The 60,948-nt window shown below is 38.7% G+C and overlaps 5 protein-coding genes across 5 annotated transcripts; 3 read left to right on the top strand and 2 right to left on the bottom strand.

The window, feature by feature from the left end:
- Positions 1-242: 242 nt before the first annotated feature.
- On the bottom strand, positions 243-6,349 carry rgra (retinal G protein coupled receptor a). The gene is made up of 7 exons (XM_042502510.1): positions 5,801-6,349; positions 5,346-5,502; positions 4,557-4,678; positions 3,822-3,975; positions 3,590-3,707; positions 1,539-1,652; positions 243-405 (listed from the first exon to the last, which is right to left on the bottom strand). Exons 1-7 carry the CDS (start codon positions 5,877-5,879, stop codon positions 262-264), a joined length of 888 nt encoding a protein of 295 aa, XP_042358444.1. The 5' UTR covers positions 5,880-6,349; the 3' UTR covers positions 243-261.
- A 3,635-nt stretch (positions 6,350-9,984) lies between these two features.
- Positions 9,985-15,191, top strand: lrit1a (leucine-rich repeat, immunoglobulin-like and transmembrane domains 1a). Its single transcript, XM_042502458.1, has 4 exons — positions 9,985-10,106; positions 10,595-11,055; positions 12,303-12,608; positions 13,184-15,191. Exons 1-4 carry the CDS (start codon positions 9,985-9,987, stop codon positions 14,248-14,250), a joined length of 1,956 nt encoding a protein of 651 aa, XP_042358392.1. The 3' UTR covers positions 14,251-15,191.
- An 891-nt stretch (positions 15,192-16,082) lies between these two features.
- lrit2 (leucine-rich repeat, immunoglobulin-like and transmembrane domains 2) lies at positions 16,083-20,381 on the top strand. Its single transcript, XM_042501619.1, has 3 exons — positions 16,083-16,192; positions 16,956-17,740; positions 19,561-20,381. Exons 1-3 carry the CDS (start codon positions 16,083-16,085, stop codon positions 20,379-20,381), a joined length of 1,716 nt encoding a protein of 571 aa, XP_042357553.1.
- A 5,816-nt stretch (positions 20,382-26,197) lies between these two features.
- cdhr1a (cadherin-related family member 1a) lies at positions 26,198-44,305 on the bottom strand. The gene is given in 17 exon segments (XM_042502585.1): positions 26,198-26,752; positions 28,995-29,252; positions 29,342-29,570; positions 34,751-34,818; positions 35,781-35,945; positions 36,071-36,223; positions 37,799-38,002; positions 38,120-38,220; positions 38,302-38,380; positions 39,040-39,183; positions 40,256-40,372; positions 41,084-41,170; positions 41,848-41,937; positions 42,046-42,096; positions 42,843-42,988; positions 43,370-43,465; positions 44,227-44,305. Coding segments are annotated over 17 exon segments (2,622 nt in total).
- Positions 44,306-50,491: 6,186 nt separating this feature from the next.
- Positions 50,492-57,608, top strand: chst3a (carbohydrate (chondroitin 6) sulfotransferase 3a). The gene is made up of 4 exons (XM_042502727.1): positions 50,492-50,682; positions 52,644-52,809; positions 53,837-54,388; positions 56,284-57,608. Exons 2-4 carry the CDS (start codon positions 52,730-52,732, stop codon positions 56,978-56,980), a joined length of 1,329 nt encoding a protein of 442 aa, XP_042358661.1. The 5' UTR covers positions 50,492-50,682; positions 52,644-52,729; the 3' UTR covers positions 56,981-57,608.
- Positions 57,609-60,948: the final 3,340 nt, after the last annotated feature.

The raw sequence follows: 60,948 nt of genomic DNA, 5'->3' as shown, positions 1-60,948 counted from the left end.
CCAATAAGAAATTGTTTGGACATTTTCAATTTTGTTCATCTTTTATAATACGCCAGTTCATTTTTGTTTTGGTTGATAAAATCCTTTGTGAACACAACTACAGAAATAAAGGAAAACAAATCCAACACAGATGTTTACAAGAGACAAGTGCTACCACTGTTAAAGACACGACACATGCACATACACCCACAGACAGAAACATCTAAGTACCTGTGAGAAACCACCAGGACAGTGAGTGTGTGTAATTATTGCATGCTTAGTTTATTTGGACTTGTTCTCAATTTGAGGCACTTCAATCTTTTCCCCGGTGAGGAACTGCCAGATGCCTCCTCTGTAGTTCTCATTTCCCAAAGAGTACAGGAAAACATTGAAGGTGGGAGAGGTCTTAGCCAGGATAGGTGCCATCTGCAGAGACAGGTGTGAGCATGAAAAGGTTATTAGTGCTGAACTTGAGGAGCATTACTGATTATTATGAAAATGCGATGAAATACAATTATCAGCCATAACTGTGTGTTTAGCTAATATATTCCCATTAACTATTTCCATTTTCAAAATTCGCACATGCTTTTCCTAATGCTGTGTGCACACAGTGAGCAAAAAGATCACAGTGTGGCCAGCTACATTACTGTGGTGTCAACGTTGAGTGCTGCTTAAGTGCTCAGTAGCTTAGCGACATTGTTACAGGGATGTGTGCGTCTGTTATTTGCAACAAAGCACCTAAGCTGAACGCCATCTAAAGGTTGTATTTGGTCAAAAATATATTTATGCTTTTCCTCAGCCAGAAACAAAACAAACTATACAATTGCTTGATGCTCCACTGCATCATTGGAGCGCTGAATAAACTCGAGGCCAGCTCAATTTTGATTTCTCGCGTTCACGCTCGGCTTCAGGAGCAAGTGTAAGGCATCAGCTTGTAACATAATGTCACTGGCCTCTTTAGAAAATGACTTATACCTTGTTGCTGTGTTGCTCATATTGTGGACACAGCATAAGACAGTCCAAAAATATTGTTTAACATGAACAATTATCTCCCAAATTGAAAAACCAGAGTGCTAAAAATCAAATTGTCATGTCATTGGATAAAGTCTGGAGCTGCTCCACAGACAATGAATTGGGAAAGATGCTCTAGCTGAGCAAGTTTCTGTTGAAGCTAAGACCACTACAATGGAATAAAGCTCATTTGAGTATAACTGAGAAAACAAATATTATGTTCGTCCACAAAATCAGGCTCCCATTCATTGTCTATGGAGCAGCTTTGTTTATAGAAAAATGACAAAATCCCAGTAACAGCTGGTGCATTATATGTGTTGATTGTCAAGGTGTTGTGGCATTCATGCTTTTTTGATGCTACCACAGGAGGCGCCAAAGTCAGAAATACTTACATCCAACACATGAAGATTTTTAAGATATTTTACTATCTATGTACAGTATGTGTGTCCAAAATGCAAGTGTCCAGATTATACGATCTGCATTTCAAAATATATACATTACTATGTTTGATTTCTAGTGGAAAGTTTTGTATGCTTATTTGTCCTTACCATCCTGAGCTTGGGGGAGACCAGGTTGGCGTTCTCCACAGCGGCGTAGAAAGCCAGGATGCCATAGGGGCCCCAGCAGAACAGCATGGTCTTAAGAGGAGTGTTGGGGTTGAACTACAGAGAGCAAAGCACAAAGAGAGGCAGAGCAGGAGGGATAAACATGAATGATTAGTTATGATCAACCATTAGGAGTGAAGCAGACAAAAACGCCTTGTGTCATGAGGTCGAGTCACACGGCTGGGATAATGTCTGGGAGTGTCTTTGCTAAGATCATTCATGCTCCGCTAAAAAACAGAAACAGCTAGAGAGTAAAGAGGCAGTTTGTTATAATCCAGGGGTCAAAATAGGCATTTGACTACTTAGGTTCGCCTCTTAAGTAGTTAAAGTTGGAAAAATCTTTTTATCCCACACTGTCTTAACTTGTTTTAAGTCTGCATTGAAGCTATATAATGTTTAAGATAAGTGAAATATTCAAAATCCACAATAAAGTTTGGCTGTACAGCATCAATTTTTAGTGAAAATCCAGTTATAAAAGCATTTCAGGATATTAATAAAAGCATCCCACCACTTGGCATGAGACAAGTTTGGACAAGTATATCCATCCAGGATTTTTTTATGCCATACTTGTCCCACAGTTGACATATTGCCCAGTGTGTAACTATACATTTCATTACATAATTGCTTTGCCCCGGTGGAGAGCTTTGGTGTCTCTACTCTGCAGCCTTTGTGTGTAATGAAAGTGTCTCTGCCCAACTCAGATGACTGTGAGTAATGGGCTTACGCAACATAAAGTGTGACAACCTGATTCAGCCCCTGAGGAACTCCACTATTGAACTCACCATTCACAGATACACTGTTCTGTTCAGCGCACACCAGCTACTGTCCGCATTCCCAGCTGAAGCACTCAGTCTTCCCCTGTGGCAATGACCTATATATGTCCGAGCTCACGTGCTCCACTTTTACTGTCTGTTTGTCACTGAGTAAGTACCACGTGAGGAAGTCGGGCTAACACTAGAAAGAGATTCATTCACAGTCCTGCATTTAAAATCTCACTTGAGTAAAAGTATATTATTACAATCAGGAAATAGTACATAAAGTATTAAAAGTAAAAGTACTCAATGAAGAAAAATGTAATGCAACTGTTACTCTATTACATTACTGTTGTTGAAATTTGTAGCTTATTTTCTTGGATTCTCATGAATTTCAGCTAACGTTCTCCATTAATTGAGTGATTGTTTGGTTTGTAAAAATTCTGAAAATAGCGAGAAAAGACAATCATAGGTTGTCAGAGACAAAAGTGACACCTTCACAATGCTTGTTTTGTCCAGTAAATGGCACAAAATTACAAATTATTTAGAACACATTAAACATAATTAAGGAAAAGCAGCAAATCGTCACATTTGTGAAGCTAGAACCATTAGATATGTTTGCATGAAAAATGACTTAAATGATCATAATTTATCACCACTTAATTTTCTGTCCAAGCTTTACTTTTATATAATGTTTGATAGTGTATTTTTTTTTGAAAATGTCATATTGTATAAGCGTTATATATGTTTTGTGCAAAAATCTTACTTTGTAAACTAATCAGTGCTGTTGGATTAATGTTGTGAAGTAAAAGTACAATATTTCCTTCTGACTTATTAAGTATAAATAGAAAATGGTACAAAAAGAAAAGAAAGAAAAAGTCCAAGTACCTCAAATTTGTACTTAAGTCCAGCACTTTAGTTAATGTACTTAGTTACATTCCACTACTGCGATTGGGTGACTTCAAAGGATGAATCTTTATGTGGACTGCATATTTGTAAGGATTTGTGTGTTCGTTAACTGCTCTGTTACTTAACTGCCTGTTTCTTGGATTTCAGTCATTTCTGAATTCCTTCGCATCAAGCATGTGATTAAATTTGGGTTTTGAGCAACTAGAGCAAAACAGAGTCAGTCTGTCTCTGGCTGGCATGAAAACATGAACTGCTTTGCTAACTTGTATTTAAAATCTGTATGTATTACTTCATTCTTCTGATCCTTTGTTGATGGATTTTCTTTAAACTTACCCTGGGGTTTCCAGTCTTCTTGAATTTCTGTGCAATGGACTGGTAAGAGGACATGACAACAAACACCTGGATGGCCATGTTGAAGATAGCCATGGGGATTAAGAAAGACACGTAGTTTCTGTGGGGAGAAAAATGCACACAGGGCTGTGAAATCAATACTCACAGTGAGGGATAAAGAATGCAATCTATATTTATCTTGACTGCATTGTGAAGTCTCTGTGTGCATCAGTACCTGTCTCCCTTGCTGTAGTCCAGAGTGCAGCAGGTCCTGAGGGGCTCGTAGTCGTACTCTCCCCAGCCGATGAGCGGCATGGCAGACCAGAAGGCAGTGAAGAGCCAGATAAATACAGAAAGAGTGATAGCGCTGCTCCACTGCAGCTTTGTCCCTGATAAAAACAGGTTCAAAACATCATTTCAAACACCTCTTAAAAAAAGGTCATGCAGAAACACTTTGTTTTAACATGTTAATAGCAGAGTGCCTAGCTGTCTACTCTGTACAGAAAATGGTGTGAACTGCAGACCAGGTGTTAGTCACTTCCTCCTCCCCTGTATCCTTTTATTAATGATAGCTAATAATAGCAGTGGGGGTGATTTTTTCCTCACTATTAAAAGAAAACACTTTCTACTTAACACTCAAACCTCGCAGGTTGCAATTTTTGCACCATCTGCTTAGAACAACTTCTCTGTTTGTCATCATCACATGATATTTGGGTGATTATTTCACCGTGCTACTAGAACAATCTGTGGTAAATTAAAAAACAGCAGGCCATTTATTGACCAGCTGGCCTTTTTCAGAATTACAGGAGGTCTTGAGATCAGCTAAAAACTGAGAACAAAAACCTGCTCAGTGTTTGCTTGGATGTTGGGTGTGTGTGTTTGAGCCTGTGCTCCTTGGAGGAGGGAAAACAAAATGAATTTGCTTGTCCATGTGCTTTGCCTACAGGGACAGGAGAAGGTGTAAACTTACTAGTGCAGTACTGGTGGTATCTGTCCCAGGCGATGGCGGCCATGAAGTGGATGCTGGCGAGAGCTGTCACGAAACCCTGGAAACCGTGAGTCTGGCATCCATCAGAGCCATAGGGCCAGTACCTGGAGACAGAGGGTGCAGAAAAAGCAGGATGTGCTAAATCAGCTTCATGACCAAATATAAGAAAGCTGGTTGATTTTTATGTATTTTAACCAAACCTTTATTTAACCAGAAAAACCTTTTGAGATTTAAAAAAATGTCTTTTTCAAGAGCCTGACCAAAACAGGCAGCCTCATAAATTACAGACAGACAAGATAGAACAAAAATCAAAATATGCAACTCCAAAACAAGCAATACAAAACACAAAAAGGAGTTACTAAAGGTGAAGTATGTTAATATATGCTATAAGTGAAACATAAAAACTAGAAAAATTAAGACCAAGCAATCGGGTAATTTTTAGAGCATGGGTCTATATTTAAAAATACATAAATAATAATAATAATAGAGTATAATCTCCCAGACTCAGTGAGAGCAGCATCTCTCATCTCGTGATTACTGCTTGAAAATCCCCTGCACATTATGACATAGGCTTTAGCAGTGTATTGACCCCCCACACCCCGTCTCCACAGCCCTGATTGTCTCCATGTATTGATTATACGTCGCCATGTATTTATGAATCATGTCAAAGACAGGTAGCCAGGTCTAATTTGCTCATTACATATAATTTTGGCCACATTTGGCCATATGAAATAGCCATTATGAAAGGAGGGGGGCGGTTACATCACTCACCTCAGGAAGCTGGAGAAAGCAGCGACGGTGGCGTTCATAGAGATGCCCATATCAGCCAGGGCTAAGCTGAACACGAGGAAATTGCTGGGGGTCCTCAGCTCCCTCACTTTGAGGAAAGCGACGACTGTCACCGCGTTTAAAAAGAAACCCAGCAGACCTTTGGGTGGAGGAGAGATAAACAATCATTAATGAACTGGCCGTGCGCGGCGGTGAATGGAAATCAGTGCGCACGGCGATGCTTATTGCGCCACATGCAGCACCATGATATTTCACAAGCAAACATCATGCCTTTGTTTACATACAGTGCGTAAATTTGTCAGTTTAAAGTGAAAGCTGAACACAAGAGGCAGCCTCCTGCATCATGAGCAGCGACCGGGGGGCGTCAGGTCCTGCCATGCCCTCGCAGCCTCGCAGTGTTTTTGGCTGAATTCCAACACAAAACAAAATACACTCACCCTCCACCAGCAGACACGATCCCAGCGAGAACACATCGAAGTCGGAGAAGCCCTCCGGTAAAGGATAAGACGAAACCATACTGAAGCTGTATTGACACAACAAAGTGCAGCTGTCACAGACTTTTCACTCCTCCCCAGTCCGTTCGTTTACGATGTGCCTCAATGTAGCCGAAGGAAGCCCGCTTTTAAAGGGGCATTTCACGTGAAAAGCATGCACTTTATTATGTAAAGCCCTCCACTCTCTGTCGCCCCAATCCGTGCAGGAATGTCTTAATGAACATAACCACACAAACCGCAACCCTTAATGCGTATTTGCCCACCGCGACCAGTAAAGCCCTCAATTAGTTACACAACAAGCCTTTGTCTCTGCGTCCCGGTGAGGATGCAGCCGCTGCTGATGTCAACAGGACGAGGCGACGCGTCTGATGCAGCCTACAGCTCTGCCGTCGCTTTAAGGAGACACAACAGGTGTCTGCAGAGCTCCAGCCCCCTTCCAATCACAACTGCACACAACCGCAACAAAAGATATCCACTGACAACAACAACAAAAATCACCCCTATTATTCTCCTGCGATACATGAGGCTATGTGAGTGTTTACAGCATCACAAATACAGACTGAATACAGACAGGTGGTTTCTTATCAGCTTGCGGGAGAATAGAGATTTTTTCATTTCTTTCTAGTATGCCAATGCCTTGCATCTTATGCACAGTATATATTTAAATGAAATGCACGTGATGTGTTTTAATCCATCAGTGCCCATTCACAGATTGATATAAAGTGTTAATTGCGACACTACAGAGGATCCATGTTGATCTGATCCTTTATTAATCCTTTGTCCCATATGGCAGGACTCTGTTTTCACTAGTGGCTGTTGAACTGGACATGTCAGCATTGGTTTTGTGCACATTTATTTAGTTTATAGGAAATAAAACACAAATGGCCCAAAAATGGCATCTGCTCTCAAGGACTAAACAACATTGCACTTTTGGAACTGCAGACACAACATGTGTCATCAGAGGCTGGAGTCTGGAGTTTCCTTTCTGATAAGGGCTAAATGGAGCGCACAACAATAAAAGCCAGTATTCATATTCAGCTTTAGCTGATCAACAAAGCATGTAAATGAAATCCAGCCATCATCCCCAGGCCTCAGTGGATCTGTCATGTTTCAGTTGCGACATCATTTGCAGCTTTTCATGCCACGGGAATAGAGGGGACACAAGCCCTGACATTGTATTGCTCAGGTTTTTCCTTAGGATTATAGGATCAGAAGATATTGGGAAATAGGTTAAAATGTGTGAGTTCTACATGTTCAATCAATCTATATATATATATATATATATATATATATATATATATATATATATATATATATATGGTTTGTGGTTTTAAGTGTTTAGCTGTCACATTTTGCACACTTATTACTTTTTTTCCAGTCCAGATTTGCCTTTGTGAAATTGGTCATACTAAAAACAGAGTCTTTGACAAAGGCACAGGAGACAAACAGATTAAATGAGAGAAAAACTATCTAGAACATGTACAGAAATACTGACACAAATGAGTATATGAGTAATACATTAGTATTTGGATGTTTTTTGATAACTTTTTCTGCTGAACATGGAAGTCTAATTTGATAACTCTTGCTTCATTTTAACCTAGTACTGATATTGTTTAATCTGGCAAACATTTCAAAACACCACTTGTTGTAATGTTACTGAAGTATTTATGTTTTTTAAGACTTTTGCACACTAAGAATGACATTGCAGCTCAAAATGGGTCCAGTCTTCTAGTTCATATGTAAAAGGGGGTCTTTATTTGCTTCAGTAAATGAGATTAACTGCTTGCAGTGTGATATGGAATGTTTAAGTTTTTGAACATGATTGCTCAACACGTTTAGAGCCTCAGTACAGACCTACACGGCTGTAAAACCAAACATACCAAATGACCTTTGACGCAAATGGATGTTAATGCAAAAGGTTCAGTAGTGTAATAAATCTAAACTAAAGGGCAAATACTTCTGGAAAAGGGAAGACTTTAAAATATCAGTATGCGGCAAACAAGTCAGGAACTATTGTTGTCTCTGTTTAATCTGTCATTATCAATCTATAAAATTTATTAATCTCTATTAAACATTTTATTTTGTACCAAAACCCCTGGCCTGACTGTGGGTAAATGTAGGTCAGATGGTAAGTGGCGTCTTGCTGCCAAGTTGTTCACACACATTGAAAGCATGTGTTTCGCCATCTCTTTAAGGGCCACAGTAGGTACGCTTTGTAGTGCCAGCCAAGTGTAACACTGAACTTACAGTCTGATGAAATACCAGGAATGGGTGCCAAATTAGTCATGTAGTATTTACTTACATTGCAAAACAAAAGCTTTACAATTGGAGGTGTTTTCCCGTAGTAGTGTGGGACTCAAAATGGGTTACTGAGGTGGAATAAAAGCCATTGTGAGTCACGTTCATTCATACTGATTCAACATGCATTCCTTACTGTTGCAGGCTTTTTTGTTATTCTAACAAATTGTGTTTGTTTAGAAAATACCACTGTGTTTCATATTGAGAAATGGTCTGCATAAAACTCATGTGCAGATATAAAATGGATGTAGGGGGGATGGAATGCCAAAAGGAGGAAAAACTTAAAGAATATGTATTTTCTGTCATCGTGGATGGGTTACTGAATGGGTCTACCGGCACAGGCCCAGGGGCCCAAAGTGTTATGGGGTCCCCCTGGCCATCACCTGCAAAATACTACTTAAATAAACATGTACCAACAGCTAAGAAACTCAAAATGACTACAAGGAGGCACGAAAAGAACATAAAAATGCTCCAGGAGTCCAGTTGAAAGAATTGTGTTGAATCTGGAAGAAACATGGTCCAGAAAACAAAAGGAATTATTGGTCAATCTGACCATATTCAGTCCAATGAATTTGCTTTATTGCTATCAGACGGATGCTATTATGCACCTCTGCAGAAAACAAACCGATATTCAAATTACTTTATTCCTTCTGCTATCAGGCTGCTTAACAACCATGACAGTGATTTGGTTTGTTTCTTTTGTAGTTGTTGTCGTTTTCTTTTATCACCTGGCTCCTTGTGTAAGCCCATATGCGGCATCTTGTAGGTGTTTAAGTGTGTTCGCTGCCCTTGTCCTGACACCCATACGCCGATCTCTTGTCACTGACATGTTGTTGTTGAAGTTCCAGTGCTGCTGTTATTCTAAGCATGTTTGTTATCTATCTATTTGTGTTTACTTATTTTGATCTATGATGCAAATAGGGAAAGCTGTCAAAATGAATTGTCCTTTAGGGATGAATTAAGTTTTCTGAATCTAAATCTAAGATGCAAAGATGCAAAAATACTGCAACGAGTCACAAACTGACTACAAAAATGGGCAAAACAACCACAAAGAGACCCAAAAAGACCAAAAAAAATAATAATAATCACCTCAAAAAGACACAAAAGTACCACAAACAACAGAGACATAAAGCAAAACCAAACAAAAAAAAAAACAGACACAAAACAAAACATAAAGGTGGGGAAAAAAATGGAAAAAAGGCCCCAACAGCTGGGTAATTTTATTTTCTCTTACTTTGCATGAGTCCGAGTATCTATCTGATTTCTAACTGTGGAAATATTAGTTGTTTTGTGATGGAAAACATTAAAAGTTAAATACATTTAAAAGAAAAAGATGCCAGATTAAGAAAATATTGGGTGAACATCTGCTGAGTGCAGAGGCCCTAAGGTGGGAGCCACATGCTATGGTATAGGGGCCACCTTGTGGTAAAACGTAGTGCTGTCCACTTACAGATTAACAGTCACGGCAGGGCTCAAATGAACAAGCTACATTTGAGGGAAAGAAAAAATCCAAACATCACTGTGGATTATGACCATTTCGGAAGTGTTTTTCTGTGATAATAAATAGGGACGTCTCTGCGCAGCCTATCGGATTCCGGGATGCAATACGCATCCAAATGAAAAGAACGCCAGTCCTTTCACTAATCCTTGTCTATCCTTTTTATCTCGGGACTCATAGCAGTCGGATCACTATGGGACAGCGAAGCGGTGGGACAAAGCCATGCGGATGATATTCCTGTAAATGAGAGAAAAAAGCAAGTCTGTTTGACTTCAGTGGGCGCAAACTGGGCGCATGTAGACAAGCTGCGTATGCGTAAACGTGGGCCAAAATGTTCCTCGTCCTGCTCCTGGGGCTCTACGTGGCCACAGGTGAACTTCTCTCCCCAGTGAGCTCCTGCCCGTCGCAGTGCAGCTGTTTTTACCACAACCTGAGTGATGGATCAAAGGCCAGGTAAGGAGCTTGTCCATATGAAAATCAATTTATATATTTAAAAAAAGCACATTAGAATGTGCTCTGGTTTGTGCGCACAGACGCATCTTTTAGACAGACATGTCAAATTCTTATATTAGGACAGCTGTTTGCATAGAGGTGAGCACGTGTACAAAAGATAATTCAGGGAGTGCATGTCGGTCCAATTTTATTTAATGCAGGATTATCTCTCAAAGGCACTTTCAACATCACCATGCGTTGTATGCGAGTTTAGATGGATTGGGGAAAAAATATTTTTCCAGAATTATTAACCAGCATTTTTGCTTCTTGTAAACTTACTACATGTTTTATATCCTTTAGACTAAAAAAAACGCCATTTAATCAATAATCAATCAGATTTTAATGCGTATTTATCATAAATTATGTTTATTTTTTTGTTTACTGTTACATTGCAAAACTGCGTAATTTGTGACTCGAATGTGAACACAAATATGATGTCTCCATTTCAGGAGCGTGATTTGCAACGACCCCGAGATCTCTCTCGTGCCTGTCGGGTTTCCTGTTGACACGTCCAAACTGCGGATTGAGAAGACGGCCATCCAACAGATACCAAGCGAAGCCTTCAACTACCTCTCCAGTCTGGAATTCCTGTGGATGTCTTTCAACACGCTGTCCGCCTTGAGCCCGGACAGTTTCCGGGGACTGCTCAACCTGGAGGAGCTTCGTTTGGACGGGAATGCCCTCACCGCCTTTCCCTGGGAATCTCTCATGGATATGCCCAGTCTCAGACTTCTCGATTTGCACAACAACCAGCTCACTTCGCTGCCAGCGGAGGCCACCTCTTACATCAAGAACCTCACCTACCTGGATCTGTCCAGCAACAGCCTGCTGACGCTGCCGGAGGAGGTGCTGTCCACCTGGCTGGCGGCAAAACCTGTGCAAGGGCCAGAGAGCTCCAAAATGATACTTGGTAAGAAGTCCCTGCTTGATTTAAAATACAAAAAGCACATAACACTGTGTGTAAAGTGTGTTAATTTTAAAGTCAAAGGTCATATTTTATTTCAATACATCCTACACTGCAAAATCTGTCAAGTCTATCTAACATAAAATAATCAACCAATTGTCTTGGAAAAGTGAAGTAAATATAACTATAAATCCTAATTTGTGTTTACTTTATATCTAAGTCTTAAGTTTACTTGAGATTACTTCATATGTAAGTTTTAAATTGACTTAATAGTCTGTATTTACTTAATTTTGTGTTGCAACTTAAAAATGACAAGTTTGATTAAATCAGTCTAAGTTTGTGATTACTTTTCGTTCTTTCTAAGTACTAGCAAGTTCAGTTAACCAAGTTAGTTTGACTTAACTTGATCATGACAGAGAGGATTTTGCCAATAATGAAGTTAGGAGATCTGCAAGTTTTGTTTAATTTATAAAAATGTACAAATATAATGAACTAGTTTGCCACCAGCAGAATACAGATATACAGTAAACTTGGTTTACTGAAGTTACTAAAACTTAGACAGATTGAATCACTTAAACTTGTCATTTTTAATTTGCAACAACTTCACAGATTTAAGTAAATACAACTATATTTTAAGTAAACTTAACAATTAGACATAAAATAAACAAACTGAAATTAACAGTTATATTAGTTACTTTTTCAATTTTTTTCCTTTCAAGTAAAATCAACTTGTCAGATTTAACAGTGTATTCAGCATATACATGCATTCATTAAATAGTTTAAAATATACTATGATGTATGGACAATTTGTCAACAACTTTAACTCTTTCTGTGGACAAACATAAGTTGAATCTGATCTATATGCAAAACGCCAAGTTTATTTCACACTTGCTCATCTTCTGTGTTTAACCCATTCATTCTCATATTCATCTGTACAGCTGGATCAGCTCTTAAGGCTGGTGCTTTGGTCAAGGACAGGGAGGCGGGAACGACAACACAACCTGACCTTGATCACTAGACCCCCATCATCATCATCATCATCATCATCATCACCACCACCACCACCACCACCACCACCATCATTGCCGTAGTCATGGTCATGATGTAGTTTATGAATTAAATGTTAATCCTCTTACAGGATTAACATCCAAACATCCACACCGGCCATCTGCAGGCTGGTCTATCACTTTGCACTCAGCTTGACGATCGTCTTCCCTTTGTAACCTCTCTTATGGCCTCGCCCTCACCCTCAGGTCTCCATGACAACCCCTGGGTGTGTGACTGTCGGCTCTATGATCTGGTCCAGTTCCAGAAGTCTCCGACTCTTTCGGTGGCATTCATTGACACGAGGCTCCGGTGTTCAGCTCCTGAGAGTGTATCAGGGGTCTTATTTAGTGACGCAGAGCTGCGGCGCTGTCAGCTCCCACGCATCCACACGGCTGTGGCGCGAGTCCGGAGCGCAGTTGGGAACAATGTGCTGCTCCGTTGTGGGACAATTGGAGTCCCCATCCCAGACCTGTCGTGGCGTAAGGCAGATGGGCGACTCCTTAATGGAACAGGTGAGTCAGCAGATCTTTGCAGTGTTGGAAGAAGTATTTAGATCCTTTACTTAAGTAAAAGTATTACTACCACAATGTTAAAAAAATACTATGTTGCAAGTACAAATCCTGCATTAAAATGGTTCTTAAGTAAGAGGTAAGTATAATCAAGAAAATGTATTTAAAAGTATTAAAAATAGAAGTATTCAATGCAGAAAAATCCACAAAAAAAGAGCCCATGTACAAAAACTCCAAATTATGAAACAGAAAAAAAATTCCACCACTGGATCATTGCATGTTTGTCCGTGTTGTGTCTGAGACTAGATGCTTTTGTCTGCACTGTGCTGTTAATTAAACAGACAGCTTCCAGTGGAAATATTAAGGTTATAAGTCTGCCAAACAGCTGTGGCTACAACACTGAGTTATGCAACACTGCTGATTATCATTGCAACATTGTATAATCAACTGCTTTGTGTCTCTTTGCACATCAGTGAAAGGGGATATTTGGCAGAGGCCACATAATATTGTTATTTTAAATTTAATACCTTTTGTCACCATTGTAAAACGACCATACTCTCCCCTCTCTGCCACCACAGTCCAGCAGGAAACCTCAAAGGAGGGAATCACCTGGTCCATCCTCAGTGTCCCAGCTGTGTCCTATCGGGATTCAGGGAAATACATCTGCAAGGCCTCTAACTATGCGGGGAACGCTGAAGCTGTTATTTCTCTCATTGTCTCTAACTCACCAAAACCTGAGGGGAACCAAACCAGCAACGACAAGAAATCCAAAGCCAAAAAACCCAACCAAATGGGCAAAGCTGCCTACCAGGAGAAACTGGTGGCCAGATATGTGGTCCCAACATCCGCCCCTTCGTCCCTGCCTGCTCTAGATCCAGGCCTTCCACCTGGTCTTGGTCCCGATCCAGGACTAGCCAGTTACAGCCTGACTGACAGAGCCACCCCGGGGCCTGCCACTTCCTCCAACCCAGATGCACTGCTGGATCTGGAGAAAACTAATCTAAGCAACTTGGCAGCCAACACCTCATCGCTGCAGCAGGACCCGGATAGGGTGGTGCGCTCTGTAAAAGTAGTGGGGGACACAGACAATACAATTTATTTAAACTGGAGAGCCCCTAAAGCCAAGAACACAACAGCGTTTAGTGTGCTGTACGCTGTGTTTGGAGAGAGGGACATGAGGAAGATCAACGTTGGGGCAGGGCAGAACCGTGTCACCATCGATGGGCTGGTGCCCAGGACCAAGTACATTGCCTGTGTGTGTGTGAGGGGGCTGATCCCCAAGAAGGAGCAGTGTGTCATATTTTCCACTGATGAAGCAGCCAGCGCCACCGGGACCCAGCGGCTGATTAATGTGATTGTGATCACAGTGGCGTGTGTCATCGCGGTCCCGCTCACTGTCATCGTGTGCTGCGGGGCTCTGAAGAGACGCATTCAGAAGTATTGGGGGAAGAAATCCAAGGACATTCAAGATTCATATGTGACCTTTGAAACACTGTCGCCTGGCACAAAGGCCAAAGGGCTCGAGGGCGAGTATTTGAACAGACTGAATCCAGAGGAGTCCAACAGGCTGCTGTCGGCCCGCTCCAGCCTGGACTCCGAGGCCACAGCCAAGATAGAGGGACAGCCTAATGAGTACTTCTGCTGACGTCATGCTCCAGCTCCGGCTCCTGCTCCACGCCATCTTCCTCGCACTCACCCACATCCACGCCCCAGTCCGACCCCTAATACCCATTCACAACCCCATCACCACCCCCATCCCCACGTCCACCCGCATCCATATCCCCATCACTACCAGTACGGTCACCCTCAGCAACATCCTGACGTCAGTCCCCCTCCCACACGCTCCCGTACGCCCACGCCATGGGATTCCCCCCCACCTGTCCCTCCTCGCTGGATCATGCCTCCGACTCCACCACCACAGAGATCCAACTTCTATCAAAGGACTTTTGCACGCTGCACTATAATGGAAATATCAGTTTAGAGGAATATTTGACATTCATTTTTTTTGTCCAGATATTTGTGGGATATTTCCTGCAGATAGAGTTAAACTCACTGGACTGTCATACATGCATTCACGCATTGATTATATGACAACATTCAAACACACTCAGAATGTTTTTATCACTAAGCCTGTCAGAGAAACACGTCAAAAGCTGAAAGAGCACAACAATAATCACTGTAATTTATATTTCATCTCATTTGCATGGCCCAGCAAAGAAACCTCTGCAACGTGATCTGACTTTAAGGGAACTCGACGGTCGACACTCCATTGTTTATATCATATATGTATGTGTATGATTTGTATATACTTTACTGGATGATGTACACTTACATATACAAATAAGTCTGTGCCTCTGTATATATCTGTCATATGTTCTCAGAGAAGATATACACATAGGCATGGTTCAACACTCTGGTGTATGGAGAAAAGCTGGAGCTGGAGAGAAGTACAGAAAGGACTGAACTATGACACAATGTAAATAGAGTGGAAATGATGCAAAATATTAAACAATTTCTATTCCCAGCAATGAGACACATACTGAAATATCTTTATGTACCTGTTTCGTGCCACCTAGAGGCATCATTACCCCAATAAATGTAGATCTATTCATTCCAATGATATTATTTGAATATAGTGGAATAAAACTTTTATACATATCCAGTTATCAGTACTGTGTGTTCTTATATGTTTACTTTCACCTCACCATGTTGATCAATTTTCAAAGTGGGTTTCCATCAGCAGTGATTTAAAATGGGTGATTTTTCATTTCATGTTTCATATTTTGATGTTTGATCAAAGTAATTTCAAGGAATTAGGTCAAGATTAAACAACTCTTTACTATCAGTTCGTCTGACACTTTGCAATAAGTTCCTTGAAAATTTGCAAGTTATTTTTACTTTAAAAATGGTATTTATTATAATAAGAACAAACTTCTTTCAAGAGCCTTGAATGGTGACTTATTTCCTTGGAAAAAATGCAGATAATCTACACCAAAATGAATGTATTAACTTCTATAGCTACACACTAAATGGCTGATAAAGTGAAACTCCCAAATATGTGTTGATGGGTTGCCAACTTTTATTATTTTATTATTTCAACTGTTTTATTACCAAATAGGAGGGGTAAATACCAGTTGGAGAGACCTTCTGTAAAACAAAACAAAAAAAACAACAAAACACTGGCAACCTTAAACTTGTTATTAATGGCGTATAAGTGATCGAGAAAGCATTAGTTAGTTAATTACAAGCCTCCATAAAAGTTGACCTAACAAAAAGTGGTACCGTCTTAAACACATAGTGGGTCAGACCTGCTGGCTGTGTCCGGTGTTAATCATGCGTGTCTCTCCCAAGAATTAGATGCCACTTGCTCAGTGCGCGGTACGTCAGGGATTAAGCCTAATAGGCTTCACTCGTCTGCCACACTCGACATGTCTTGAGAACGAATGTAGTCCTCAACTTTAGGGATTTCCGCGGACTATGGACATAATTTGTTACCTGCTGGTTATAGCTTTGTTTAACATCCAGGCGTATATCACTTATTCTCAATGTTTGCGGGGGTGCAGCTGTGTGGAAGACCGTCATGGCAGGTAAGACCTTAATTCATGTTGTCTAAGCTTCACCGAGGTGGAGGTATTTATAACTTATGTAACTGTGTCAGTGGGTGACGGTAGATACATTAAAGACATATAGTAATGTAAAACGTGCATGTTGTCTCAAAAGGGGTTGGCTTTAGGGGGTATGACTGTAAAAAGTAATTCAGGGAACCTGCCACCACAGCCTTGTGGGATAAAAATTCTCATTTAGTGAGCTATATAAACCTTGTAAGTTGCAAACATTATTTTTGAAAAGTTGTGCTGGCATAATGATGTTGACAATTCCATCAACTTAATATTGTGTGCAGTTTATACTCAAATGTATGTGTTAATTGATTTCAAACAAAATTTAAGTTGTAATGAATTTGGTTTTAAATCCCATCCCTTGACCACTTAAAATGCCTGGACAAATTCAGACAGACTGTGTTAGAGACCAGCAGGCCAAACAGCTATGACACAAAGGACATTTTCTTACTTAAAAAGGTGTTTTTTTGCTATCAGTTATTAAGTAAGCAATACTTAAAAATGCCTTTGATTGTAGAAAAAAAGCTGATTACCCCTAACTCATTGTACGTGATTTCATTAGAAGTTGTCATAACTCAACAGGACTGATGCAAACTGTTGTGCAATTTATTTATTTATTTTTAGAGTATAGATTGAGGTTTGCAGCTCTAATTTGGGATCCTATATTCTGTTTATTAAGTGTCAGGTTACACAGTAACTAAATGTCCATTTAAACTCTTTCCTTTAATCATAGGTCGCTCATTTGTATGGAGGAGAGCGCGTTTGGGGCCATACCAGACAACCTTCCAGATGATATGACCAAAATACGAATAGAAAAATCTCACTTCACTGAAATACCCAGAGGCGCATTCTCAAAAACACCCTCCTTGGAGAACCTGTGGCTGAACTTCAATGATATCACAGTGATAAACTCAAAGGGTCTGGAGGGTTTGGGAAACTTAACTGAGCTCCGTCTGCAAGGGAACAAACTCCGTTCAGTACCATGGACAGCGTTCGAGGACACGCCGGCCCTCAAGATCCTGGACCTGAAGCACAACCAGCTGGACGTCCTGCCAGAGCATGCGTTAAAATTTTTGCCAGGTCTGACTTACTTAGACTTATCCTTCAATCAGCTTACGGTGATATCAAAGGAGGTCTTCCAAAACTGGCCTCTGTACCAAAAACTACAGAGCACGGAGGAGCGGGAGGCTTCAGGGCCGAACGTCGTGCTGGCGCTCCACGACAACGCGTGGCTCTGCGACTGCCGCCTGAAGGGCTTCGTGGAATTCATCAGGTCACTGAGTCCACCGATTATACTGATGAACTCCTACTTGACCTGCTCAGGGCCGGATTTTAGGGCGGGCAAGTTCTTCCACGAGATAGAGCTGCAGGCGTGCGTGAAGCCTATCGTCACCACCCCGTCCTCCAACATCAGCCTGCCTCAGGGTGCAAATGTCACCCTGCGCTGCCTCGCTAAGGCCAGGCCAGACCCCGCGGTGTGGTGGACATATGGCCTGAAGATAATCAGAGGATTTCATGGTAAGAGTGTGATGTCAACGATGTGTCATCCACACACCCAGAGTGATATCTGGTGGTAAATTAGATACTTTAACACATTTTAATCGTGGACTTTCTGGCCCGTCCTTAAGATGAGGAGGGCTAAATCTGGATATTGGCCCACTGATAATCACCACTGATTCTCTCGATCTGCACAACACCATCAGTGTTGATTAAGTGTGTTGGAGATTATAGTGTACTTCAGCCTACCTAATGTCAGCCATGTTGGGCTACTGTGTAATTAAGTAAACATCTGCGTCATTAGACTTAACCTTTAGAGTGGAGTGCTTACTGCAGATCATGACTGCAAGTAACCAGTTCAGTATAAACAAACAGAAACCAGGCTGCTGCTGCCATCAGTGTCTCTGGTACTACCTCTGTTATCACTCCTTGTAAAAACAGTCATCTGTCACAATATTATGGACAGAAACCAGAGCTGGGTAGAGTAGCTGTTACTCAAGTAAAAGTACTTCTGTACGTATTTATATGTCATAATGACAATTATCCATGTAGACGTTAATAGTATTTTGTTTTATTTTTTTTAAATTAAAGACTACAATCCACACTACAGTAATGACAGTAATGACAGTAATGAAGCACTTGGATAGTTCACCTACACATAGTTTAAAGAGTATTTGTAACATTTCAACAGGTTATTAGTTGAGATTCAACAATTCAAGTTTCAATTTGTCTGTAGATATTTATTTATGGAAGATATATGAAAACATATTCACAGAATAATTTAGCTGAACTTAAACTATAAACTCATAGTTAGTCACCACAGGTCAATTGCTGAAGTTCAACTAAATTATTCTGTGAATATTTAGGTTTGTTAATGAACTGTCACATTAACTGCAACTAATAAGCTAATGAACTGTTTCAAATACTCTATAAACTATCTTTGGGTGGACTATCCTAATTAAAGTGTTAGCTAAGACATTAATTAGAACAACATTTAGGTTGCCAAGTAAGTAAAAAAAAATCCCATGCAAGCAAGTCATCAGTAGTCTTGTCAATAATTAGTAAAGAAGTTAATGGGTAAATAATAAGAGATCTTGTAAGTATTATTAGTATTAGTATTATTACAGTCCTAGAGACTGTTGCAATGTCTTTATACTGTACTTTAAGATAAATCCTGCAAACAAGTTTGTTAGAGTTTAATCATTTGTTGATTAATTGATCAGTGGATAAAAAATAACTGTCCACTATTCTGACAATCCATTAATCATTCAAATCATTTTTCAAGTATAAAAACAATTGGTTCAAATGTCGTGATTGTAGATATATGCTTTTATGTAATTTTTTTTGTATGTAATTTTATTATTATGTTAAATTGAATATTGTTAGGTTCTGTACTGATGCTCAGACAAAAAAAGCTATTTGTTTACCACAGTTTGTGACTGCCATTATTTAGTGTTTTCAAATGATTGCGGAAATTATTGGCAGATTAATTGATAAGTAGAATTTTATTTGCAGTCTCACAATTTTTGTCTATTATAAAGCTGTTTATGTTTTGCCTTCATCTTTTTGTATGTCCCTGTTTGCATGTAGGAGTCATATTATTATTCAGACTGTTCCTTTAATGGGCACAAGTGGTTTAATTCACTGACTTTTTTTCTACCTTTGGTTGTATTCTGAGGTGCAAAAAGTTGACTGAATATGATAAAATAATGTGTTTTCAACTTGATATGTGGAAACCATTGTTAAGATAATGAACAAAATGAGTTGTCTATACTGAGTTTTATCGTTAAAGCTTGCATGTCTCTTGAAATAACATTGGATGTCCCTGTTTTTCCTCCCAGAGTCTCAGGAAAGAGTGGATGAGGACACCATCAGATCTCTCCTAGTGATCCCATCCCTCCATGCAGCTGACCGTGGTACCTACACCTGCACTGCTGTCAACTTCATAGGAAACTCCTCTGCCAGTGTCCTCCTGGAGGTTGCCTCTCCTGATGACTCCCCGTCTTCACTCTTCCCCAGCAACCTGGCTCCACCTGCTCCTGGTGATGAAAACGTCTACATTGACATCCGCATCGTCAAACAGACAGTGCGTGGTATTACCATTGAGTGGCACGCTGCCTTGGACCGCCCGGCCGAAACCTGGTTCACCATCCACTTTGGCCTCGCTGGCCCTAACAAGAAAGAAATGATCTACATCGGCCCTGGGATTCACTCTTACTCCGTCTCTGATCTGATGCCTGCTACCAAATATGAAATCTGTGTAACGCTTAAGAGTCAGGCACCACGTCCCGGCCAGTGCATTGTGTTTGTGACAGGAAGTGACATCACTGAGATGGAGCAGAGGGAGAAGCTGATTCACATAGTGGTGATAGTTTTAGCCATGGTGCTGGCTGTGCCTATAGGCATGTATGCCTGCACCACTGACACTAAGTTTACCTGCCTGGAGGGCATCGTGGCATCCTGGAAGAACCGGCGGAGGGACAGCAGCCCGTCCGGGATGGAGCGGGAGAGGCAGGGCACCTTTGACAGCCTGCAGGCCGCCAGCGACGAGGGCCTGGTTATGAAAGATTCCAGTGAAGACAGGAAGGTGAGGAGGAGGTCAGATGACAGACAGTATAAGGGCAAAGCTGACCACAGCAGACTCACAGCTGAACTATATTAAATTTCTGTTTTTTGAAGCAACAAAGGAAAACAACAAACTGATCTTGTAATACACCAATATCTCTCTACATCAGTTCATTTTGTAAAGTAGAGTAGAAAACATAGATCTGATTCTAATATATTAGCACAATATTCAAATGAATGACCGTGTTACCTGCCTTGGTTTTAATCTCATCTCTCCCTCTGTTCTAGGCCGTGGAGTTTATTGCAAAGATGTGAATGATGACCTAAGAGTGTAATTCAAGGATTTTCACCACTGTTTGCAGTTTTTTTCTGTCTGAAATTACATGTTTGTCTTTGTACATGATATGTTCAAATGTCAATTATCACACATTTAAAATTGCTGCTGTATGAAGCCTTTGTGGATATTCAAATGGAGGAGTGCTCACAATTAATACTGATGTGTACATTTTGTAAGTTTTTTAGTAGGATATGCAGACTTTATCTTCTGCTCTATCTTTATTTATTTATCTATTTATTTCCGTGTTAGCACTTTAATATTGCTTTATGTATTCACATATGTATTTATCAGACTAATTTCATTTTGGCTTACATTGACTCAACATTGTCAATGACATGGAAATATATTTACATATTTACATCTTTAACCTGATGGTGATTGTGTGAAATGATAAAGTGATTGTGCACTCTGTCAGTAGATTTAGTCAAATGAAGTCAAACTATTGTACAGTATGTCACAACAGCTTTGGGGAGGTTATTTTGAAATGTAATAGGTTGCGTATTACTGATAACACTGTTAAAAATATCATCATTGTTATTAATTTACTACATTTGATAACTTTTTTACTCTACACAATGTTTTAAACTGGGCATGAATAGACTATGACAAAAGAAGGCATTCCTGCACGATGAAAAGATACAAAGCAACAGATTGAATGTTATATTCTACATTTAAAGTTTTTACTGACAAGAATATGTACAGATGTAACCTCTTTTGATTTGTAACTGTAATTTAAGTACATGTAACTAGTTACTCCACAACACTGGAAGAACATATATCTGTTGAGTTTTTTTGTTTGTTTTTATTGGTCTTTATAAGAGCAAGAATACACATTATGTATCAGTGGACTCTGGTAAATACCAAATACACAATATGAAATGTTCAATTACAGCTTTTCATGTGCATTTAGTGTGTTTGTGTGTGTGTGTGTGTGTGTGTGTGTGTGTGTAAATTAATTTGCTAATTAAAATGTGCATTTTATGTGAATGAAAATGCATTAGAAACGTATCTCTTAATAATCAGTACAAACATGGAGGAATGGTGGAATGATTCCAGTAAGCAAAAACATTTTCACATGAGTACCTGTTTAGTGATTTAAAGGAGCAGTATGTAAGATAGACAGGGATTTTGGTGGCATCTGGTGGTGAGGACTGCAGATTGCAACCAGCTGAAGCTTCTCCCAGTTACAATTCCTGCAGTGTTGGTTATTCAGAAAGTTTTTACCAAGAGCCGGATTATCTGCAGAGGTCTCCTCCTCTCCAAAACAAACGGGCCAGGTGATTAAAACTGGTGAAAACATTACAAATGAGCATTTCTGACCCATAGCACCCATAACACAAGTTTACAAACAGAAAATTGCAAGGACTGAAAATTGGCAACACTGGAGCATTTCCCTTTTGTAGACAAATGACTGAATTTGATAACCATGGTTACCACTGAAGTGAAGTCTTATTCCTACACAAACTGTGACTGTAAAGTTTCATTAACATATGTTTAATCCTCCCTGCATCACTGTACATGCACGTCACAGTTCCTCATCTCCCACTTCTGCGAACACAACACACAGCAGCCACGCGTCACACATGATCTGTGCCGACCGACCCAGACAGATGGCACGCCGGATATGCCTCGGCCAATGGCATTGTTCTTTTGACATAATACCCAAACACTGGCATCCTCTCCAACATCCCCTCCTGCCGTCACTTTATGATCAGATCACACGAGCCCCCTCCTCCACCTCTCTGTGCTGTCTGCTGTAATGCAAGCGCTTCATCTCTGCTGGGGCCTGCTTCTATTGACTTAAGATCAGGGTTTAAAATGACTGGCTGAGATTGGCAGCTCTCGTTTTCTGGAGCATGGACGCATCTGCTTTCTTGCTTGTTCAGGCGTGTTTATATGATTTGCTGGTGAGGGATTGATGCTGCTTTTTGTTGTAATCCTCATGCACTGTCTCTGACACAAGACAGTGTGTAGATCACATGTGAATTACATCTTTATCTTATTTTTCTCCTTATGTACCCTGGTGTTGCATAAAGCAGTATGTTATCAAAACACTACACTGCATAAAAGCTGCTCATCTCATGGGCTGTAACATTCAAAGATCAAGGGTTAGGCTTTACACAAAATTTTTTTTTTCATACTTTGCCTATCCAGAAATGAAATATTTCATTTACCTTTTACAACCACCATTGCTTGAAACACACAGCATGGTTTTTGAGCCATGTTCATAGCTTTCTTTCATTCTAAAGCATGAATGCTCTTTGCAACTTTTAACTCTGTAATCCTCTATCAAATAGCCCAGTAATCCTGGCGGCCTCTTACATGGCATAATGCATGATCATTTGGGCTGCTCCTCATATTTCCTCATTTCATTTTAGAGCATTAACAGCTTGCAACACTGAAAAGTTTTTACGTGTGTGACAATTTTGACCTGAAATTTGTGTTTGCTTTCTCAAGAATCTTTGGGACTCTGCTGACCTGAAAAAGCATCACACATTTATTTATATAATCTGAGTTTAGGAGGCAGTCTTTACTTTGTCAAATAAAAAAAAAAATTAATCCCCAGAGTCCTCTCTGCGTCATCATAACATACGAAATGTGCCAGCAGAGGCTGCAGAAAGTTCAATGCCAGTCACACACATCTTGTCAGTCCAAACTAAATCAGGGCAGATGGACTTTTGGTTTTTTGCCAGCCATGCAATATTGTGCAAAGATGAACAAGTTGGTCCTTGGATTAGAGAGGGTAATCTGCACATTTCATGTTTTATGTAACTTTTAAATAGTGTGCATGTTTGGTCATGATGTCTACACAAATACCCAGCGAGTGGTTCAGTGTAACTTCATAATTGGTAGTGCTCACATTGATATTGGCGCTAAGGAGAGCAAAAGGGCTTGTATCAGGATAATATATTACATATTTCAGAACATCTGGTGAGGTCTCACAAAAAACATTAGCAAATCTGATATTGTTGTGTAAGGCCTTCTTCATACATCTCACTCTGACTCCCATCATATGCATATCCCTGTTTTTTTGTGACTGTTATTCAGTACCTGGACCCACAGCTTTATTCATACTGCTCTAATTTTTACCATAGCGATGATTTGGTTACAGCCAAAATAAATCTTTTTCTTTCATCCAACGGTTGTGATCAAGCAGCTTCTCCTCCGTCTCCAGAGGGAGGCAGTAGAGTATATTTGCAGGCTTCTTAAGGAGGTGTTGGTCTTAAGCTATAATGGCAGTAAAGCTGTTTTTCTCTATGTGTTTCACAAAGCCTTCAAGGCTACAGTCTAATGATCTGAGCATCCTGGACTCTGGTGTGGTGTAATCCCGGGTAGCTGTAACTGGTTGTAACCAGATAGGTCCCACTGTCTGACTCAACTGAGTGATTTCAAATCTAGAAGTGTTTTTATGGGCAAACTGAATCTACTTGTCAATTATCCAACTACATATTAATTTTAACTTTAGATGTATTTGTGGAGCGTAACCTTGTACATTAACCATGTACCGTAGCCTACTTAAAGCTACAGCAGGTAACTTTTATGAAGAATTTTTTTTTTTTTTTTTAATTTTTGTAATATTTGATTAAACTGTCACATCTGACAGTAATAAATGTAATAATAAATGACAAAAGTTTTTGTCCAGCACACAGGCCACTTGGAGGGAGGCTTCAGTAACACTCTCCTGCTGTGTCAAAGATCTCACAAACAACTTGTTCGCTGATTCATAGGAAGATTTTAACTGTTGAAGTTTTGTTGTCCTCACTGCTTGCTGTAAATCTTGCTGCTGTAAATCACTGCTTGTGCACATGCTGTGCAGCCAACAACAGTGTTAATGACAAAGTCAAGTAAACAGAAGAAGGCCGACAATGAGTAAATGTCAGTGCAGCTTTTGTTGAGAGAGCTGAGACCTGACATGATTTAAAACTAAAGCCGAGGATATTGAGCATGGGAGCAGGAAACGGATGCTGCGCAGCATGTGGACAAGCAGTGTTTGATGCTGCACTGGAGAGTCCTTCTAGCTTTAATTGGTTGTTTTCATTCAGTTGCATTGCATTCTTGCAAATGCCATTCGGAGCCCAGTTTTTTTTTTCACAGATTATCTGTTACATGTACTACTGATGGAATATAGTGATAGTTTCAGCACATATGATATAAAGTTATTCATAAATTGCCTACTGTAGCTTCAAGTACAATTTTGAAGTGCTTGTACTTTACTTTTACTGCAAAACATTAGTCTAACAGCTGTAGTAACTAGTTACTTTTATGGAAAAAACAACACATTTTACAAAAGATAATGCACTTTTATGGATTAAATTAATCTAAATTTATATAAAGCAGTTATATCAGCTTCACCTCTAACTACAACATTATAGTACTGGTTTAATAATTATATCAGTAATGATGTAATTTGTAATGCGATGAAATAACACTGACTGAGGCTACTGCTTTGATAGCTGATGCTGACACTTTTGTGCTTTTATCAAAGTAAAAATGCATGTAAAAAAAGGATTTTCATAGTGTGGAATTACTTGTTTTGCTTAAGTACAATGATCTAAAAACTTTTTCCACCACTGTTTAAATTACAAATGGAGTTCTTTTATTGGTAGTAAAACCCTGACAGTTGTTCTGACAACAATATTTTTTGACAAAACAAAGACATCAATTGAACCAAAAAAAACACCAAATATACAGCAGTAAACAAATGACACCCAGTCCTTTAAATCAGAATATAAACATTACGTGACGGCTGCAGAACAGGGGTCTTAACAGTGCGTTACACCTGCGCGGAAGGATTAAGAGTCTTCCTAACGTGATCACTTTGGTTCCCTTCCCTCAGGCTGATCTCTTTAGTCAGTTCAAGTGTCATGAAATCTCTTGTAAGGAGCTTGGTCGTATCCCAAATAAACAGTCTTGCTTGTTGAAATCTGAATGACTTCATTCCCGACAAGGGATCTGGGGTGAGGAACTTTAAGCCACTAGTGTGTCAATAAATGGTTCAAAAGGTGGAAGTTATCTGTTACAGAATGACACATAAATAGGAAACAAATAATGAATTGAAAACATGTTCTGAATTATGATACACATGAAGGTTTTTTTTTCTCATCACATGAAAATTGAAATTCAAAATTATTGATAGACAAGGAATTAAGCCGTTTCAGTGTATTTGATCGCTGAAAACACACACACACACGCACACACAGTCACACACACATGCATGCACGCACACACACAAAGCACTATTAATGCATGAGTTTCACAGTTCATTATTGACCTTGGAAACATCAGTCGACAAAACAGTCTCTCCTCAAGGTCCAATAAGCGGCCATTCTGGAGCTTTTTTATCATCATCTTCATCATCTTGACATGCAGTCTGCCCACTTGCTGGATACATCCACACTCTTTTAAATGTTCTTTTTCATTTGTCTACACAGTAACATGGATGAGAAGAAGAAAAAAATGGAAAATTTACATCACATTTCTGAAACTGAGCAGATTGGACCTGCTGATAAAGGTGGTGAAAGCTCCAGGACAGTTATTAAATGGACCCTGAGGTGAGATTGTTTTGTCAAGCGCGATTATTGTTTCAACATCCTCTTCTGCTCAAGTCTCAGCTTGAGTTCTGAAACCAGCGCTAAGTTCTTTGTGTCCTGTCTGTTCATCACTGGCTTCTTTCTGGGTTTGGGTGCCACGGTTGCAGAGACGGTGGGTACGGCCCACTGCCTCTCCCCTGGGATGTAGGAAGGTGGTGGTGGGGGAAGTGATGGGGCACAAGGAGGCGGAGGCCAGTGTCTCACAACATTGCCCACATTGTTGTTATAGTTGACATTCTCCACTATGACTTCTGGCTCTGGCTCTGGCTCTTCCTCTTCTACTCTGAATTTCTCTCCGGGAGTTTCTGCAGCCTTTAAGGGGTTTTTGAAGTTCCACGGCTGTTTTCGCGGCCTCCTTCTCACGCGGCGGTTAGGCAGGATGCGGTTGGACTTTTTGTTGCGCATGAATGTTGCAGTGGAGATGATGACCGTGATTATAACCATGAGACTAATGACACCAGCAAGCATGCCTAGGATTTGCAAAGGCTTGTTTCTACTCTGCATCAAAAATGATCCCAAAGGCCCCCCATTGAGTTCAGTCTGTAAAAGAGCACAGGGAGAATTTACATCCATGGGACTGAAGTCAAAGTCGGTCACACAAAGATTAAAGGAATACCTCATCCACAAAATTACCATTTCTATATCAATTACTCACTCTGTGTTACTTTGAATTTATGAGAAAAAGGTTGTTTTTCTCAGCTGCCTCTCTATGTTGAACATAGAATCTAAAATGGCAAACATTGTTGATGGAGTGAAGTCATTTAGGTGTGTGTTGCACAACTCCCGCAGTATAATCCAACCCTCATATATGGAGTCATATGTTCATTACTTCCCAAACAAATGCTTTTTTGCTGAAAGCTTATGATTAAAATCACTTCCACATAAACAGTCTAACATAGAGATGAGTAGTGCTCCTCGGTTACTACAGGTAATACAAAACCAGAGTTCAAGTGCAAACACCTGCCCAGGTGTGCTGGTTGTAGATGGAAGTGTTTTGAATAGTAAGGTTTTAGCAAAAATGCATGTGTTTTGGAAGTACTGAGCATATTACTGGATGAATTAGACTTGGATTATAATGCACAAGTGGTGTGAAAGTTTGTAAATAGATGTTTCGAAAAAGTTTTGCTGTTGTTAAACACGGCCCCCATTCACTCAAATTCATCAATAATTGTCTCCATTTTTGGATTCTATGTTTACCCTGAAGACATGAGAGATAAAAGGACAAAGGTTGTCCTAACAAATTCAATGTAACACAGGGTGAGTAAATGATACACACATGGTCATATTGTCGGTGAAGTTTTCCTTTAACCTCTTAATATTGTCCCGTGTATGTACTGTAGTACTGCATGTGTTAGCTGTTTGGCCAAATATATCTATATGTGAGGTGCAAAATACAAAACTGTAAATTATTCTAAATTAATAAATTACTGCAAATGTACTGCTGTGACACTGTACAATGAATATGCTTAAATTCACTGTTTTACTGTTTATATTTTGTCAAGACAAGATCAGAGAGGTTGACTTGGAAACCCATGGCTGAGACCATCCCAAATCTGGCTATAAATATTGTATATGGATTGGCAATTTTGGTGATGGTTGTGTGTGAGTACTGAATCAGAAAATGGAAGGGAAAAAAAGCATGAGAAAATGGGGGGAAAAAAATGTGCTCCTGTACTCTTTCACAGACACAAAATCCTTTGAAAATGAATTGCTACAAATTCTTAGTAAAAACTACAGTACTGCTGTGCTGATGATCTCAAGGCAAGCTTCATTTACGGCACAGGCCTCCTTATAATCTTTCTGATCTTGCCCTTGGATTGTACACGGGACTTTTTCACAGAGTTCCAGTATATAAGAGTTGAAATGAAGATTGTTAGTGAAATGGCGAAGGTGCCAATGGTCAAAAAAATCCCAAACACAGCCCCTGGACGTTTCCTTAGGCCCAAGAAGTACGAGACAAATCTGGATTTGACCTGAAAACATGACAGTTGCATTTGTGTAAGAGTCAGATTTTTTAATGTCTAAAAACTTTTAAGAAAGCAACTAATTAATCTGATAATCTGGGCAGTTACGAAGTGGGTTATTCTGCAGAAAAGGTGCACCCCTGCATACAAATTGATTAGATTATTCAACATCGGATCATTGGCTTGAATTAAAAATCGAAATTGATAGACAATCCAATTGCCAGAATAAATTGGCATTGTACACTTCTGCAAACTATGGATATGTAACTTTTGCACATTACTATGTGGCAGATACATTAAACATTATGTTTCTTTACATTTCATCAAGGCTGTGGTTAATGTGTGTTTAGTTTTAGGTTATGGTCGGGAAAAGATCATGTTTTTTCTTGAGATACTAAATTTTGGGCTCCACCCCAATGAAAACGCAGCAATGTCTCAGTAAAAAAAAGACTGGTTTTTAGTGGCACCATCCTGGCTGTAAATGCTGTGATGACTCACTAAAAAAAAAAAAAAAGTTTTGATGTTTGTTGGTCCAGAACAATGGTCCACAGCTTGGCAGATATCTGGCCAAGGTGTCACATTATCCACCATCCCCCTCATCTCCCAATGACAAAAGTCAGCCCATACTAATACTAATACTATGACAATTAGGAAACATACGAATGTAATGTACTGGTGGTTTGCAGACATGAACAATGCCAGTATTTTTCATGTATTTGAAGTGTAGAACTTAAGAAAAATCTGTATAATTCATCATACTGTTTATGTAAATACTCCTCAAGGTTTGATTGACATCTAACTACTTTTTTGCAACTTACAGCCTCAGTGATGTCGATCTTGATGACCGCAGTGGTGCTGAAGGACGGTTGGCCTCGGTCGCGCGCCTGCACCACCAGCGACCAGGTGCAGTCTCTCTGCTTTGTGATGTTCTGAATGATGGCCATTGACTTGATGTAGGACTTGAGCATGATCTCTCCTGTGTCGGCGTCAATGTCAAAGATGTTGTTGTCTGGATCAGCTTTCATGATGGCGTATTCAATGACATTGTTGGGCACTTCTGCATCATCGTCGACAGCCTGTGTAGATGAGGACAAACGTCATGGTACTGACTTTTGTTCATGAGTTTCACCTCGTTCGACATAATAAATCACAAAAGGGCAAATACCTCTATTTTCACCGGTGCTCCAATCACCATAGTCGTCTCAAGGAAGTTGTCATTGAATTCAGGTGGATGGTCATTTAGGTCCAATACAGTCACAAAGACCTCAGCCAGGCTGTACTTCCCCTCTGCGTCCTCTGCCTTCACATAGAAGTTATACTTGGACCTCACCTCCGCATCCAGGCTCGCCCACGGCTGTGTGTAGATGATCCCAGAGGCAGGCTGGATCAGGAACCTGTAAATATGATGGTAGTTCAGATTTACAAAATGCATGCAGATACTCATGTTTTCCTACACCTTTTTTAACATTTAATTTTATTTATGGTTATTGTGTATAAAGCTTTGTTTTCTTCTTTCTGAGAATGTATTCACTGTTTTCTAATGTGAGCATTTTACTCAAGACCACCTCTGTAGAGGGATGAGTAGCATTTCACACTGTGGGGTTCATGACTGGGATTCGGTGCTTTAGATTTAATATTATTGATGCTACTGATAGCCTTAACCTAAAAATGACTGGTCAAAATTTTTATAGCCAGACTGAGTATGTATTGCAAATATCCATAAATAAATTCTTCCAAGTCAAAATGAACATTTCAGATACACACAATGACATTCCTGCTATCCACATTTATCATACCAGATAATGCTATTATGGAGATCTAAAATATAATTGTGGATAATCAAGTAACTCTTTTTATTGTAAAACTGTGTTTTATCTACATGTCAACAGATATCCAAAATATATTTATGAAACTGCATTGTTACTAGTTATAATTCTAATGGTAGTGAGTAGAATAGCATTTTTACTTCATGCTTATTGTAGATATTTGTGATGACATTTTTACTAGACAAAATATAATTTTAGGCTACGCTCTCTGTAAGCACAATGAATTGTTGACACATGTGTCAATCACGCTGCACCTGCAGCCGCCTCCCTCCTCCAGCTCCCACGAGCCAATGGCAGCCTGTCCCACTGACACCAAGTTTGACTGTCCTCCAAAACCAAAAACAAAACAAAAAAAAGAAAAATGCATGGATGCGAGGATAAGTCGCAGGTACATTACTGACTAAAAGTTTTCTGTGAGTTTTAGTCGGATGTTAACAAATGGAGAGAGTCGGAAAGGTCCTGGCTCGTTCATTCAGCAAGCAAAGATGTTACGTTTTGCTTCTGTTGTCAACTTTTTTTCTGGAGGTGAGAGGAAGTCGGTTCTTGCCAGAGACGGTGTTGAAGACTAGAAAGATACGTCAGGTTTCCTTAGCATCCATGAGCATGCAGAAAGTTCTCATGAATGGAAAGAGTTGGACAAAAGTTTGGCCTCGCGGAGCGCCGCAGTGTGCACACCTGAAAGGTAAGCTTTATTTTCTCTTCAGTCGTTAGACTGCAGTCTATCAGTCAAATGTGTTTGATGCACAATTGCAAGAGAAGAGTGGTAGGGGAGACTGGGGACAGTTATGACACTTATTGCATTTCTCTCAGACCACACCAACCAAAATTTTATATAGAAAACTTCCATCTGTGTGCTATTTACCCATACATATGACATATCATTCACAATATGTATTTGAAGGAAAGAAGTCAGATGTTGCAACTGACCCCAACCTCGGGGATGAAAATACTGTTGTTTTGTCTGTGTTGATATGCTGCTTAGCTTGGAGACTGTTGTTATCACTATATTGTTATCACTTTGAGCAAATAACCCTTGCACTGATAATTTGAGTTAGATGTGTTGGTATTTGTTGTGTTGTTTGCTTGAAGTGTATTGGCCTTTCTGTATTATTGTTAGTATGGTACATTGCACATAATAAGGCGGCATAATTGTTTTTTTTGCCTAGAGCGGCAAAAGAGCATTCTCAGGCCCTGCCAAGCAGTACACTGCAGCAGACCTGTTGGACACCAATAAGAGTGGGTGCTTTTTAATGACAGTTGGGGACAATGCCAGCTGAGATTGTGACGATAAAAGCTGTTACCAAAACAAACAGTGATCTTTCCCTGTAACCCAAACCGGTCTAAAGCTAGACAAGACTGTGGCAACGAAAGCAAGTTTTTGTTTAGGACACACTGGGACATTTCCAACTAAGACTCTGATGACATAAACAAGTATTTCAAGCCAAGCTGTGATCTTTTTCAATCTATTACCAAGTGTTTTTTTTTTTTTGCTCCTAATCCTAACCACACATTATTCGCAGTGTTGTAACAACATAAAGTTGAAAATTGAAACATAAATAAATATACATTTTCAACATTTAGGCTATGTAAGAAATGTACAAATGTAACATAACTGTGGTTTGCAGAAAGGTACAATGGCAGCATTTATATTGCACTTGAAACTTTAAAGCAATAGTTCATGCTGCCAAACAGTGGTGGAAGAATCCTTCCCCTAAGTAAAAGTACTAATGCCACACTGTGTTACTGTGTTACAAGTAAAAGTCCTGCATTGAAAATATTAAAATATTACTTAATTAAATGTAAGTAAGTAGATTCAGGAACATGTACTTAAAGTATTAAAAGTAAAAGTACACAGTGCAGAAAAAAATATTTAAAAAAAAGAAACACCACACCCTAAGAACCTCAAAATTATAACCCCCCCCAAAAAACCTAAATAATTTTAAAAAAGAGAAAAATACTTGTTTTAAATGTTTATCCATTTAATTTTTCTGATTGATTAATAACTAGTTGTTGCAGTTGTTGTATAAACATATATATATATATATTATATATATATTACTAAAGTGACTGCAGTGAAGTAAAAAGTACAATATTTTCCCTCTGAAATGTAGAGGAGTACAAGTTTAAGTGGCATGAAAAGAAAATACTAACCTCAAATTCAAACTTATGTACAGTACTTGAGTAAACGTACTGAGTTATATTCCACCGCTGCTGGCAAATAAGTCATGAAAGATTAAACTGTTACCATACAGAGCAAGAGTGGGCGCAGACTGTTTCACTGACTGATTTGTTTCATTACTCCGCAGTGACTTTGCAGTCACAAGCAAAGAACAGTCTATTTTCTCCTCCAATCCCATTAAAGGATTAACAAAGACAGAGGACAAGCAGACAAAGATCAGGAGAGCACGGCCCTGGGTACACTCGAGTATTCAACAAGATATTGTAGAAAGGCGTAAAGTCAGAAATATAAAATGCATAATAAGACATGTAGCCATTTACTGCTTCATAATACATTTCATTGAGATGTTTTAGAGTAATCTGAAGTCACAGTTTCAAACACAGCTAAAATACAAGTGTTTCAAATCTCCCTCTTCTTCATTTTGGCAATCCTGGAATTTCCTGGATGCGATATGGCATCACATATCTCGCTGCAGTGCTTAAAATCTCTACTGAGAAGTCCAAAAATGCTCTACTGCTGCCTACAGTTCATCGTATACAGAGTGGTTTGTTGGAAACAGCCCTGAGAGATTAGACACATCCCAACTAATGTACACCTGTCTGTTTACACATTAACGCTGCATTTTACAGGTTCATGTTTCCTTTGCTTTACTGTTTCCAAATCCAGGTCCTGGCAGATAGAAATCTGGTTAAAAAGCAAACATTGTAAAAAATGTGACCTTTAGGACTGTGTAGTGATGTGAGAGAAAAGACAAGCTGTGGGTGTACTGTGTGTTATTAAGAGAGAACAATGACCACTGAGCCTTTTTCTCAGAGGTTAGACTTCTAACTGGAAATCTAATAAAAATCGAGTTGAGAGAAAATACCAGCAAATCCTCTGAGGGACTACAGTGCTTAGGTGCAATAAACAGAATCGTGTTCAACAATGAAAAACAAGTTTGCTGTCATAATTCTGTATAGCTCTCAGGCAGATGTGCATTTGCTGGGGTGGTCCTCATTTAATACAGTGGTTTGCAATTAAAATGCCACATCTGCCATTTAACTGAGCTAAGTTCTTAAAGGCGACCAATCATGTTTTTTTCCGTATTTTCTGTTGCGTGCTCCTGTTAAACAAGGCCAAAGTTTCAAATAATGAGGTAAACGTATGTGAAAGTAATTACAATGAGCAAAAACCTCGGGCTTCAATGTATACGTAATGATGTGAGGGGAGCTTTAGGAGACAGGTGCTAAAACAATGTGTTTTTAGACGGAGGGTGAATACTGGCATTCCAGCACAGACAGTACACTGTAAAATCTGACAAGTTGATTTTACTGAAAGAAATCTAGGAAATTGAATGGCTTTAGAAATATAATAACAATTAGACTTAACTGATGTTTACATTACATCTAATTGTTAAGTTCGCTTAACATGTAGTTATAGTTACTTAATTTTGTGAAGTTGTTGCAACTTATATGACAAGTTTATTCAATCAATCTCTTGAAGTTTTAGCAACTTTATTAAACCAAGTATTGTGCTATATTTCTGTATTCTGTTGGTTGCAGACTGGCCAATCATGTTTGTATTTTCTTTAGCATATTATCAAAACAGAACTTGCAGATCTCCCAGCTTCATCATTGGCATAGTCCTCTTTTTCATGATCCCTTCAAGTTGGATTAACTTGGTTTACTGAAGTTGATAACACTTAGAAAGAACAAGGTAATTTCAATTGTCATCTTTAAGTTGAATCAACTTCACATAATCAAGTAAATATAGCTAAATTGTAAGTAAACTTAACAGTTAGGTGTAGAGTAAACATAAATTAAGATTTATAATCATCTTTTTAATGTATAAGAAAAATAATGTGTTGTGTTGTGTGTAATGTGGGTTTTTTTTACATTAAAGCATGTCAGTATATTCCAGTAAAAAACCCAAATACAAGTATGAACCTGAAAATGAGCATAATAGGCCCCCTTTTAAGATAAGTGCCTTTTATGCTTTGATAAAAACGAACATTGTTGTCTGTTTTACTACTGCCAACAATACTCAGGGAATTAACTGCTAATAATGTTGCATAAGCCTTTGCAATTTTTTTTGTATGTTTTCATTCTCATTTGCTGGATGTCACCAGCTGATTTTCATCATAAGTCACGAGTCACGAGTTTATACTGACATAATCACCACACAAAGACAGGTGAATAGATTCAGGGAGGCAACAAAAAGGTGTTGTGCTTTGGAAACACAGTCTGGTTGTAATATGATTATTTCTCTTGTGCAGAATAACAAAAAATATCCCACCCCTGCATTTTAATTATATCTTATTGTGACTCTGAAAGAACGGTGTTCAAGCATTGATGAGCAAATAGCGGTCATTTGATGTGTGGAGGTGTATTGGCATTGTGGTTTGGATATTACAGCCAGATATCTTGAAAAAATAATAGTGTCATGAGGATGAGAGGAATTTGGACAGAGACAATTTCTTTCAGTTTAAGCTACATTCTCATATTATTTTGTGCCTGTTCAGCCACTTTGGTCGGCCGCATTTGTTTTTAAATGTGTTCCATGAATTAAGTATGACTTGATTTATACTCACAAGTCAGCCCCTGATCCGTAGATGGAGTACTTTACTTCACCCCAAGGTCCTGAGTCTGGGTCTGTTGCCTGTGCATAAACAGAAAAGACAGATTATAGAGAAAAAAAACTGAATTTGGTTCTTGCACTTGCATGAATTATGTCTGTTAATTTGCAATTCCTTTTTAGGTTCTTCAGTGCAATATGTGGCTCATTGAGCAAAGGCATATCCCACTTACTTTCTACGTCCTACCTCTGATAAACCTTAAAAACATAGATGTGCTTGGAGGTCTTTACTAAAGCGTAAAAGAGATGTCTGCAGCCATGGGCTCAGTACACTGAATGAATCGGTGCTGGATTGGAAGGTGGTGTTGCAGGGGTCAGCTATAAAAAGACTGTTTTTTGTTTGATGTCATAGAAACATCATCATGGGCATCAGCTAATCTGTCTGTCTGTCGCTGCAGGGATGCCTGTTCGCTATCTCCGTGTGTCCAAGGTCACTTGTTGGCTGTTCTTTTATCTGATTGAAATTGCCTGGGATCAAGGAAATGAGCCTCTGTGGTGTTCACGCAAGGGCAGGATTTATCAGCGAGCCTCCCTGTTGCTTTGAGCCTCTGCAGGGCTGATACAAACTGACAAGGGCAAAGCATGAGATACTATAAAAAAAAGTATCTATCCATCCATCTATCCATCTATCCATCTATCTATCTATCTATATATCTATCTATCTATTGCTAAAAGTGTTCATGTTATTTTTGCACATATTTTTGTGCTGCAGCTGCATGTGCTACCAAGTATTAGGAAAAAAATCTGGGAATTTGGTGTTACACAACAAAATGAAAGTGATAGCCATCTGGCAGCTTACCTCGCCTAGCTTTTATCTACATGTTTTCACATATTATCCCAACCCCCACTGCTCAAAAAGTCTACATTTAGGGAATTAATGGCCCTGCTTGGGCATTTTGGTAAAAAATCAGTATTCCTCTTTAGCTCAGAATGACGTACTTTGGTGTTGGCATGTATTTTTAGCTTGGGCGAAGACTCTCTCTCACCGTGACTGACACCACATTAGAGCCGCCGGGTGAGTTTTCTGGAATTCTGGCGATGTAGTAATCTGAGGAGAATTTGGGGGCGTTGTCGTTCGTGTCCAGGAGATGGATGACAACATCTGCTGTCGCACTGAATCTCTCGGGTGTGTCAACCTCAACTGCAAGCAGCTAAAAAAGAGAAAGATTAGAAATAAATAAATAGAGAAATGATGCAAGAGTTGCAAGTGGTGGTGGAAATGCACCGCCATTTGTTGGGAGGTGTGTACATGTGTGATCCAGTCTAAGGGGTTAACCTTATATGTGAGAAAGTGGTGTTTCTCATAGTCCATGGCAGCAGAGTCCTCCACTAAGATTGTGACTTGGGCCTCATTGAGTACAGTTTGAGGGACAACTCGCAGCATCCTTCCTGGTCCAATCAGTCTCAGATTGAATTTAGCATTTGCACCCTGCAAAAGCACAACAAACATCATCACATTAGTCAGATATGTTATACATGCATGCACCTATTTTTAGTAATCTGCATTTGTTACAAAGCTATCGCACACAGTATAATCCATGCAGTATATATTCCATTCAATCAATATAAAAGCTTGTATCTTTTCATTATTACAGTAATGTATGAGAAATCAATAGGATATCAGTAGCAGCGGTAATATACTTGGTGAAACATAATATTGCTGGACAAAGAGAGCTCGACCTCATGTTGTAACAGTATTATCAGACATTTGGTGACATCAGCCATTTGGATGAGGCTCATGCAAGGAGCTGGAAACACAAAGAGACTTGCATAAGCTGACAAATGGCACAACTCTGGTGCACCTTTTAATTTGTTTTGGCTTATTTCCAAATTTGTGCACTTTTTAAAGGGATTGTCTGTGATAATGGCAGGCTTAAAAGTCATTTCATGGACAGAAAGGTGAACATCAGCCTGAACACAAAGCTGCAGTACAATGAATGCTGATTAAATCAGTTTCTTATTAGATAACTATTTAATTTGGTTGGAAAATGAGTGTCATTACATAACTGCTGTAACATAATTACTGTTCCTCTTTCCTGGTTAACCGAGGCAGATTTCAAAGACCATAATACTCTATCAGTGCTAAAAGATGAAACCTGCACAGTAAAACATCAGTAGAAATAGCAATTGTTTGTGATTTGTTGAGTCATTTTTTGGAGTATCAGAGTGGAATGTTGGCATTGCGTGTTTCTGGAAACCACGGATATGGTACATTTGTACGTTTCATATGAATCATATTGACATAGTTCAGATTATATGTTTATAAAACGAGTTTGTCATCAGCAGAAGGAAAGGATGGTGGGTGGCACCTAGGCGAGACGGCGGCCACCAGGCTGCGAGGCAGCTGACCACTTCAGAACCAGTGACACTGTCAACCATTTTTTGATGAGACCTTTGGACATTTCAAGTTGTGTTTGTAGTGACAAAACTGGATATTTTTTAATTGAGACATTTAGAAATTTCCAGCTTTGTTTATGGTGACAAAATCTGGTATTTTTATATGAGATCTGACACGTCCAGTCGTGTTTGTGGCAATAAAACCAGGTATTTTCAACATTATGTTGGAACACTTGCAGCCGTGTTTGTAGTGACAAAACCGGTTATTTTTTAACAAGACGTTAGGAAATTTCCAGCCGCATTTGGGGCAACAAAACCGGGTATTTTTTGATGAAACTTTGAAATTTTTTCAACCGTGTTTGTGGTGACAAAATCTGGTGCTTTACGCAAGACTTTTCCAGTCCTGTTTCTAGTGACAAAACTGGGTATTTTTTAATAAGACATTGGAAACATTCCAGCTGTGTTTGTGGTGACAAAACAAGAGATTTTTTTAATGAGACATTGAAACATTTTCAGCGTTTGTGGTGACAAAACTGAGTATTTTAAACCTAAACATAAAGTTTTCTTAACCCGAACAGTGTTTTTTGTGTCTAGACCTCACCACATGTTAAACATAGCGTTGTCACAGCAAGAAATTAAAAATTGACAACAATAGTGGTCTCCTCACCTGATCAGAGTCGTTGACAGTGATTTTCAGCCCCCGGAGTATCTCTCCCTCTGGTGGATGCTCATACATGGTCAACTCAAACATGTTCTGCGGGCCTTTCTCCCCGTAGAAAGTAGGTGGATTATTGTTGAGGTCCACCACACGGATCACCACTGTGGTTATGCTATAGTCCATGAGTCTGCCTTCAGGACTTACTTCTGATGCCTGGACACACAGAAGGGTAGAGGTTGTGAAAGTAAGCTCACATTTATCATCAAGCTTTTGGGATGTTCGGGCTTATCAGTTTCACTTGAGCAGATTTTTTTGTGAGCTGAAACTTACTTTGACTTTAATGTTAAAGATTTCTCTCTTCAGAAACATGGGGAGCGTCAGCAGCCTGATGAGACCGCTTGTTTTATTGATGCTAAAAACACCATCGTCACCTGGAGAGACAAACAGCATATGGACGTATGAGCATTTTTGCTTTATTTCAAAATCACTCCATTTGTCTTTGAGTTGCTTACCATCATCAAAGGAATAACAGATGGGATTTGGGTTACCCACATCGCCATCTTTAGCTATAACGGCGAAAATTTCAGATCCCTGAGGAAGAGATCATCACAAAGGTTTTGCTGTTAAATCTATATTGGGGCAAGATTGAAAATTTGCCATATAAGTTTAAGATATCCAGGATATGTGCAACTCTTATATGTCACTCTTAACATGATGTGTTTGGTTGCACCAATTTATCAAAAAGAAGCAGGACATTTATGTTATTGAGTCACCCTGTGGCTGGTGCACAGCTGTTTAAAACACACTGCAGAAATCTGCCCTGCTCCTGAGATTCAGTGAGTCTTTAGATGTACATTAAAATGTCATGATACTAATTATTCCCTTTTGGATGAAAGTCAGAGTGTGTAATCTCTCTCCTATGACTACAGTGACATTTTGTGACTGAGGAGATAACGTGGCTTTCACCTGCTGTTAGAAAAGCTGTAAAGAAGGCAGCACAGCCGTTACTGTAAAATGTCAGCAAGCTGTGTGATATGAGCTGATGCTGTCTTGTGGTGTTGGCTCTTTTGCTTGTTGTTATTTATACTATAGAAATGAATTGCGTTTACTGTGTGAGGCAATGTGATGTTCACATAGGATGTAAATTTACTGCAATACAAAGGAAACATACGGAAGAAATTATGAGAACTTTACAGAACGTTTAAAGATTTGTACCATGAATGAGTCCCATGTTTTTTGGTCATACTCACTGGCACTGAGACTTCATAAACGTAGCCAAAATATGGTGTCCCAATAAAAGTTGGCGGAGTGTCCTGTGCATCGATCACATTGATGGTCAGGGTAGCAGAGGAGGACATAAACTGCTCCTTGCCATTAAAATTGCCACCACCATCCTGGAACCAAAGAAATTTGCAGTTAATTGTACATTTTCAGAAAGAAATCATGTCTAGTCAGGAGAATATATGTAATGTGTAAGAAAGATTTCTTGATAGTTTTGTTAACGCTTTTTAAAGTCCATAATTTTTCTAGGACACATAATAAAAGTCATATACGTAGTTCCTGTTGTGATAGGGAATTTAAAGGTGCCCCGCAAAAATTTCTGTAAAAAAAAATATGTCTCGAGTTTCAAATGTTATCAGGCTGTTACATGGGCATTATCATAAGAGGCATGCTACTAGTAGATTCAGAGGGCTTTGATCAGCCCATTAAATGGCCTTTAGGTTTTATTTTCGCTTTTTTTAGGTTCAGTTGCCAAAACTACATAGTTTAGAGAAACATGATGTTTTGGGTTAAAATAAGTACATATGTTACATTACAGAACATAGAATACTGTTAGGTAACATAAAGTAAGTTAAGTAAATTGTGTCAGTGTTGACTTTTGGTTTCACGTGGGACACAAATGGTCTCCTTGATGAAAGTCCTGTGTTTGTTTGGCATATCCACCACCCCAACCCTGTCTTTAGACAGATTTTGGTCTCTTCTGCCTTTCCTCCCCCTTCTTCCTGTCTACTGACTACTACTGCCACTATAGCTCCCTGCTTTACAATAAATGTGTTTGTATGTTTGTTCTCAATAACAATCGATAACAGCCATTTAATGGGCTAATAATGGCCATTTGAACCTCTCAGTAGGTGTAGCCGGCCTCTTCTTACCCATATCTATGAGGCTGATAACCACTGATAACAGAAGCTTGTCTTTACATTTATGGTGTGTCCATTTATATTTAGTGTTTATTAACCAAATGTATCCTTGAAGCTTACAAAATGTGTTGAATGTATTTCCCTCTCATAAAAATTTGAAAAATTTTTAAAACATTTTTATAACCTGCTTTGTTTACATCTATGCCCGCAATTCCACCGCTAATGCTACCAGCAGTTAAAAACTCTACAGCTTGCTTCAAACTTGAAAATGAAAGTATGCTGTTGCATAACAGAAACATTTAATGAATTCTGATGCACCCGTTACCTTTGCAATGACAGTGACAAAGTGTGTCTTTGTTTTCTCATAGTCCAACATTTCTCCAGACTTGATACGAAGGACGCCACTATGTCTGTCCATGGCAAACAGAGTGGACTGTGGATTCTGAAACAGAGAGCAGGACAAAAGAAGGATTTTAAAAGCACACACTGAGACACAGTTTAGGTCACATGTGTAAGAGCCTGTCAGTAAAATCCCTAAACCCCATTTACAAACAGTCACGCGTGAGATCTCATGAAAAGTGGTCAGATGGCTGCATTAAAACACTCAGTAGCCACTTGAATTAGAGCCACATCATGTATAAAGTGTATCTCTTTGTCCATCTGGATGTAAAGAGCCCATATGTTCAAGGACAGGGCAGGCAGGTGAAAGCTGCTCAGTCCAGATGTGCGGAGCCTCACCCGTCACTGTCACTCCAGGCCAGCTGTTCTTTGGTCCTAATAGTCCAAAGTGCAAACTAACGTCCCCTGCCACCCCCTGCCAAAGCAGCCCTCTAAGCCTCCAATACCTGACACAAATGTAATTGTGATTTAATCCCCATCCTCATAACTACACCAGCATATTCAGGCACATGCACAAACACACCCACACACAAGAGCATTAGAAAATCCAACTGATGTTAACCTCGTTATCAGTACATCTATACATTATTTCCATGACAAGCAGATTAACATCAGACCTGGCCTGTTTCAGTTACACATTCATATTAGGAACTCTTTGTTTTTAGGTTTCGTCTGCGCTTATTTCTTATTTATATTCTGTATTCATTTATTGCAGAAGCCGGGGTGGGTGGTTATTTCATAGACAGAGTGTTACCTGGAGGTAGTAGGTGACTGAACCCCCTGAGCCTGTGTCTCTGTCCACTGCCTCGACTTTGTAGATGCTGCTGCCAGACGCAGTTGTCTAAAACACAGAAAATAATTGAAGTCATAACATACAGGGCTTAAAAACAAATAATGCTGATTAATTCTCAATGGACAGATCTTGTAATTTAGATAAATGCAATTGGGGAAAATAACCATGATTATAACAAAATAACCAGGTCCATATCTTTGAAGAAATGTGGAGAAAATAGATGACATATACACCACTCAGTATTTCTAAATGACTAGTCAGAAATGCTAATTAAGACAATGATGTTGTCACAAAAATGTGTTGATATGTGCCTGTATTTGTGTATGCGTGTTTTTATGGATTTGTTGTCGTGTATGATGGCCAAATGTATTCTCTGACTTCAATTTATTAGTTATTGGTAAATTAGATTTTATGAATTGAAAGTTATTTTACCAGTTAATTTTTTTCATATAAACTTAAATACATGTACCCTTACTATTATTATTATTTATTTATTTTCATTTTCTATGTTTTGTTTTGTGTTTTTAGCTTTTTGTACCTTTTTTCTTTTTTCATTTGATTGGTAACTTCATTGTTACTAGGTCATATAATTTCTTAAAATAACAAAAAAAAAATAATAATAATGTCACACCTATTTACACTAATTTAACAATAATATATGTCATTTTTATGTGCAGATACTGACACTTGAGGTTCATAAAGCACATACTTTTGGCTTAACTTACTTCCAATACATCAATGATTGCCGGCATGTTTTGGAATTCAGGTTTTTCATCGTTTGCATCCATTACAAATATTGTGACTCTTTCCACAACCTAAATAGAAGAAGAAGAAAAAACACATGTTGAAGTTTATTTTTGTTTGCTTTATTATAAGGTATGGCACTAAATTGCGTCATCACACATTGAACCAGATGTTAATACCTTGCTTTTCCCATCTGTGATGCTGACAAGGACGTCTATAGAATCTTGTTTCTGAGTGAAGATAGAAAACAAGTTAATATGAAGAAGTACAGCCCACTGGGCAGAAGAAAATGTTGTACGTTTCTGCAAACCGTGAATATGTTACATTTGCACATTTCATATGCATCAATTAACCTCTCTAAAGCAACATATGTGGTGAAGATGAGACACCTGCCAGGCTGCAGAGCACTGTTTAAGACAAACAAGCAGCAAAAGCACTTGTTTTTTATATTTATTGCTGTGTTTCCAGGTGCTTTTTGGCACCAAACATGTATTTTTTTAGGGACCTATTGCACTTTTTCTGGCAGGGATAAGGACACAAAAAACTACTATTTTTCATCAAGATATCACTGCGTTTCCTGCCAGGATAGTACCACAAAAAGGGTTTTTCTTTTTTTTTTTACCGAAACAATGCTGCTTTTCCTATTGGAATTATGTCCCCAAAACTATATATTTTAAAACATTTTTTTTTTTTTATCCATAACCAGGTGGATTTTGTTCCAAAACCCAACCACACATTAACCACAGTGTTCTCAAGACATAAAGCTTTAATGTAGCCACTATATAATAATATGAAAACATATTCACTGTTTGCAGAACCATAATGCCAACATTTTTACTGGTGATTAGGTTAAGACATAGATCATGACAAAGATATCGTCTTAGTTTTTTAATGGTTATGTGTTAAAGTTTACATATAATGTTAAATGTATCTTTTTATCCACCCTAATGCCCACTGAGGCCTATGTTCAGTTTACCTCTCTGTCCAGCTGCTCCACCAATGTGATGTTTCCAGATTTGGGGTCGACCCGGAAATATTCTTTTGACCCTGGATCAAAGGAAAGGCCGTACCTCACATCCTGGCCCTCAGGGTCTGTGCCATTGAGACAATAGATCTGTGTACCTAAAATAAGATGATTTTTTCAGATTAGCCTTATCAGTTGACTTTTTAGACCAAAAAATGTGTTGGGGCAAAACTTTAGTGGAACAAATTAGGTTGAGACACAGTAGCCAGCAGTATAATAAGTAACCCTACTGATGGAAGATAGAGACAGCTGCACCACATTCACAGCCAGCAAACTGTCCCTCACATCAACAGGTGGCATCAGCAGATGAGCATGTTCGTTTGTTCTGCCACACGACACCTGCTCATCTATCAAAGGCTATTTAACATCCTGGACTCCAGGATATTGGCAACCGTAACGTTCCTTTTTGTTGACTGGTTATTCCACCAGCCGGTTAGCTTTTCACGCTAAAGGTTCTGTATGTCAGAGGTTGATCTCACCGACGGGCGTGTCCTCTGAGAGGCTGAAAAGTGCCAGGTTCCCGTTGTAGCTGTAGGGTCCATTGTCGAAGAAATAGGGGGCAAAGTCCGCTTGTGCTAAGACAAGACATAAACAGCGTTAAAGCTTGAAAGTTTTATGTAATTAACCTTAAATGAGACTAATGAAGAAAATAAAGTACAATCTTCCTTTTAAAAATTGAAAGTTTGAATAGTAAAGCAACCAAGTTTAAACACACCCTTAATTAATTTAGTACAATACGGGGTTTTGCTGCAACAGTCCTGCATGCTCTAATAAGTGACCAGTAGCTTCTGGTGGCTAAGGTTTGCTAATGTAAGTAACAATAAGCTAAATGCTACTTTTTTGTCCATTGTCATTGATGATCACTTTTATCATTGATCATTCATGTTATATAGTTACATCGTCTTTTTTTTTTAAATGATAGAGTGAAACAATCCAAGCTAAATACTGCTTTCGCCCCCTGCTTTCTTAGCCACTTTGAGTGGGATTACTGGTGAGTTACGTCAACCTCCTAAAATACTGTTTCTATACATAGACCTGAGATCTCTGATGGCAGAAACAAGGCTTTTTTATTTTAAATATCACAGTCATCCTAAAGTCAAAGACAAAATTCCTAAAACAAAAAAACAAAAATAACAATCAGTTTGATAGTCATTCAGAGCATAAACACATAAGAGCAACGAACCAGTTTAGACTAAAATAACAATGAATTAAAAACAGAATAGAAGTCAAAATTTTACGGTCATCACCCTAAAGGCTGCCAAATACATCTGAACAGCATTCCTAATCTGATCACAGCAACACAACTTAAAGCAGAGAGTTAAGAGGTGTAACTTACCAAAGCAGGCGTGGACAAATACAAAAAGCAGTGGTAAATGTAATATCTTTACATTCTTCATCCTAGAGAGTTAAGTCATGAAACCGCACCATGAAGACGGCTCTGTCGACAGTCCTGTACATGAGATGAAGCTCTCAAGGTGTCTGTGTGTGACTGCAGAAGGCTAAAGGCAGATGCTCGCATGCTAATCCAATGACACATCTTAAGAGTTACTCCCAGGCCCCCTCAGTCCAACTGGGCTCCTTCAAACACCAGTAAACAGGAGATGACTGTCTGCAGGGCAGACAAAACAAAAAGGATTGCATCACAACTTTGCAGACAGGTGTATATATATATATATATATATATATAAATATATATATATATATATATATATACACATATTTGTTTTTTGGTGCAGAAAACAGCTTAAATTTAACACACAATTTATGCTTAAAAACAAAAAATCTAATAATATAATGAAAGAGATGCTTGTGTCTAAAGGAGGAAGGAGGAATGCTTAAATGTCAATGTATTATTACTATACTAATGCCAAATTATACATGTCAGCTAGTGTTTTAATATTATTCTGCAGTCTGAAACAGTTATTTTATTTAGAATAAATGCTGTCATTAAATTAATAATCTTGCTCTCTGGATTTAAACTTTGATATTTTGCTATTTGAATATTAATATCAACTTCTGTAATATTTTCGCTTGTGTTTACATTTCAACTATTATATAAACAGCCAGCTGGTCTATACTGACTTTTAGCTAATGGAAAGTGTGTTACTCCTTTATGAGTGACAATTCTGTATTAAACATAACTTATGTTATCTGTAAGTAGTTTACATGAAATGCCGTGTCTAGCTTTGTTGTTGACAAAGTTGAGAGATTAGTAGGATACAGAGTTTATATGGTTTTAATGGTCAGTGATGCACCCATGTTGTACACCATCTGTCATAAATACTGAGGCCATCTGTTACACCAGGAAAAGAACTCCATAATTTACTCAATTATTAGAATAATCAGAAAAGAGTAGATGATTTACATGACAGCAGTGAATGATCTGATGAGATTATAACTCATGTTTGATTCATGTACAGTCTGCAAGAAATCATGAAGTGAATGTGTGTCAGTTTATGACAAAAGCCAAAAAATCTAAATTGCACGGCAGGATGATATTTACCATATCAGAAAATAGTATTATTATTATTATTATTATTTTTTGTTTGTTTGCAGCTTTCTGTAATGAGTCATTTCTTCATTTAATTTCCATGTTTACACTGAGTGTTGAGTCTCTTTAATTTAAAACCCCACTGATTAACTTAATGTCTTAAGACGTTTTGAATGGTATTTTGGACACTGAAGCTGGCTAATCATCTGGTTTGATAATCTTCTTGTTTGATAATCTAAAACCACCCAGACACAGACTCTTGTAAATAAATGCTGTATAATCTTAACCCAATGGTCCTTTATTTTATTAGGGTCATCTTTCTACAAACCCCAACCCATCGAAGTTGTTACTGTTACTGTAAGTCTTCAGTTCAGTGAGTTTTTTCTCAATTTTTAGAATATTTTTCATTAAATCAGACAAAAAAGTGGGTGAATTAAACTTAAAATATATATATATATATATATATATATATATATATATAATTTTTTTTTACTACATACAATGTTTTTTATTTACGTATTACGATCTTCAATTAATGGTAAAAAAAATCCTGGCCATTCTTAATTTTGCACATATACTTTTAAGAAAAAAAAAAAAAAATGCTGTTCCTATTCAGAAAGTTATAACTCAGTAGAACAACCATACACTCCATTAAAACATGTTGCGTGCAGCAGGATTTACACACATGGATAAACCTTTTACAGTCCATTCTCATAGTGAAATTAAATCTACTTTATAATCTGAGTGGTGCTGGTTGAATGTACAGTGTGTATCATGAACTCTGTAGCTGCTCGATGCATGAACTGTGTATTCAGACTGAAAGTGGGCACACAGTCAAAGGAAGGAAAGGAGCAACACACATACAGAGATTAAAAACCACCAACGTTCATCTTTAGGAACATTAGTGTATGATTTAAGATCAGTGACCTTTGACACCAGACAACTGCCCTGCATGTACAATGAGATGTCACAGATTGGATGCATAATGTGTCCAGAAGGCAAAGTGTTCAAAGGCAGAATATTTGAGGCAGAATATGCATAACTTTCACACAAAGGCAACAGAATTTATCAGAAAAGATCACCTGTCAGGTCACTTTTGTATGTTTGATGGTAAAGGCCGTGGCTTCAGGTTTAATTCTCATGGTCCTGGCAGATGGCAGGCCTAAAGATTAACCCACTGTGCTCTAATCTCTCCTCATCTTGTAATGCACAGAGCCTGTCTGTGGTCACACAGGCTCCATAAGACATAAATGTAAAGCACAATTAGCACACACAATGTTGCCAGAAGCAGAGTCGACTGGAGGATATGCTGCGTATGATGTGCAACATTATACGGTTCACAAGTACATTGTCTGACACATTGACCTTTGTTTGAAATGTTTAGAAGTGTCCCTGTGTATACACTCCATAAAAAAACTTTCCACTGAAGCTTAAATGTGCAAGTGTCTTTGCAAAGATCACTGCAAAAAAAAAAAAAAAAAATCATACGGATAAAAGCTCACTGCTCATCTGTAGTCATCGTCTTAGTTTCTAATCCCATGATTTCAATCACAGCAGCACATGCTGACCTCTTTGTTCCTGTCAGAGTTGTGAGGCTGCCCATGGGGAAATTTCAGGGAGGTAATCATTATTTCAGCTTGCTGCTGCATATACATCATTCGATCTGGATTATTGTCATCAATATACAAGGCCAAACCTCTGCCTAAACAGTCTCTGTGTATCCTGAGAAATCAGTATAGATAATGCACAATGTCTCAAATTATAACCAGATGGGCCACTTCAGATAGTTAAAAAGGGAAATCACCTCACAACAACCGCCTCAACTTCTCAGCTTAGTCAGCACCAGTTTGCCAGTGTTCCCAGAATTAAATCCAAACACGGTGAACCTGCTTTTAGCTACTGTGCTGTAAGTACTTGTACTTCCAGGAGATCTTGGACAACTTTCAAATTTCAAAAAAATATTTGTCTGCCATTTCTTTTAATTACACACTGTGCAATCTGCACTCAAAATGTTTTTTCATCTGTCAAATTATTTCTATTTTAATCATATTTTCCTTTTTGTTTGCTTTTTTAAATTATTGTAATGTTTTTTTTTATTGTTGATTTTAGGGACTTATGTAAAGCACTTTGCATTATGTCATATATGAAATGTGCTGTTTAAGTAAAGTTGCCCTTTGTGCAAGAAATACTGTGATTTACAGTAAATTTAGGAAAGGAAAAATTACCCACACGTGTGTGGCATAAAAAATATAATGCAGGCACTCAAGTGGATTTTTTAAGATAAAAAAGCCTTCAAAAAGTATGAACTAGTATATTACAAAAGTTAGTGATGGAAATACCAGTATGATTTAAACTGGACAACAAAATATTTTGTATTATATGTGGTCAGTGTTTTTTATAATAAGATAATAGCTGAAGCATTTAAATGTACTTTTATCTCTGAATGACATGGAGTTATTACATTAGAAAATGTTTCCCCCATGATTACAGCATGTGGTTGAAGTTCAGAGCACGTTTTTGGCCATTCATCAAGAAGCGATGTTGACAGAGAGAGCTGCAAGTAGAATTAGTTTGGCTGCAGTCCTGTTCATGTCGCTGAAACGTGAGGGTCCATAAAAATGTCAGATGAACGTGCAGACTACCAAATAACAGTTTATCACTACGACATCAAGAACATTTTGGATTACAAGAATCTGAAATATACCAAAAATGCACCTATCATATATATGAAAAGTATCATTTTAAAAATAATCAGTCAAATATTTTCATTCCAAATAATCCACGTTTTCCCCAGCAGTTTGCATAGGGCACAGTTTTGTTTTTGGAGTAGTAAAATCAAAATACTGCTTTGGTAAATCCTTGTATTTTTTCCTGCTCAAAAAAATGAAAATAAAAATCTGGTGCTGACTTGAAAAAAAGTGATCCCAGGTCAAAAATAGAAAGGGAAACTTTGAATCATTTGTAACCTACAGATCTTGTGTCACGACAGGATCACTCTGTCTGTCAGAGCACCTGTTGTCAAGATACCCAATTCAGCTCTACCATTTTGGATTATTATTGATAATCTCTAGTGCTGTTTGCCAAGGGCAGAGGTTCGCTTTTAGTCCTGGTCCACTCTAAAACTAGGTCACTCCTTTAATCTCTCCATGTTGAGTATACTGTAGGTTAACAGCCTTTTCATTTCATAAACCTCAGAGAGTGCTAGCAGAACACAGAGTCATGAATCATGCAAAATCCAAAAAGACATGACACTACTTCTGCAGGAATCCTGTTGAGGTGCTGAGATCATATATGTAAATCCTGTATTATGTCTGAAACTAAGATTCCAACAATAATTTAGGCCTCAGCAGTGGTTGTAACTGGAACCAGCAATAAACCTTAAAACAGACAAAACACTTCATGTCTCCATTAGTAAAATGAATGTGTGCAAATCAAGTATGAATACATAAAAAACTAAATACAATTAAAATAAATAAAAGTGATGATAAAATGTGTGCATTAAAACAAAACTAATAAGTAATTCATAGAATAGTAAAGACTGAAACCCCTCCAGAAATGTCTTTAATATGTTTATATGCAGTACAGCTGCAAAAAACAAGTGCTTGAAATGTTTTTTGTATGTGAAGTTGACATGATACTGATCTACATCATGTTGGCTTCTGGAGCTGAAACTAAGCATCAGACGGTCAGTCCCTCTCTGTGACGCTGCTCCAGGACTCCACATTCTTTTACACTGCTGCCTCCATGTGGTGAAAAACTGCTGGTGGACAAAAATGTCAAAACATTTTCCTTTTTTACTGAGAGCAGTGTGTTTGGGAATACATATATGTCTAAATTGTGGATAGGTCATGCCGTGATACTGAAGCAGCTAAATGGAACTAATAGTTAGCAACTATTTAGATAATTGCCCATGTCACTTTTCATGCAAAAAACATTTCATGATTCAAGCTTCTCAGATACGACAACTTGCTGATTTTTGTTTTAATTATTGTATTTTGATTTATTAATATTTTAAACATGGGCATTTGCCCTCCTGCCATAAAAAATTAAAATAGCAAAGGACCATTTTTATACTAATCATTTTATCATGTAGAACTTTGAGATTTGTTTCAGATGTGCACTATAAATAAAATCTATTAAATTAAATTAATTTATATTAGTCTTTGAATTTTATTTAACCAGCTTCCTAATTCATTTAAACTATACTATAATTAATTCAGTATATGCATACACTCACATACTGAAAAAATAAAAAAAATCTATATTTTATATTTACAGACAAACTAAAAATGTGACACCTAAAGCAATGTATTTGTGTCTTTGGTTAATTTTGCTCTGCCTATACAGATAAGTCGAAGTGGCTTATAACATTGGCTATTTCACATTTTTTTATTGTGTTTTTAAGTTATCTAAATATATATTTAAATACATAGGACATATATGAGCAGCCTTTTTATGTTGTACAAACAAAACTGAAGCCTATGTTAAGATTAAAATGGACAGACATATTCAGAGGCTTAATTGTTGCTCTGATGTGGTAGGATATCTAAAGCAGATTATGCTTTATGCTCATATGCTTCAATTTCCTGGCACAGGATGAAAAGACAGTGTGACAGTCATTTTTTAAAATTAACAGAGTAGCCCATTGGCTGTTTGCCCAAATTTTAGGTTGCAAATTCAAAACATGCAATTAAATGTGATTTAAATGACAAAAACAGTGTGCAGAGTGGCGTAGACTCTATATGCTGGGGGCACTTCCTTAAACAAGGGGGGCGTCTATACCTAGATAATTGCAGGGTTTTGGGGGATCACGTGACCAGGCTTGCACAGGATGTCCCACGCAGGGAGAGCTGTGACGTGAAGCGTGTCTTCAGTCAGCTCGCTCGCGCACACTGGCATCCAGCACATGGTGAAAGTTGGAGAAAAAGTTTTGAAGCGATGATATTTAAACACAATAGTAATTTTATGCCGAATTAGCGCGTCTTCTGTCGGATTGTCGGTAAATTCTATGATTACCTCTTGGGCTTAGAGTTTGGGGTTTTTTTTTGAGTTATTATTTAGTCAGAATCGAAAAAAGCAAGCTCTATTCTCCCTTGCAGATGCCGATGTTACCGCAAGACGTCCGTGCCGCCGCGCTGCCTCTCATTCATCCGGCAGAGGAGAGGAGCCCGCGTCCGAGCATACAATGAAGCAGTGTGTCCTTGTCCGACACAATGCAGCAAGATGCCACGAAGGGGACAAGACTGTTTCTCACAAGATCAGGGACGATTTTGCTCGATTGCAGAGAGAAATCAGCTAAAGGTTTGTACATTCTGCTACCCGAACATTTCCACATCTTATCTTTCTCTGCCAGAAAAGGACTATTAAAAAAAACAACCTACAGAGCCACCGGCGCACGGTGGAGCTTGTAAACATCCTGCTGCCATGCGCGAAAACGCATTACATGATGAATAATGATAAAGTCCACCACTATTCCCATTGCTGTCAAACCAAACATGTGAGATGCGTTTTCTTATATGATGCAGGTAGAAATGATTGTGCAAATATGGAGGCCGCATTGTAGTAATCAATAATTCCTTCTATAAGAGATCAGTTTTGCTCATATTGCCATTTTTTTCGAAATTTAATTTTGAATGTTTGAAAGCATCATTCTCACATCTCATTGCATCATGGATTAACAGTATGCACAAGTATTCATTGGTGTGTATTCATGCTCGTTCAGTGGTGGGGGTTTTGGAAATGCTCCTGAATTGAATGCCCCCTCCCCCCTAATGAATGCTGTAGTTTTAAATAGGCACCACACACACAAGCATACAGAGGGGGTAGTTTTCTTTATTTCCAAGTGACATCCAAAATCAATCAATCACATGGAAATGATAAGCAGCACCTTTACACAAATTGTGACGTTTCTCAGTATTTGCCTGTAACAGTTAATTGTTTACACTATAACACCCCTGGATGAACAGCAGAACCATTCAGTGGGAATTTTAGCATCTCCATGATATGCTGCTCTGAGGCTTCGAAGGCAGCCATTAATGTAATTTGTAGGGAGATGATAAACAGAGTGATGTGTGTTTCTGCTTGAGCAGATAGTCAGATTTGCCAAACGCTCCAGTGACTCTTGAATATGTAAAAGTGCTCAGCTCAAGTGCCTCAGCCTGACAGTTTGACGGCTATGGCGTATTAAGCTCAGATAATTGGGTGATATTTACTTACAGAGCACACAATCACTCCGCAACGCCTTGAAAAGTGTGTCTTTTTCCCCTTAATGATATGCTTTGTACAAATTATTCACTGTCTTGACAGGTCCAAATGGCGTGTGTGTGTGTGTGTGTGTGTGTGTGTGTGTGTGTGTGTGTGTGTGAGATATGAAAGTGGAGTCTGTCGACAATTTATTCAGAATTAAGAAATTTGTTGAATCATTTCATATTATGTCAAAATGGGTATAATTTGTCCAAAACTCAATCAGAGAGGAATTCGACATCGATTTGTGTGGGTATGGCCACTTAAATGTGGGTTGTCCTCTTGATATGCTTCACCATTGTAGTCCCGGCTGCCTGAAGAGTAACAAAATACTCCCAAAGGATGGGATGGATACTACTGCGGCTAATGATGCAAGATTTGTTTTTGATACAAGCACTGATTTGCCCTCTGCCTGTAATATTGTGCAGCTCAGCAACACACTCACTCACTGAAAGTGGCTTCAGGGTGAAGACAAAGTTGCCGTGTCCCCTGACTCAGTGCCATGTGGATTTGTTCCACTGTGTTTGCTGGCATTGAAAACAAGTCCTGTTCACATTCGCTCCCTCCCTCATCCGTTTTCTTTGCTTATCACTGACCATAGCCTCAGTGAAAAGCAATGCTGTCTCTTTATGGAGTTCTAAGAAATGAAGCAAACACGTTATTAAAAAAAGCTGTGTGTTGTACTAACTGCTGAACATTCAACAAAATTCAGATCAATTCAACTGTTGTTCTGATTAAAAAAAAACCTGTCTGATTTAAGATTTGTGTCTCAGAGCTAAAATTGGAGATAATTTTTTGTGTGTCTATTCTTTCTGTGGTGGTTTATGTGTCAAGTGTTCAGCATAATCCAGCACAAGACATGTCTGTATGTTTTCATGGTTTTGTTGGACATAGACTTTTACTGTCCTCTTATTCTGCTTTATACACACTGTATTAAACAACTTTAGCCAAACACGGTTTGCAACAGGATTATGATTTATGTTCTTTACTGTCTCACCCAAGTATTTTTCTTATTGCAGAATGAAGCTTTGGCCTCTGCATGACAAGCTATGACCAACACAAAGACTAGACCCTAGACTTCCAGTTACAACGCCAGGACTCAAGAATGAAGACCAAATATGCGATTGTCTTCATCTGTATTGTGGCCCTGGTCATCATCGAAAAGGAAAGCAACATCCTGTCAAGGTGAAAGAATAAAGAACAATCTGAAATCTGCAATCTGAAAATGCAAGTGTGCCAGGCCCGGTATCCTGCCTACTGTCTGTTTCAACATCTACATTTCTCTTGAGAAAGCCAGTGGTCTGCAGAGATTAGATGGAAGTGCATCCTAGTGGCTAGAGGCCACCTTGTAACTTTAAAGCAATAACATTTTGATGAATACATTTATTGACTTTCTTGCTGAGAGTTAGATGAGGCAAGTGATACTTTTCTCAGACATGATGATGGCGTCGCTCTTCTACAACTTTCTACAAGAGGGCAAATTAGTGTTATTTCCAATAATGCTTAACTGTCCTTTTTAAGGAATTTAGACAAAGGCAGTGAATCTCTGTATCAGTTGTTGTAACTCAAAGGGCCCTGACACACCAAGCTGACAGTTGTCTGTCGGCCAATGTTGGGCCTTTGGTGAGCATCTGTCGCCCTAGTTTTTACAGTGTGTCCCGCACCTCCGGCTCTAGTCTGTCTTTGTCGCTTTTTTTTGTCTAATTCGGTGTGTTGAATCAGCGTCTGAGAGGGCGGAGCCCGTTATTGAATGAGATCGCTCTGATTGGCAGTTTCACTCAGCGCACAAGAAAAAAAAAAGGGAAGTGAAGAAAGCAAACAAACACCGGGCACATTGTAATATTATTATTTTAACTGGCTGACCAGTTTGAATCCATCCTGTTGGTCAGGCAGTTTCCTTTTTTAAACAATGAATTCAAATTACCATAACCTGCTGGTATGGAGAGTTATCTCCTCTCACGTAGGTGCAGAACATACGTGCTGGTTGGCTATTGGCTGTAGTCTTTGCAGTGTGTTAGACAGAGGCGATGAGAGGCGATGCAACACTTCGTCACACCTCTTTGATGTTGGTTTTGCGTGTCTGGGCAAAAACATTTGGAAGATCCATGTGAACATCTCAGCTAAATATACAATATTGGACCTATCTAGATGTTTTTACTGCTTCACAAATTGTTAATTGATATGCTTTAATCAAGCGTCTGTATCTCATCAGGGTCTCTGATAAGCTGATCCAGAGGCAGAATCCACAGCAGACCCCTCAGACTCCACTGGATTACAGTAATACGACACAAAATGGCTCCCTGACGATGCTCAAAATGCTGCTCTCTAAACTCACCGGTACAAAAGGGAACTACTCAAGTCTCTACGAGGAGCAAGAGGAGGAAGATCTAGATGATTTAGGCACCTACAGCTTCAGCGGTGGCCGTAAGCACATATTACTCTTGGCCACTACACGAACAGGTTCCTCATTTGTGGGGGAGTTTTTCAACCAGCACGGAGAGAACATGTTCTACCTGTTTGAGCCTTTGTGGCACGTCGAACGCATGCTGACCATGGCCTCCGAGTCAAACAACGGGACAGTGTTGGCAGGAATCTACAGGGATGTACTGCAGGGGCTCTTCCTGTGTGATTTCTCTCCTCTTGAGAAGTTCATCTCCCCCCCACCTCAGGAGCACGTTACCCCGGCTCTTTTCCGCAGAGAGTCGAGTTTATCGCTCTGTGAAGAATCTGTCTGCAGTCCTGTGATCAAAGAGGTTTTTGAAAGGTATCGTAGATTCTCTAGATACACACAGTTATTGATAAAGCTTACAATGTTGGCTGAGTCTGAAAAAGGGACTTAAGTTGAATTGTGATACAGTTGCAAAGAGGGGGGAGTAGCATTTTTTTTCCATTGTACAATCTGGTCTGGAATAATTCATTATAGTAATGATATTCTTAACTGGCCTCGTTCACCAACCGTTCTTAAGCAGAAATGGTTTCAATAAACCCACTTACACAGTTTTCTAATTTGGGATTTATTCTTAGGTAGGAACAGAATCTTCACAGTCTTATACATATTTTAGAGCGGATATGTTCATGCAAAAATAATTGGTTACTTGATTTTATCATGTATAAAATTTTTAAATAATTATTTTCATTATTTTACAAAGCATCGCGGTCTTTCTAAATGAACTCTACAAAAACCCTTTATTTCACATTAGATATGTTAATTGGAAACCATACCATCCAATAATTAGTGACTGATGACGCTATTTATAGGCCAAAAGTTGGCCTATTTCTGCACCCTAGGCCGACTTGTGCAATGGCATTGTTCCTTCAGCTGCAAGATGTAGCAGATCATGCCTTGAGGAGGGAACGCATCTCCCAGGACTGTGTAGATATGTTTGAGAGTGAAGACCACCTCTTGGTACAGTTTACTTTATCAGTTGTGCTGTTCTCTGGATACAGCGCTCACTGAACGAGTGATAGTATCCCGTGCACTTTGTTATTTTATCAACTACTGACACCACAAAATATGACAGCTCACTTTGCATCCACTTCCAGCATAAGTGCGTCCACTTAAGAACTGCAAAGGTTTTTATTTTATTTTTAATTAATCTATTTTTTATATTAGGAGTCCGGTTTTCCAGTCCCTGTAGATATTTGTTTGGGCATTCTTGTCTGAATGTTTTCAACTTTCATTTTCAGTTTTCTGTGTGCACATGGCCCTGCAGTCGCATGTCCTTTTATGTGGATTTGTAGAGCATTTAACTGTGCTAATTAAGAAAATCTGGCAAGCACTGTTAATTAACAAGAATAGTGGGGTTCGTCTTTATAAAAAACACAAGGACAAATAATTCTGTGGTTTAAGAACGCATCATGAAACTGACAGACTTTTCTTGGAACATTTTTGAGGAACAAATATACGAAAAACTTGACGGTGATTAATGAAGTCTCTCTCAAATCTCACAGTGGTTGCTACATTCATCTAACATCGATTAATAATAAAATGAGCTTCTACAAATTGGCTGTTAAATACAAATATTTAACGATTAATTTTGTTTTCTATACAAATTTTTAAAGTCTGAACGGGGTTTGCAGGACTGTCAGTGTAACAGCAGCATCCACGTCATATAGTGATCAAGCTAACAGCGCTGATGACGGATCGCAAATGCACAATAGCTTTTTTTTGGTGACACTAGCTACAAAAGCCAGAGACTTGCTGCGAGAGTAGTGTGAAAAGTCAAAAGCACTCACTCTGCAGCAAACTCTGGGGACCAAAATGTCCCCAGAAGTATACTTTACAGAAAAAAAACACTGCTCGAAGCATTGTCAGTCGACTGTGAGTGTCTGACTGATGATTGGATTCTCTGACTTTCAATGGGCAGCCCTAATTGATAATGAAAATATTTAGTTGCAGTCCTAAAAGCAACAAGGTTTTATGGTTGAGGATGAAATGCTGCTTACCAAAATTTACCTTGGGAGTCTTAGCTGACTTCACCCTTCAGTTTTTTATCTCCATAGTCTTGTATCTTTGATCATATTCCAAAGAATCATTGATTGTCGTCTGTGCTGATTCATAAGTTATGTAAGTGCTCTGACTGTGATAATAATGCCTCCCTCTTTGCAGCTCAATGAAAGATATTTTATCATAAACAAACTCTTCCCCTCTTATCTTAGGTATCACTGTAAGACTCGTCGCTGTGGGCCGCTGAACTTGACCCTTGCTTCCGAATCCTGCCTTTCCAAGCAACACCATGCCATTAAGACTGTCCGTGTGCGCCAGCTGGACTCATTGCAGCCTTTGGTGGAGGATCCTCGTCTGGATGTCAGAGTGATCCAGCTGGTCCGAGATCCACGGGCCATCTTAGCATCCCGCATGGTGGCTTTCTCTTCGAAGTACCAGACGTGGAAGGCCTGGGCGCAGGACGGCCAGGTGCCCGAAGATGACGAGGAGGTGAAGCGGCTCAAAGGAAACTGCGACCAGATTAGGCAGTCTGCCGAGGTGGGACTGAGCCGACCTCGCTGGCTGAGGAGCCGCTACATGTTAGTGCGTTATGAGGATATTGCCCGCTACCCCATGCAGAAGGCAGAGGAGATGTACAGGTTTACGGGGATACCATTTAGCCCTCAAGCTAGGGAGTGGATTCTGAAGAACACCCAGACCACACAGGGAGCCAGCGGGATTTACTCCACCCAGAAGAACTCATCGGAGCAGGCAGAGAAATGGAGATTTAGCATTCCCTTCACACTGGCTCAGGTAGTGCAGAGAGTGTGCGGACCCACCATGAAGCTGTTTGGGTACAGGTTTGTGGATGATGAAAAGACACTCAGCAATAAGTCCATCAGTCTGCTGGAAGAGAAAGTATTTCATTAAACAACAGGTCATAAATGTAGCTGTGAATCTGCAAAGCGCTGCACACAATGAAGCCAGGAGAAGCCATTATTGCACAGACCAAAACTAGTAAGCAACAGTGCCATAACAGACACAAAAGGTTTTACTGCTGACGGTAAGATTTGGGCCATACTTTAATAGTCATACTCACCAATGATGTGCCTCATTGTGACAAACGAAGAGCCACTTGAGAGAGAGAAGTATTTATTTGCATACTGTTCACTTAAAAGCCTGTTATTTAAGCTTTATGTGGCGCTTTGTTTTTCATTTTAAATGAAATAAGCATAGATGTCAAGCCTGACTTGTAAGAGATTCTTATGTAAAATTTTATTGACAGTTGATCATGCTTAGACTTTCAGGGATAAACTTCAGTGAAAGTGATGTGTGTTTTGTTTGTCTGTGTGTGCGTGTATGTGAGGCCTTATCTCCACAGACATGGATATTTTTTTCCACCCTAATTCTCAAAAAAACACACCCTTTTTTAAAGCTTTTGTCGAGAGCATGCCAAACTCACAGGCGGCTATATAACCATAATCCTAAAGCCTTGCAAAGAATATGTTGGCCAATCAGCAGCCTTAAAAAAATTGTATTGGGGGGATACTTGGAGCAGTGACCTTCGTTCCTGAATAAAGTGGAAGAGTAACGGTATATTTTTGTGTAAACATCTAAAAAGTCCTGTTAGCAAGGTTAGAACCAGCACTACTTTTGTCATGTCCTCAATTGCACTAAAAGCCAGCTAATTTGCAGAGGTGGATGTACAGATTTCTTACCAGACAATAACTTCAGTAGAAGTTAAAGAACCTGTTAGAATTTTACTTGGGTGAAAGTCTTTAAGCAGCTGATATTTACTGTATTTAAGTATCAAAAGTAATTTTACATTAAATGAACTGAAACTTAACTGCAGCTTTGACAGCACCTGTTTGCACTTACCTTTATGTGATTAAACTATGATCTCACTTGCAAGCCAGGACCACTGATTCGCCAAACCTTTCTGATTTTATTTTATAGTAAGTAAAGAAAATTCATTGGGGAAATGCAGTGGCATAAAAGTGAAAGTTGACGGACATATAAAAACCCAAGTACAGATACTCCCAAAAAATTCTTGTGTTTCTTTCTCTTTGTGATGCCTCACATAGGAGAAAACAACCAAAAACTCAGTATTCCCTGTCTTCACATCAACTCTTAAAACAAAGTTTCCGAAAATCCTAACCCTGGACAGTCTTTTAGTGTCTTTAGACCAGGTTTGTGTGTGGACAAAAGCCCAAAGTACACAAAAAGACTATGTTTCCAAAAACACTGTGTCTGTGTGGACGAGGCCTGAAAGCGTGCTTGTTTCTGTTCATCAGGTTGATGCGCTAGTCTGCCTACTTCGGCCTGTATTTGGAAAGATCAACTAGGCTACAAAGTATCAGTTTAGATTAGATATGTTGTGCTATTATAGGGCTTTACTTATACACCTCAGGTGAAGTGAATGTGGCATTATATTTTGTGGTGTCTTCATGAAGACACTCAAAAGCATGCTGTGTGAAAATACAGAATGACCTTTAATAGATGTAACCAAATGCCATTTAAAGAAATTCTCAATGTAGCATAAAAAGAGGCCAATTAAGATGGATATATAAATATAATACTCATGAGGTTATTTAACATGAGTTGTTTAATGCTATATTATATATCACTTCAGATACCTACATGTGTCTACAACATACAAGTGTTGCCTCTCGCTACAGCCACTAGCTGCAGTAGTGATATATTTGCCTGTGCTGCCTCCTCATCTCTTAGAAACAGGCAGGTTGAGTGTTATTTTACAAAAAAGGCTCCTCTACTGATGATCCCTATGTTCATGAGCACACAAACATTTTTTTTATTTTTTAATCACTTCCTAACTCAAAGAAATAAAACCACCAGATAGATTAACTTCCACAAAATTCCAAATACTGTAAAGTAATTAGTCTTGAAATTTGTTGATGGTTTTGGTGACTACTAATTCTATGTAAGATGTACGTATGTAGCTGTATTAATGTGGCCTATCACTTTAAGTGAAACCCAGGTGCTGTTGCGTTAACTGTCACTCTTGATGGTATATAAAGGTATCCACTGTGACTCCAGTTCAATGGTAGCATTGTGTTCAGCTTGGCTGAGGCACTGCTGAAACTGCAGTGGTGCTCATGGAAAGGGACATGCATGAGACTTACATATAGTAGAGGGCTTATACTAACTTAGAGTTTAAAACATAAATATGAATACATTTTGACTGGCAGGCTTTGAGGTGCCTTCACTCACTGCAGAAGTATGTAAGCCAAAAGGGAATACTGTGAAAAACCAAGTGCAGCTGAAATAACGGTGTAGTCAGTTTATGTTTTAAAATAATTTAGATACCCACAGAGGCAATGTTGTTCATAAAGATATGTTTGACTGTAAAACGCTGGTGGTTTGGCCTTCATAGAGACTTGGTGTAATTGTTGACTTGAATTAAATGTTTTCACGGTGGAAAAAGAATAAAAAACCATCAATTAAATAAAATTTAAATACTTTTTCCCCAAGCTCTGTTTACAGTCATATTTCTACTTACCTGAGACCAAGTTCTGTCAATGCATAGGTCAAATAAACTCTATAAACATGCTTACATATTCAATGCACGTGCAAAATATTTGGGCAACGTGACAAGATTTTGGTATCTGAAGAATTCAGGTTTTTGTTTGTGGTCCAAGTATTGATGGCCAATCATGTTAAAGCGGCACATTGGCAGTCTGTGTATAAGAGACAAAACGAATCGACCAAAATAGAATCTTAGTATCCGTCATCTGTGTGAGTTATCTTGATATTAACTTAAAAAAAATCTGCATTCATATGCATTCATACATGTCTGATTAAAGAGATTAACCAAAATGGTTAGAAGAGGAAGCCTTGGCCCAAATATCAGGGGGCTGCACCAGATCACCTGAATATTTGCCCTCTACCCCCAGAGGCTTATTCGAGATTGTAAGGCAAACAGTTTAAGAAGTGGTGTGGCTATGCAGGGCTTGATTTTACCAGGTGCAATGTCTGAGACATTAATACTGTATTTTGTTTTCAAGTCTTCAGGAAGTATCAGATCCTTGTTTGTGACTTGAATCTGATTTGTGCAAGTCTACAGCTCTGGTAATCAGAAACTCTCCATTGTCCATCCTGTACTACTCATTATGTTCATTTTGCAGTAATTTTGTGTCAGGCTATCACTCTTTTCAAATTCTGCTGAAATTACTGCATCCAGACACATTTTAGCAAATAATTTAGTGCTTGAAATAAACAGATGGACAGTGGAGTTTTGAGTTGTCAAAGTTATGTTTCTTCAATAACTTGTCAGTGTTTATGATTGCAACTAAGTTACTGTCATTTTCTTGTCATTTTTGCAAGAGAAACCAAGGACCAAAGCACAGATTATGCTTAAGCAAACATAAATGTATCACACACATGTAAATGATAGAGTTTCTTCTAATGAAATGATAATTAAAGTGTTTTTCTTGTTGTGAAATGGTGCTTTGAAGCGGCTTCTGTCTAACATAAAATTATCTTTTTTTCAGTGGTTAAAGAATCCAAAATAAAACCAGCAGTTTCTCATCATTTGACAAGTAACATCCTGTTTTGGTGTTACGAATTACACTTGTATATAATACAGTTTAAACCTTTTTTTAATGTTGGCTGGCTTAGAATGACCTGTGATGTCATATCATTTTTAATGAATTAATTTAAGAAGACCACCCAGACATAATATGATGAAAAAATCAATTACGGAAAAAAAAAAGATTTTGTGTCTTTGAGTATCTAGTAAAGTTCTATATATTGCCACTGTATTATTATTATTATTATTATTATTATTATTATTATTATTATTATTATCAGTCTTTTATTTTATGTTTTTTTGAGTGTTGCTAAGATTTGTACATTTTATTTTTATTTATATGTAGGGT

This window comes from Plectropomus leopardus, chromosome 15, assembly GCF_008729295.1.
Source record: "Plectropomus leopardus isolate mb chromosome 15, YSFRI_Pleo_2.0, whole genome shotgun sequence".
Taxonomy (NCBI): domain Eukaryota; kingdom Metazoa; phylum Chordata; class Actinopteri; order Perciformes; family Serranidae; genus Plectropomus; species Plectropomus leopardus.
Note: the sequence above shows the minus strand (reverse complement) of the source record. Positions and strands in the feature narration are given on the sequence as shown.

What these genes read in the sequence shown, in the direction of transcription:
- chst3a (XM_042502727.1), top strand. Translation starts at nt 52,730, where the DNA reads ATGAAGACCAAATATGCGATTGTCTTCATCTGTATTGTGGCCCTGGTC. An exon ending in GAAAGCAACATCCTGTCAAG is followed by an intron (nt 52,810 to 53,836) that starts GTGAAAGAATAA and finishes GTATCTCATCAG; the next exon opens with GGTCTCTGATAAGCTGATCC. An exon ending in ATCAAAGAGGTTTTTGAAAG is followed by an intron (nt 54,389 to 56,283) that starts GTATCGTAGATT and finishes CTCTTATCTTAG; the next exon opens with GTATCACTGTAAGACTCGTC.
- lrit2 (XM_042501619.1), top strand. Translation starts at nt 16,083, where the DNA reads ATGGACATAATTTGTTACCTGCTGGTTATAGCTTTGTTTAACATCCAG. An exon ending in GTGGAAGACCGTCATGGCAG is followed by an intron (nt 16,193 to 16,955) that starts GTAAGACCTTAA and finishes CTTTAATCATAG; the next exon opens with GTCGCTCATTTGTATGGAGG. An exon ending in GATAATCAGAGGATTTCATG is followed by an intron (nt 17,741 to 19,560) that starts GTAAGAGTGTGA and finishes TTTTCCTCCCAG; the next exon opens with AGTCTCAGGAAAGAGTGGAT.
- rgra (XM_042502510.1), bottom strand. Translation starts at nt 5,879, where the DNA reads ATGGTTTCGTCTTATCCTTTACCGGAGGGCTTCTCCGACTTCGATGTG. An exon ending in GCTTTCTCCAGCTTCCTGAG is followed by an intron (nt 4,679 to 5,345) that starts GTGAGTGATGTA and finishes CTCTGTCTCCAG; the next exon opens with GTACTGGCCCTATGGCTCTG. An exon ending in TCTCCCCCAAGCTCAGGATG is followed by an intron (nt 406 to 1,538) that starts GTAAGGACAAAT and finishes CTGTCTCTGCAG; the next exon opens with ATGGCACCTATCCTGGCTAA.
- lrit1a (XM_042502458.1), top strand. Translation starts at nt 9,985, where the DNA reads ATGTTCCTCGTCCTGCTCCTGGGGCTCTACGTGGCCACAGGTGAACTT. An exon ending in AGTGATGGATCAAAGGCCAG is followed by an intron (nt 10,107 to 10,594) that starts GTAAGGAGCTTG and finishes TCTCCATTTCAG; the next exon opens with GAGCGTGATTTGCAACGACC. An exon ending in GAGCTCCAAAATGATACTTG is followed by an intron (nt 11,056 to 12,302) that starts GTAAGAAGTCCC and finishes CCTCACCCTCAG; the next exon opens with GTCTCCATGACAACCCCTGG.